At 40.7% G+C, this 72089-nt stretch overlaps 1 protein-coding gene across 2 annotated transcripts; it reads right to left on the bottom strand.

The window, feature by feature from the left end:
• Positions 1–28792: 28792 nt before the first annotated feature.
• On the bottom strand, positions 28793–66338 carry LOC143873747 (glucan endo-1,3-beta-glucosidase 2-like). Of its 2 annotated transcripts, XM_077376845.1 has the most exons (5): positions 66162–66321; positions 34096–39968; positions 32739–33995; positions 31744–31771; positions 28793–29277 (listed from the first exon to the last, which is right to left on the bottom strand). In XM_077376845.1, the coding sequence occupies exons 3-5, from the start codon at positions 33949–33951 to the stop codon at positions 29130–29132; spliced, it is 1389 nt and encodes a 462-aa protein (XP_077232960.1). In that variant the 5' UTR covers positions 33952–33995; positions 34096–39968; positions 66162–66321; the 3' UTR covers positions 28793–29129. The 2 variants fall into 2 exon arrangements, with proteins under 2 accessions (XP_077232960.1, XP_077232952.1); XM_077376837.1 differs by lacking the exon at positions 34096–39968 and having other exon boundaries at positions 66162–66338.
• Between the last annotated feature and the right edge of the window lie 5751 nt (positions 66339–72089).

Genomic DNA, 72089 nt, shown 5'->3' with positions numbered 1-72089 from the left:
AATCATAGTCCCTCCTCTTTGTGAGGATCTCACTCCTGATCTCGTCCGATCCATTGTGGCTGCTTGGGGAAACAAAAATATGGAAAGGATGTTCGGTTTATCTCGCAAATTTCGACGTGGAGAAATATCGGAAGAGCCCGCAAGCAGAAGAGCTCGAATTGAGGAGCCTTGAAGATCCATATCATGTTTTGTTATTTTGATTTCTGTATTTCCCATTATTTTCAGTCTGTCTATCCAGTTGTGATTAGAGATTAATATTTTTCATCTGTTGTAATCACAATTTGAATTTTATTAATGAAGGTGTGTTTTCTGTTTCTCTTGTCACTGTTTGATCAGAATAGTTTATCTTGATTATCAAATTTTTAATCTAGTGTTTATATTTCCATATCAGGATTCTTGATTGAGCAGCCATTGCTCCTAAGAAAATCCTCGTTTTAAAATCAACCTGGTCCCATCAGTCCGCTGATTCCAGGCTGAGTCGATTTTCTTCCTCACCAATTTCTTTTACCTCCCCTGCATTACCTTTTTCCAATCTCCAGGAAATCCCTTTGCCAGTCCAATTTACTCCTGAACAGATGGCTGAATCTGGAGTTGCTTTGGCAGAGATGAGTGAGATGATGAAGGCTATGCTCCAGGAAATGAACAATATGAATGAGGAGATAGCCCGTTTGAAAAATGATAGAGAATCTACCTCCAAAGAGCATGTGGCTCAGCACCCTTCAGTTTTACCTCCTCCCCCTCCTACAATGGCCAGACCTGCTGTTTTGAATGTCGAAGACGATCTCGATGATGAGCAGTATGCAGAAGAGAATTGCCATCCTAATCTGGATAGAGCCAATGAGGGCAAAGCGATAGTGGACAGAATGGATAGGCTGGCCCAAGAGATGGAAAATATAAAATTCCAAGGCCCAAAAAAGTTGAATATGGCAGATTTTATGATATATCCAGGAGTCACATTACCTCATAGATTTCAGGTTCCAGACATGGATAAATATGACGGGACAGGTTGTCCAAGAAGCCATTTAATGTCTGTCCTTCTGCTTCTGCAGCGGCATGGCTTGTCTCCAGAGCAGGTTGCTCTTCTATTTCCCCGATCACTTGTTGGAACCGCCAAGAAGTGGTTTTTGAGTTTAAAGACCGAGGAGATCAGAACCTTAGAGAATATTGCAAATAGGTTCGTCGAGCAGTTCTCCATGGAGGAGGGAATCGACGTGACCAAGAGAGATCTCAAGGCTTTGAAGCAGGGCCACAATGAAACCTTTACTTCCTTCATCCACAGATGGAGAAGGAAAGCCGCGCAAATGACTCATCGTCTGTCAGATGAGGATCAAATCAAGATTGTGGTGAAAAATCTGTCACCTCAATATTACCACCATATGGCTATCCAGTATTTCCTCGATTTCAACCATCTAATTAAGACTGGGACCCAGATAGAAGATGCATTGGCTAAAGGCCTGAGATCAAGAGTGTCATCTGATGTCAGAGAAGGGAAGCGACCTGTGATGGCGCCAAAGGAAGTACATAATGTCAATTATGTCAGGCCACCACCCAGGGTGATCACTGAAGTAAGAAGGCCGCCGATGGAGCAGAAGCCTCCCCGCCACTTTGATCCCCTTCCCTATTCCTTGTCTGTGGCTTTGAAGAAGTTGTTAAAAGACAGGAAGATCAAGCTTCCTGACATTAAGCCTCTTCCCAACCCGTTGCCGAGATCCTGGAGAGAGGATCAGTTCTGTGATTATCATCGTAACACGGGCCATATTACTGATAGGTGTTTAGCTTTGAAACACCAAATACAGAACATGATCGATAGGACGGAGCTGTCAATCGAGTTACCAAATGTAACTAGAAACCCCCTTCCTATGCATGCAATGCCGCCTCCACCCTCGGTCAATGTCATTTGCGCTGAGGAGTCTATCATTGATCCGGCTTCCTTCATATGTGCTGTGGAATCTGAAGAACCCTATGTCTGGAAATTTGAAGGAGAAAATCAGTGGGCGGAATCAGAAAAGCCATATGTATTATCCTGGAACGACCCTGATGTGGCTGGGCCATCAAATCAGTCATACATTTTCCAGTGTGAGGATGAGGAGAAAGACTCCGAATCTCTGTACGTCTTAAGGGTGAGTGATGATGAGGAAGAAGAGATAAAAACCCCATACATCCTTAAGATAGAAGATGAAGATCTTTTGCTCCTGAATGATCAGTGCGATGAGCTCCGCCACGTCACACGGGGTGGACGAATCTTCAAGCCGGCTGAACTTAGAGTTGATAATCCCACTGAGGTTGCAAGGGGGGTTGACAGTCAGAAACAGAAGCAAAGACTTGATGAAGAAGAAGATAACTTGCTGAATCAGATTAAGAAAACCCAAGCTAATGTTTCAATTTGGGGTTTACTGATGGCGTCGCCGAAACACAGACAGGTTGTGCTTCGTGAGCTGAATTCGTCTCAAGTATCAGTTGAGATTACTCCTGATGAGTTGGTCGGTTTGGTGGCCATGACTAAGGCTTCAAAAGCCTTATTTTTCTCAGATGAGGACTTGCCTTCAGAAGGAAAAGATCATACTCGTCCTTTAAAAATTACCCTTCTGTGCAACAGGAAGAAAGTTTCCGAGGTACTAGTGGACAATGGGTCGGCTTTGAATGTGTGTCCTTTGAGTACTACCACTACTTTAGGGTTTGGGCCTGAAGACTTCATTCCGTCTGAGCAAGGCATACTAGCATATGATGGTACTCGAAGGGACGTTATCGGAACATTAGCTACTGAGATTGTCATCGGGGGAGAAACCTTTGACATTGAATTCCAAGTGTTGGATATCAAGACTTCCTTTTGTCTCTTGCTTGGTCGACCTTGGTTGCACAAGGTTGGAGTTATCCCTTCCACACTTCATCAAAAACTGAAGTTCATTCAAAACAATCGGGTGATCACAGTCAAGGGAGATCCCGAGCCAGAAGTTGGACAAATATCTCAAGAGCTTGTTACTGAAAACACAAGAGATATCAGCTTGACAGGATTTTCAGTAGAAGTTTCAGCTATCACCATGAAAGAGGCTATGAGTAAAGAAATTATGTTTCTCTCTAGCACCAATACCCGGATAGTCAAGATGATGCGCCAATTTGGATATCTCCCAGGGGCGGGTTTGGGAAAGAATATGCAAGGTCCGACTGAACGGCCAGAGTTAAAAGCATCTGACGGATTGTTTGGGTTGGGATACAAGCCAACTCGTAAGGAAATGCAGGAAATGAGAGCTTACATGCTGAAGTGGGCCGAATGTCGCCGCAGAGGCTTAGAGTTTCCGATGGGACCGTTCAGTATGATCATGAATGGCAGATTCCGGAAAGAGGGAGCTGATTGCCCTTCTTACGGTTTTTCAGAGCCATGGTATGACGAGACTGGGGTAAAGCTGCCGAGTCTTGAGATCTTCTTCGCAGATGAGTTGCCAGCAGATTTTTACAATAAGCAGATTACAGAGGCAGTAGTGACAGAGGAACCAGACTCAGACTGGGTTGAGAACTTTGAGCCAGAATTCCTAGATTCCCTGTTTCAAGTCGAGGCACCAGTCATTGCTATGATTGGAAGAGACACATCCTTTGTGAACCCCCAGGACTATATCACCCCAGCCGAGGGACCTCTGGATAACTGGAGCTCACAGGTTATACCCCAAGTAGTCCTTCAGTATATTCCAGTCCCTTCAAAAGAGTCAGTCGTTTCAAAATTAGTGTCAGTTTCGGAGTTTGTCCCAGAGTCTGTCATTTCTAACTTTTCTTTTGATGCAGGTACTGTAGAGGTCGGGTCTACTTCTGGAGTGGGTGACAAGTCTATTCTTGGTGGCGTCGAGTCCGAGTCTGAGGACATCTTCATTGATTCTTCGTCTGTACATATTTCCCATTGTGTCGATACTGATGTTGACTTATTTTTTCATTCTGTTTCAGAGTCTGTAACGCCTGATGTGGGCGAGTCATCTGATGTAATCATTGATTCCGATGAAATAAAAGACTCTTTTGCTCATATTCCTGTACTTGTCTCTTCTACTGATTCTGCTTCTAAACCTGATCAAGTAAATAATAATAACAATCAAGACTCCCCCTCTAATGAGGTAGCCGACGAAACTCCCCTTAAAATCAAACATATGATTCAGCAAGAGGAGAATCGCCGAGCAAAACCACTCGAAGAGGAAATTGAAATCGTAAATATAGGTGATGAATCCTTAATTCGGGAAATACGAATTGGCAAAATTTTATCTCCTGAGGAGCGCGAAGAATTAATCGCCTTACTAAAAGAGTTTAAGGAGGTTTTTGCTTGGTCTTACGACGACATGCCAGGATTGAGTGAGGACATTGTCCAACACAAATTACCTCTAATCCCTGGCATCAAGCCGAAGAAGCAAAAACTCCGAAAACTTAAGACATAATGGGAGTTGAAAGTTCATGATGAGGTTAAGAAACTACTCGAAGTAAAATTCATTGAAGTAGTTGAATACCCCGAATGGCTTGCAAATATTGTACCGGTGCCCAAGAAGGACGGGAAGGTCAGGATGTGTGTCGATTTCAAAGATCTGAACAAGGCAAGTCCGAAAGATGATTTTTCGCTTCCAAACATTGATCTCCTAGTTGACAATACCGCTGGACATGCACTCTTATCCTTTATGGATGGATTCTCAGGGTATAACCAAATCAAAATGGCGCCTGAGGACATGATGAAGACGGCATTTATTACTCAGTGGGGGACATATTGCTACAGAGTGATGCCGTTTGGTCTCAAGAATGCTGGTGCCACCTATCAGAGGGCTGCGACTACTCTTCTTCATGACATGATTCATAAGGAGGTCAAAGTCTATGTAGATGACATGATAGTCAAAGGCAGGACTCGGCCAGAGTATACAATCGCTTTGAGAAAATTCTTCGAGCGAATCCGAAAGTTTCAACTTCGCTTGAACCCAAATAAATGTGTATTTGGGGTCACATCAGGAAAGTTGCTCGGATTCATGGTCAGCGAGAGAGGAATTGAAGTGGATCTTCAGAAGATCAAGGCTATCCAAGAAATGCAACCACCAAAGACAGAAAAGCAGATTCGTGGATTCCTTGGCAAAGTGCAATACTTGAGGAGATTCATATCTCATTTAACTATGACATGTGAACCCATCTTCAAGTTATTGAAAAAGAATTCCTCCAAGAAATGGAATGAAGAATGTCAGGAAGCGTTTGAAAAGGTCAAGCAGTGTTTGTCTTTGCCTCCTGTCTTATCCTCAGTCATTCCTGGTCAACCGTTGTTGATGTATTTGTCCATCACGGATACAGCAATGGGTTGTATGCTTGCTCAGCAGGATGTGGGGTCTAAGAAAGAAAAACCCATATACTACATCAGCAAGAAAATGTTGGAGTATGAAATCAAGTACACTGTTTTGGAAAAGACGTGTTTAGCATTGGTTTGGGCGACTCAAAGGCTTAGACATTACCTGTTGTCGAATAAAATATTTCTGCTCTCACGGATGGATCCGCTGAAATATTTGTTCGAGAAACCCGCTCTTACAGGAAGAACAGCTAGATGGTTGCTATTGCTGTCTGAGTTTGACATCACTTATGTCACTCAGAAATCAATTAAGGGACGGGTCATTGCTGAGCAGTTGGCTGATACTCCTGTTGAGGAGAATGCTTTTCTGAAGGCTGATTTTCCTGATGAAGAGATTATGGACATTGAAGAAGAGATTCCGAGTTCCAAATGGCTTATGTACTTTGACGGAGCTGTCAATAATCATGGTCAAGGAATAGGGGCAGTTTTGATATCTCCAAAGAAGGAGTATGTCCCGATATCCATCAAGTTGCAATTTGAATGCACCAATAATATGGCTGAATATGAAGCATGCATCGCAGGACTTGAGGCGGCTTTGGCTTTGCAAATTCAAGACATCGATGTGTTCGGAGATTCAATCCTAATCATTTGTCAAATAAATGGGGATTGGAAAACAAAAGAGGCGAGGTTGATCTCATATCACACTTATCTTGCGTCTCTGGTCGAGAAGTTCAGGAATGTCACCTTTACTCATCTATCGAGAACAAGAAATCATTTTGCTGACGCTCTAGCCACTCTGGCTTCAATGTTGGACATTTCTGCTACAATGGAGGTTCAACCTTTAGCTGTGAGGTTGCAATGGGCTCCCGCGCATGTGAATGCGATAGAGATATCAGCAAGATGTCCAGATGGAAAACCATGGTATACAGATATCAGAAATATCATTTCAGGCAAGGGGCATCCGCTTGAGGCTTCAAGCAAAGAGAGGAAGACTCTTCAGAAGTTCGCTGCCAACTTCATCATCTGTGGTGAAGAGTTGTACAGAAGGTCGTTTGACGGAATACAGCTTCTGTGTGTTGATGAAGATCAGGCTACAGAACTTATAGAACAAACACATGAAGGTGTTTGTGGCCCTCACATGAACGGTAAAATGTTGTCAAAGAAGATCCTTAGACTTGGTTTCTATTGGCCCTCAATGGAAACAGATTGTTTCGCATTTGTGAAGAAATGTCATAAATGCCAAGTCTATGCGAACCTTATTCATGTGCCTCCATCAAAGTTGCATTCTATGACCTCGCCATGGCCATTCTCAGTATGGGGAATTGATATCATTGGCAAAGTCTATCCTAAATCGTCAAGTGGACACGAGTACATCTTGGTGACCATTGACTATTTCACGAAATGGATAGAAGCTGCTTCGTATGCTTCCATAACTTTCAATACAGTTGCGAAGTTCATCCGTGCGAATATCATTTGCAGATATGGAGTACCTCATGAATTGATTTCTGATAATGGATCTCATTTCAAGAAAGAAGTAGTGCACCTGTTCGAAGAGTTCAAAATCAAGCATCATAAGTCATCTCCTTACAGACCTCAGACCAACGGGGCTGTAGAGGCAGCAAACAAGAATATCAAGGTCATAATCAGTAAGATGACCGAGACTTATAAGGACTGGTCGAACAAGCTTCCTTTTGCTTTGTGGGCTTACAGGACATCGATTAGGTCTTCTACAGGTGTAACTCCGTACTCTCTAGTGTATGGAATGGAAGCAGTCCTGCCTGTTGAGCTGAGAATTCCATCTTTAAGAGTCATGATGGAAGCAAATCTGCCAGAGTCTGAGTGGGCAAGAGCCAGACATCAAGAATTGCAGATGATAGATGAAAAGAGGCTGAGAGCCTTATAGCACATCCAAGGGTATCAGAGAAGAATCGAAAGGGCATTCAATAAGAAAGTAAAGGTCCGAGAGTTGAAGCCAGGAGATCTTGTCCTGAAATCCTACCGGGCACCAGTGTTTGATCCCAGAGGGAAGTTCAGACCAAATTGGTCTGGTCCTTACATTGTTGATGAAGTCCTGCCTGGAAAAGCCGTAAGACTCCTCAATGAAAATGGAGAAAATTTAATAGAACCTACAAACCTGGACCAACTAAAAAAGTATTATGCTTAAATACACCAGGAGGCCGTCCTTGATCGATCAGAGCTTAAAAGCCAACAACCTCAAAGTCAAAAACCATTTGCAAATCCTTTGAGCCTAAAAAGAGAGAAAACCTTATTTCTTTGATAAATTCAAACCAGGGGCATCTTTTATGACTTACGTCACAAAAGATATTTAACCTGAACTACGTCATGACCTAATCCCGCTTTACAGGGTACGTAGGTAGCCTGATCAATTCAGGTTCGGTCAAATCCTTCAAATCTTCAAACAAGAAAGAAACAAAACAAACCATCCTTGAAACCCAAATGGGCGAACTACGCAGACCTGATTCCCATTTCTTTGGAAATACCTAGGCAGTCTGGAAGGCCAGATTCGGTCAAATACATGAAAACTTACCAAATGTGTAACCTGTTTGAACCCAAGCCTACCTAAAGTCCTTCTGGTGTACTTAAGCCCAGGTTTGTAAAGAAGAAAAAATGATAGAGTCTTAGACCTGCTAGACTGAAAACCTGCAAGGGCGGTCTAGGCAAAAGTTAGGGTCATTCGCCCGCTAAGCTGAAAACCCGAAAGGGCGGCTTAGGCAAAAATTAGGGTGTTGAACCTGCTGGATGGAAAATCTGCAAGGGCAGACAGTCCCGGCAAAAATTAAGGCATGCGGTCCGCTAAATCGAAAACCTGAAAAGGCGATTTGGTCATGGCAGTGACTTCATAAAGGACAAACCCTCTGAAAGCCAGCAAGACTTTCATTTCTTCGGCAGCACTACTCCAAAGTCTGAGTAAGCGCCGGCAGAGATTCTTCTGACGCTCTCTAAGCTAGGAGGTTAAGGCTAAGCAATCCAAAGAGATAATAACCATGACTAAAATACCGGAAAGAGGAATGAAACGCCTTTAAATACGGTTTTCAAAAGATTCTAAGAGTGGTAGACTATACCATTTAAAAAAAAATACTTATCAGACTAAGAAGCAGATTTAGTCTCTCTTAGAGTTTAAGTCATTGTGCCCGTTGAAGTCCTCGTTTGCTGGTTGACCAAGTCTTTTCTATGACGAGTTAAGGTCAAACTCCAGAGTCCTGTGTGGTTGGTATCCCTCCCAAGGCTGGGGTGTTGAGAAAAAAAGATAAAGTTGTGTCTCCTCAAAGGTAATACACAGCAGAGCGAAGTTCAAAAGATGATAAATCCTCAAGTTCATATGGCAGGCTTTCAAGCCCATATGAAATAGCAGAGATCATCAGGAATCGAAAGGCGGTTGTCGGGCAGATACAGCTTGTTGTAAACCTGAAAGCTTTGTAACCTCAAGTATTCAATGAAATGAAAATTTTTGACCATTTCCCTGTATTTTGCTCTCTTATGAATCTGTCATGGAAGTAAAATCATACTAGGGGCATCTTTTATGACGTGACTTGCGTCATAAAAGATACCGATTAAACAAGGGCAATTGAGATGGCTATTCTCAAACAAATAAAGACAATAGGAGCTAGAGCATTCTCTAGTCAAATTCTTTTTAGCAAAATTAATGCTTTTGAAAATTAGTTTTCTTGGAAATAGTTTTCAAAATAATCTTTGATTTGCAGTTCTATTTTTGAAAATGGAAGAGGGCTTACCCAAACTCCTTCCAAGTCTTTGAAGTTTTGTTCTCAACAGAGAACGCAAACTCTTTATTTCTCTCGGCAAGAGATGAGCAATCAATCCATCATTCAAGTCATTCAAGTCCATTTTCTCATGGCATTCTAAGTCCGTTTTCATACGGCATTCCAAGTCCATTTTCACATGGCATCCTAAGTCCGTTTTCACATGGCATTCAAGTCATTCAAGTCCGTTTTCATATGGCATTCTAAGTCCGTTTTCATACGGCATTCCAAGTCCATTTTCACATGGCATTCAAGTCTATTTTCACATGGCATCCTAAGTCCGTTTTTACACGGCATTCAAGTAATTTCAAGTCCATTTTCACATGGCATTCAAGTCCATTTTCACATGGCATCCTAAGTCCATTTTTACACGGCATTCAAGTAATTTCAAGTCCATTTTCACATGGCATTCAAAGTCCGTTTTCACACGGCATTCAAAGTCCATTTCCACGCGGCATTCAAGACCATTTTCACATGGCATCCAGATTCATTTTATCTTCAAATTTCAAGATCATTCACAATCAAATCAATCCTTTAAAGTTTTGCAAGAGAGGTTATCTCATCCATATATCCATTGTTGAGTTACGAGTTGGAGAGAGGCTATCTCACTAGCATTTGCAGAGTCAGAGTCCGATGAAAGGCTATTTCACCGTGTTATCTTTGTAAATATCATTTTCAAAACCAAAAATCAAAATTTGATTTGCTTCTTTTTCGGGTCAGCCAAAATGGTTTGTCTGTTCAGCTTTGACATTCGCGCGACAAGCACGCTCTGCCAAAGAGGGGCATCTGTAGACACCCCATTTTGACCGTACCCTAATCTCTCCATGTTTGAGCAAAACCCCATCAAATGAATAAGATAGGACCCCAAATTTCTTCCTAAGCTAGGTTAAGGTCTCAGCTTACTCCCTGTAAAATTTCGTCAAAATCCGAGCACATTTACCTAGCCAAGGTCCAAAAAAAAAAAAAAGTGTCCGCAGTGTTACTGGAAAAGGGGGGTGGATTATCCTGAATAGGACCGAACCTGAGCTGAATAGGACAAAAGTTGCGGGCGCGCCATATCAAAAACCGCGCGCCCATCAAGTTTTTGATCCAATATCAATTTCCCATTTTTCTTATAAATACGGTTTAAGCTCATTTTTTTGAAAAAAAAAAAAAATCAGATCTGCAGAGAGAGCGAGAGATTTTCTATTCTTCCTAACTTTCCCAAAACCCCATTTCTCCGATCTTCTTCTCCGATTATCTCCGGCCAAAACTACGGCAATATTTCCGCCGGCCATTTTGTTTCTCTTTTCCTCTTCTATTTCTACCTTGCTACTTCATCAGATCTTCACTTCTACTCTTTTTTTTTCCTTTTCTTTTTTTTTCTTTCCTTATCATCTTGTGATTATCTTCTTAAAAGTTTTTCTCAAAAGTCAGAGAGAAAGATCTCAGATCTGAAAGAGAAATCTCAGATCTGAAAGAGAAATTTCAGATCTAAGAGATGAAGACCAAAAGAGCCAAAAATTGAGAGAACCAGAGAGATTTTCTTTTTCCTAACCCTAACTTTCAACGCTTAGATCAGGTTCTCCGGTCTAGCTCCGGTCAAGTTCCGATCAAGAGATTTCTTCTTATTTTTCTTTGAATTTGCCGATTCTACTGTGCTTTTACTCTAGAAATCCTAGTCTAACTCTTCAATCGCAAATCTGAACCAGAAATTTTAGATCCAAGCTATAAAAGCTTAGATCTACTTATTTCAAGCTTGGATCCTTTTCTTCAGCCTTGAATTTGAGCATTTCGGTTTGAGATCATCACTAGCGAAGGTTTTGTCCGAGGAAAGAACAAAAAAGCTTGAAGATTCTTAGAAAAATTCAACGAAAATTGACAGAGGTAATCTGTTCAACATTTCAATAATCTGAAATTTTGTGAAGTTTTGAAAGGAAAGGAGAAAGGTACAACTCTCCTTTGAGTTAATTTTAATTTTTATTGATTTTCTAATTCTCTAGTTTTAGATTCCTTTTAAAGATTATTTGTTTTTTTTTAATACAAAGTTAGATGTAAAGTATGTGTTGAAAATATAATTCTAGAGCTCTTATGGATGAGGATGCATGTAAAATTTGTAGTCATTACTCAAGGATATCTGAATCAAAGGTTTGATGCTCTGTTTTCCTTACATTTGTAACTTGTTTACCCATGCTAAAAGAAATCATATCAAGAACTTGTTAGAATCACTTGATTTTTGAGTCGTATGTTTAGGAAGTGAGGTTCATTAGCTGAAGCAGTTTCTGATTTTTAATTCATATGGGAAAACCTTATCCTTTCATGTTAAAAAATTTTATAATTTGTTTTGGATGATCAGGAAGAATGAGGTTCAATTTTTATTTGATCCAGACCTTATTTAGAAAAATAGAGAAAAGATTATTTTGTTGTTTAATTGAATGCCTTATGTAAGTTTACTTGGATTTTCACATCATATTCTAAACCCGGAACTTTCAAAGTGTTAGTAAGAATAGTTGGAAGTTTTCTATAAGTAAGAAGAATCTGTAAGGAAATATTTTGCAATGCCTGTTATGATCTGTGTTTTGGAATCATAGTGGTAATCATGCCCTTCTTTGTCTAACTAAAATGAGGTAATTCGACACACTTATGTACAGGGAATGTGATTTATGCTTATGATAAAGGAAGGAAGGGTAGTATTATTGTCATATCTAATGAAATTTGTAAACAAATGTGCTACTGTGTAGAATTTGACAGGCTTGGTATGATGTTTGGTGTTTATTTTTGATGAAAATTGGTTGTTTAAAAAGAAACCCCGAATCTATTTTCTTAATAATCAATGAGGAATGAAAATTTTTAATTTTAGATACAGGCATGTTAAATTCCTAGTACTGAGCGTGTAAAGGTAAGAATCATGATAATGTGTTAGGGCGTTTGGTTGTATTGCTGACAATGTCCTCACATAATACTTATTGGTTGTAATTTTCTTATGATTAACACTCTTCTTATGAGGTGTTTAAGTCTGGAATATTGTAATTTATATCATAAATTTGAAGTTAAAGGAAGAGTTGCGTCTGCTGCTCATTTTAATTATTCACTTTTATGTCAGGGTCTGTTAACATGTTGGTCGTGGAGTTATATCTGTCATAAACCTGTTACAATCTAGAATTGGTTTGCATGATCTTTTGAGAATGGAAATGATGTCCTTGAAGCCCACACACCCTTGATTGTGGCCACCCTTATTACTCTAATAATGGCAGACCTTTTCACTTTGATTGTAGCGGCCCTCGTGCCACTCTGCCTTTTCCATTTCATTTAGTTTTTCTTAGAACATTTCCTTAAGGAAGTTGCAGCCATGTTTTAATAGAGAAAATGATGTTAGTACTGCCATGTGATTGATAATTGAACAAATTCATCTTGCTTTCAATTGTCTCAACAATTGTCATCTGTTGGTTAGCAGTTTAAAATTGTGTATAACTGTTCATGTTATGAAATTGGTTTAGTTTCATTTGTGATTCAATACAGATTATGTCCATGTTGTAAATTTAGCCTAGCTAAATTTGTATTTCAGCTCAGGTTCGAAATAATTTATAAATTTTGTCAAGCCTATTTGTAATGGTCAGATGTTATAAATTTGATACTGTTGTTATACCTTGCATAATTCTGGAATTCAGCAGTTTGTAGAGCCTCAAGTTATAAATATTTGATAACTTTGCCCATTCCCTTTTATTTTGCGTCACATGGTTATGGTGTTCATTAGAGATTTAAGTTTTTTGTTTATGCTATCCACAATTATGGCCAGCTGCTATTCATTTTAATCAGATTCTTTAGAGTTGTAGTTTTCAGCTCAAATGTATCATGTTGCTGTTGTCATTTTGAGTTCTCCTATACCATGTTTTTTTTTCAGAAATTTGTGTTTAAATGCTCATCGACAAGACCTGTTCACTAGCAGCTCGTATATGTTTGCAATTTATGTATAGTTTAAGTAGCTTAATCCCATGCACATTTAAACCACCCTCCGCCTCTATGTGCAAAACAATCTTTTCTCTTGTCTTTTGAGGTCCCATTCATCTATGTATACTTGCACGGCTGAGAGATCATTTATTTCAAGGCATATGTGAGGTCAAATCATTTAGGAATGTTTGGAATATCATCAAGACCTTCTCTTCTAAGTGCTTGGAGGTGTAACTCAGATATCTCCTTTTCCGTGGCATGTGTAAGCTCAAATTACTATGAGGGTTAGTAGATCCATTTCTCATAGGTGTTATGATGCGTGACCTAGAGTTATCTTTCAGGGTATGTATGAAATCATGTTACTGACGATAGGGGCAAACCCATTACAATTGTTTTTATATAGTATTTGTAATTCTTTCAGTATTTCAGGGACGATGAAGGCGCTAGCCCAAGCCCATCATTAGGGGACTTGCTCAGTCCAAGTAGCACTCCCATCTTTTATTTGAAAGACTTGCCCAGTCTTTTAGATGTGTATTCCCTTGAGCATTAGAAACACATTCATTGCAAGGGCAATGAAAGAGTTATCTAGAGCCCTCTTTTAGGAGACAAGCTATGTCTCGTGCAGAAAAGTCAAACCTTTTTTAGACAGGCTTTGTCTCATTGGTCATAATATTCTCAGAGTTTAGGAGACTTGCCTAGTCTCGATGACACCCTTATTTGTCCTCTCTTCTATAGGAGACATGTCATGTCTCATAAGCGTCAGCTGTCATTGTTCTTTTAAGAGACTAGCCTAGTCTCACTGGCATCATTCTCTCTTTTTATCTCTTCTTTTAGGAGATTAGCCTAGCCTCATTTGCACTCCCCTATTGGGGTTGTGCACTAGGAGTCAGTTCTCAGTATAGGAGTCTATCCTTAGCTAGAGAGTCAGTCCTTGTTTCAGGAGTCAGTACTATCATCATAGGGGTTAGGATTCTGTCCAACCTCTCATCAAATCGTGTGATTTTTTATCCGCTCTAGCAAGGTATAGGATGCTGTCCAACCCTTGCAAAGTTGTTATTCTGTTCATTCCCCCCGCAAAGCATAGGATGTTGTCCAACCTTTGCGGGATATCAGGAGTCTGTCTTACTCTTATGATGATAGGATTTTATCCTCTTGTGTTAAAACAACAAAAACATTTCAAAAACACTTGAAAATTCAAAAAAAAAACATTTCAAAAAACCAAAAATCTTAAAAATTCTTGAGTCATTTAGGAGTAGTTAGGAAAATCATATCCGAACTACGTTGGCTTGATCCATTTCAACAGGGTACGTAGTGCAGCTTGAGATTCACATCCCAAGTCCAGCCAAATTTTTAAAAATAAACATTTCAAACCCTCCAAAAAAATGCAAAAACTCTTCAAAACCTTTTCAAAAAGATCTTCCCCTAGAGTTAGGAGTCTGTCCTAGATATTTAGGGTGTTTTAGAGTTAGGAGTCTGTCCTGATTTGTTGATATGGTGTGTCCTGTCGTGTGAGTATCCCTAGAGTTAGGAGCTCTCACATTAGAAATTGTTATTTCTCTCTTAACCCTAACTTTTTTCTATGAAAAAATCAAAGCAAACAATCTAGAAAAGGAAAAAATCCAAATTCGTCCATTTTCTCTCTCCTCCCAAAAAAAAAAAATTTCTTTTCTCCCTGGAAGTGTGATCTCTCTCTCAAGTGTTCTTCAAAAAAGGAATTCTTGAATTCCTTCTTCTTCTCTAAGGCATCATACAATCAAGAACGATTGGAGTGTTCTTTGGGTCTTCTTCATCATAAAAAAGGGTGCGACAAAGCGTATACATCGGATCTACGCACCCTAAAGACAAGGAGCGCGATCAACGTGGTGGAAGTAAAAAAAAAATTCAAAGAAAGAAAGGGAAGAAAGGACGCAGGATCGAGCGTCGGCGAGATTTTTCAGAATTTTCGGCTTTTGGATTCGGCGAGGATCTCCATCACAAGTAGGTGCACTATTCTCAGATTTTTTCAGGATTATTTGGTATTCTTTATATATTTTTTCATGGTTTTTACCATTTAATTGAATTTAATTCGATATTATATGTGTGTGCTCAAAATCATGATCTACATGAGTGTTTCAATTCTGATTCGTCCCGAAATTTAATACACTGATCTATTTAAATAGACTAAAATAACCATCGGATCGGATCGGACATTGAATCAAAGGATTTTGAAAATTTGAGTGAAGAGTGGAATTTCATTTAAAATAATGGCTGAGAAATTACCAAAGTTGAAAAATAGCTATCTCATGATGATTTGTTTTGTGGAATTTCAAATTTTTCTTGTGTTCATCACATCAGAACAAGGTTAAAGGACATTTTCTGGAGTCGTAATTTTCTCGAAAATCATGTTTTAAAAATAGAAAACTCTTCAAAAATATCTTTTTGACGAAGAAAAATAAAATATATACTAAATAAATTCCAAAATTAATGGAATTTCGTGAAAAAATAATATGGTACTGATACATTCTACCATGACATTTTAAGAATTTTTGGATTTGGTTTGGTATATTATTTGATGCTTTCTTTGAAAATTTTCAGATTTTGTGAGATTTTTTACAGACATTAGATCAAAAATAAAATTCTCAACATTTCTACAGTAGTCTTATATTTCATATTTCTTGTTGCTGTAAAATTTTCAATTGATTTAGATCTTGTTTCATATGGGATGTAGTGTTAATTTATAATCTGGTCTAAAAATTGAAAAATCCGAAATTGATAGTAAATAGTTTCTAAAATTCATGAATATCTCACAGCATGCTATATTTACTCATATCTTATTTCTGTAGAAATTTCAATGAATTTAGATTTCTATTTCTAGTAGTTTCTGTGTTATTTTTGCAATCTGGTTTTATTATTGTTAAATCAAAATTAAATATGTGCTTAATGTAAAAATCTGCAAAACTCTTCCATTAAGCTACATTCTATCACATCTTATTACTGCAGAAATTTCAAATCATTTCGAATTCGTTTGCAACAATTTCACTTGTAAAATCACTCATATGGTTTAAAATTGATAAAATCCACTGAAAAACGGAAATTAATTAAAAATCATCATAAAGCTTCTAAAGAACCTTAAAATTCTGTCACACGTTCACTCCTTAATCCATTAAAACAGAAATCTTAGGATTCTTAGATTCCCCTGAAAAATGACTAATGCATCCATAATCGTATCCCAATTGCAACCGATCTTTGACAATTTGAATGTTTAAGCTATAGCATGTTGTTGGCTCCGAGGTTACTGTCCACGGAAATCCTGAGATATGCCAGGCAATAAGATGCTATAACCTAAGTTTTAAATTACACAAGGAAAGAGCGCACGATTCCCTTCCTTGGATGCTATTCTGGGCCGAAATTGGTGAAACCTAGAACCATTGGTATTCCTTAAATGTCTATAAACTGAAAATCCCTGAAATCTGAAATTCATTAACTTCAAGAACTGAAATCGATTCATCTCGTGTCTCTCGGAACCGTTGGGTTACGGTTTCCGTCATAAGAACCATTAGAGCCTAATTTAGGAACACTGGTGTCGTGTCTTGTCCTAAGTTTTAGGGAGTCTTAGGTTTTAGGGAGTCCTAGAGTTAGGAGTCCAGCCTCATCACGGACGTTTGCTATGGATAGCAACCATGCCATAGGTCTAGTTACACTAGTCACCTAAATTTTCCCTAGGACAAGCCTAGTTACCTAGAATGTAGGTTAACCTGCATTAGTCTAAGGGACAACTTGCACTTAGATAGGATCATATAGCATCTTAGATGAAATCCTAGGATAATAAAATCTTCAACTTGAATTAAATAACTTCTCTTAAAAATGTTGAAACAGTCAATCCAGTCTAGATCGGTGTCTTAGTTGAGTTAGGCATAAGTAGCTTAGCTTAGGTGCACCGAACTACGTCGACTCTGATCCCAGTGAGGCTTGGGTACGTAGGCAGCTTGGATGTCTGATGGCATACCAACCGCGAGTCGGCTCCACAACAAATTGTGGGGTTTTGTATATTAATTTTCTTGTAAATTCTTAATTAAATCACTTAGGATTTTCCATGAAATTAGAATTTTAGGAAAACTTTCACTTAGATTGAATCCAGACAAATTAAGAAATCAAGATACACATTTAGGATTCATATTGAAATTAGATTTTAGGATGCATGTCACTTAGTTCGCACATTAACAGAGAGTTGAATGAGCCATTTAAAATAAATTTAAAAGAGTTAGCTTTTAGAATCGAAGACCGATTATCGGGCAGGAATGGTGCATGTGGTGGATAACTCCCCATATCTTCCATTCTCGTAACCAGGTAGCGAGTCTAGATTTCTGGTTAATTTCGGGTCCTAGATCCCACATCTAGGTGGCGACTCTGTCAGTCTCTTTTGTGTGGAATTCGGATTGCCTTAGTGATCCCAAGTTCACATAAAAGATGAATTAAAATCAATAATAAAAATGTACACGCCAATCGCGTGGGTACGAGAGACCATGAGAGAGTGTGGCGGCTCACGCCCCACCCCTCTCGAGGGATCGGGTCCCACAGCTGGGTCAGATGTAACCAGCTATCCTCCCCCTTCACCAACGGGCTAAGGGCAACGCAGGCCCGGAGCAACGGGAGGGTAGGCTGAACCTTGTAAAGACCCGCCTTAGCCACAAAGGCCAAGAAAGTGCGCCAACTATTAGGCGCCAGCTGGGAGGAGGCCACCTGGTAAAACTCAAGAGCCTCTACTATAATGCCCAAAAGCGGAAACCTAACCCCCGCCCGAAAAGCCTCCACATAAAAAGCTACCTCCTCCTCCGTGGTACCCTCACACACCCCCTCTGCAAAAGATGGAACCCTAATCCTATAACCATCGGGAATGTGAAACTCCCTCCTGACCTTCTCCGCCGCCCCTTCCCCTAAGGTGTTCCTGAAACACGTCACCCGACCAGGACAAATAACGGCATCAGACCGGATGTCCCTAATCACCACCTCACGAGCAGAAGAAACTCGAGCGGGAGACTCCAGAGGAGCGGCCTCCACCGATGACCCAGAAGTCCCGGAGCTATCTCTTAACTCCGTAGGCTGTTGTACATCTCGAGAGTCGCCGCCCCCTCCCTCCACAAACAACCGCCTCCTTTTTCTTGGCAGAACCCTCTCTACTACTTTCACCGACTCAGAAGAGGGACTCTGAGGTACAGTCGCGACAGACATCGTAAAACTATCAAATGTCTAATGAAATAAAAGACGCAGGACTCACCGGAAGAAGGTTGGTGAAGAGCAATACGCACGATAATCACCGCAGAAGAAAACCCGTTTCACCCGAGGAAGACAAAGAAATAAGATATAGAAAGAAATCCCCAAAAGACTCTAAAAAGGGCTAGGGTTTCGACATGCATCGATTGATCTCCCTTCCTTTCTAATCCGATGGGACACGCATACGTGGCGCCGATTGGGAAACCCAAGGGAACCGCCAAAAAGTCGAAGCGCCATACTGAAAAGAGACTTCCCCAACAAGCCATCCCTAAAAGGCCACGTACGATGGTAAAAGGCTCGGAACCCTTCACAAGGGCCCGGCATACGAATCCACAAGATGGAAAAGACCACGTGCGATGGTAAAAGCCTCGGAACCCTTCAACAAGGGCCCGGCATACAAATCCACAAGATGGAAAATACAGCATACGACAATACCACCAAACAAAAAATATGTCAAGCACAGCCAAAGGAAAGCGAACACAAGATACAAATCATGAACCAAAAAAAAAGAGCCATTCATAAACTACTTCCTCCTGGCCCGCAGGCCTACAAAAAGGGGGAGTGAAAAAAAAAACAAAAAGGCACACAGGACCGGGCCCCCAAGGCCCCAACAAAAAGAGGCCTCCTCCAAAACCCTGCTCTTCCCGCCACCTCCAGCTCAGAGCGACTGGCCGCTAAAAGAGTTTTCCGCATCGGAAAGCTCCTTATCACTCTGCTCCTCCGAAGAACTCCCCCAACGGCGATTCTCAGCAAATCGGGCTTGGTCATTTAACCAACGCACCCGATTCCTCAGCAAGTCATTCTCCGCCCGCAAAGCCGCAATCTCCCGATCCATGTTGATCATCCGGCTGCAAACCGCCATTTCCCTACAATGGACATGGGAGAAGAACGACCGGTGGCGATGAACAAAAGCTTCATGGGACTCCCTCTCGTAAAGGGGAGGAAGGGGAGACCGCGGGGAAAACCCTGGAGGCGGGTCCCTCTCAGGAATCGTTTGCCGGGGCCCCAACCCGTCGGGGTTAGTCTCGGGACTGCTAGGAGGACTCCCCTCGGTAGCAACTCTCCCCCCACCACTAATAGAGAGACCTTGGAAGGACGACGACATCTACAACGAGCCCGAAAATAGACCGAAAGAAAGCGAAAGAAGAAAAAAGAAACGAAAGGGTAATCTGCATACAAAGCAGAAGGACTCGCTCCTTATAAACCCTATAAAAGACCCATGGACAGGAATTCGAAGCAACTCGCCTACACGTGTGGATGGGCAACCGACACCACATAACGTCACCGCAGTTCCTCGGGAAGAAGCCGCCGGACGAAACGGCACGCCTTCTCGCACCCCAAGATTCCCATAAATGCTTTCGTCACGATATTCCTTAACCAGGTAAACAAGCCTGCCCCCCTTTGGACCAATCAAGGGACCAAAGGTAGTATTATGACGAGACATAAAAAAACGGCGCCGCTCTTAGTTTTCGCCGCATGTCCCCCATACACTCATGCAGCCAAACCTCACCACCTCAAAGCACCCCCGACTCTTCCCCATCAAAGGAGAGGGAGGGGCCCGGGGGCAGGAAGGCAAGGAGAAGGGGCCCGACCCTAATCCCCCCAAAGAAAAAAGCGCACCCAGGACCGAGGCCCCGGCACGAGGCCACGACCCACGAACGCGGCTGGCAAAGGGAATTAAAAGCACCAGGAACAGGTTCGAAATCCCCCGCAGGCCCGGACTGACCGTCACAGGTCCTCACAACCAAGATAATTCATATCTAACAGATGGGAAAAACAACACAGAGAGGCGCAGCGCGAATTCATAAAGATTACCCATTCACATCATCCTGGCCCACAGGCCTACAAAAAAGAAAGGAAAATAAGAAACAAAGCGCAGGGCACGCAGGCCCCAAAATCCCCAACAGAAAAAAGGAAAGGCGCGCAGAAAGACAAGAGAATTCAGAGACTAATCAGAGGAAGACTCCTCTCCCGAAGGGTTCCCCTCCTCTTCCCATGAGCTCTCCAGTAGGGGGTCCACCTCGTATTCAAACAGCTGCTCATTGAGAAGGTCAACCTTTTTCTGTAGAGCCTCGTTCTCCCGCTTCAAGTCCTCGATCTCCTTGCCCATCTTCAAAATACGGCCACGTAATTCCGTTCCCTGGTGATAGGCTCGGGAGAAAAAAGACCACTCCCTGGCGACACGAGAACGAGACGACTTGTCTTCCCTGGGCAAGGAGGAAAGGCGAAGGGGGGGGAAGCCGGAGGAAGAACCCGGGTTCCTCCTAGCCTTCTTCCGACGAGCCGTAAGATCCTCCCCCGGATCGGAAGACAAGTCGGGGTCACTCGACGATTCCTGGAAGAGGCGGGCCTTCCCCTCACTCGCGAAGGAAAACCAGACATGTTGTTGAAGAAGGCACGAAAGGACGCCTACTGCAAAGCGCCAGGGTAATCCCCCTTTTAAACTCAAGAAGGGAATCCTGGTGCCTCAAAACAAGGCAACCCATCTAACGACGCTACCGTTTGCCGGGGATGGCCGCCGGATAAAACGGCACGCCTCCTCGTACCCCGAAGTCCTCGTAAATGCCCTCATCATGGCGTCACTCGAACAAAACGTTACTCCCTTGGCCCATTCAATGGACCAAAGGAGTAAGGGGGAGTTATGATAGGACACAAATACGGCGTCGTTCTCAGAAATCGCCACGTGTCGCCCATGCACAAGGAGAACCTAGCCATCATGAAGAAAGATGTTGGAAAATGATAAAGACCATGCAAACATGACACGCGTCGCTGTCCAAGCCTCATCATCACAAACTATGGAAGGAGATGGCCAGCGAAGCCACCCGTGCCGACAAGGCAGGGGACGGCCCAATCCTGCAAAAGAAGGCTTTCTCTCCATAATGATGAAAGGGGCCGCGCGCCTCCCTTAAAAAGGGAGGAAAAGGAAGAAGAGAAGGATCCCACTTTTTTCTAAAAAAAAAGGACTTCCCCCATTCTCAGCTCCGCCAGGACAACCGGAAAAAGAGGCGAGGCAACAACAAAGGAGGCTAGGAACTCAATCCTATTCTCCCTGCTAGTCCCCTCCGACCCATTCATTCACACACCCAGAAAAGAACCCGCGCGCTGGCCCTGGTAACCCTGATCGAAACCCCTTCCCCCTCTCGCTGTTCTTTATATTGATTGGTAGAAGGATCTGACTTGGGTGTCGAAGTGGTCGTCCGGGACCCACCCCGGACCCCCTGACCCCCGTTGTTTGTGATTGCAGACCCCGCGGAGGCCCTCTACCGACCGCGCGATCGCAGACCCGGATTCAGACGCCATCACAAGGGCATCAACAGAGAGTGGGACCCACTATCCTGACGGGGCTCAAATGTATGACAATATGGTCACGCCCTAGTCAGCCATTCGGCTCAGTTTTAATTAGATTACTGATAATGGGTGTTTTGATAATTGCACGAACTCACCTTGTCTTTTATTAATTAACAAGCAAAAAAGGGGGCTCAGCATCCACTAAAAGACAAAGGAAGGGTGCTCAAAGCGAAAAAGTATGGAACGGGCATTTATTATAATATAGTATGGAACGAGGGCGCCTTTCATCTCATCGATGAAACATGCACGATTCTTAAAAAACGGGTGGAAAAAAGACCCAAATGCCCTTCGTGACATAATCAGAGCCTAGATAGCCACTTCGTTTTTGGCGGAAGGCGGTACTTACAATGATTCTATTTGCAAGCACCTTTTCACTAAAATCCATGTCATCCTTTAATTCATTTGAACATGTGTTTGAATCCAAAAAACCTTACGTTCGTTTTAATCTTGGCCGTCAGCAATAAGCAGAGACGGGTGGATCCTTGAGATATGGACATATTTTGATGGAGCGATGCCGTCTTTCTTTACTGCTGGTTTCGGTTTGAACATATGTTTGAACCCAGAAAACCTCGGGTTCATTTAAATCTTGGTTGTCACCCATAAGAAGAGATTGTTGGATCATTGACAAGTGGACATATTTTAATGTACTAGAGATATTCTGGTGGCGTACTCGAGATTCCAGCGGCGTACTCGATTTGTTTGAACATGTGTTTGAACCCAGAAATTCCGACAGTGTACTCAATATTCCGGCGTCGTACTCGAGTTTCCGGTGACATACTCTATTCCGACTGCGTACTTGATACGTTTGAACCCAAAAATTCTGGCAGCATACTTGATATTCCGGCGGCGTACTCTATATTCCGGCAGCATACTTGATATGTTTGAACCCATAAATTATGACAGCGTATTCGAGATTTCGGCGGCTTAACCGATGGGTTAACTCGAAGGAGTTAATATACAAGGGTTTTGTTAACGAGTGCCCTTAGGGTAGCAGTTAAGGTGCATTGGGAATGATATTTTCCAATCATTTTACACTGTTTGATAAAAATACTCATTCTGTGAATTTAATAATAGCACCAACTTACCTTGTCTTTTGCATTTTAATTGGCTTAAGAGATTTTTGCTAAGAGATTTTTTGGAAAGAGTGCTGCCATGGAGCAAAAAAACCCAAAATATTTGCCATTTAAAGCCCAAAAAAGCATGCTATTTGTTCAGTTCACTTTGCCCAACTCGGTTACCATGTCATTTTTTATGCCCATTGATTTGACCTTTTCATGGTGCATTTATTGCCTTTAGGACATATTTGAGTACGAGAAAAGTACGGAACGCAGACATTTATTGCAACTTAGTACCGAAAGGCAGGCACCTTTCATCTTATCGATGAAATACGCACGATTCTTCAAAAACCAGTGGAAAAAGGACCCAATGCCCTTCATGACATAATCAGAGCCCCTCCTCGTATTTGGTGCAAGTCAGTACTCCTCAAACATTCTATTTGCAGCCCCATTTTCATTATTTTAGTTTTTCTTAATGAGAAAATGGAGCTGCATTTAATGCATTTCTCATTGCCCGTTAATGCATGGGACGCCGACGGAATTGCACAAGTAATCCTAGCTTCCTCTCCATGCTTATCTCTATACACATCAAATAAAGGGGATAACGCTGGCGTTTTCAAATAGACGCTGCCATTATCACATATATACGTTGTTTCCCTGTGTAAAGCACGTTGAACGTTGCTGGATATTCCGTTTGTATATTGGGTTTTGCTAACTAGTGCCCAAGGTGCATAGGGAATGATATTTTACACTTCCTTTACAGGAAATGAGTATTTTTACTAAACAGTGTCTAAAATGATTGTAAAATATCATTCCCAATGCACCTTAACGGGCTCGTTAGCAAAACCATATGAAAAATGGTAGTGCCATAATCAGCAACGATTAAGCAACAATGGCATTTTCGTAGTTTAGGCTAAAACCGGGAACATTCTGTTGCGCACTTTGTGCTGCCTCGAGACAGTGTGAAACCCTAATTTTGGGCTATAAATAACCCTCCCACCATTTGCCTCAAGAATAGAAGCTGAAACCGCCTTTATCTTAGGTTTGACATCTCTCTCTCTCTCTCTCTCTCTCACCTGTTTTTTCACCAACATTTTTCTCTTTCTCTTGCCTCTTTTTTGTGTGATTTGTTTGGTATCTAGATCTGAGGCTTTTCACTAGTAAAAAGAAAAGTGATCTGTTTAGATCTGAACTATCTTTCAATTGATATACGTATATTATCATCCAAGAAAAGATCTCCTTTCATTCTTGTATATTCTTACCTTTTTAATGTGAATTGTTTGGATCTGAACTATCTTTCAATTGATAGACCGTAAAAAGGTGGGGTTGGCACCAATTGAGGAGAAGATGAGAGAGCACCATATGTCCTTGGATAGGATAGAATGGAAGAAAATGATGCATGTAGACGAACCCAACTAATGTCAGGATTAGATTTAGTCTGAGCCGCGTAGATCCTTTCACCTTCTTCATGTAAGGATTCATTAGCTGACACCGACAAAGGCTTAGTTGAGTTGAGTTGAGTTGAGAGTTTTGATTCCTGGATTTCTCTTCCCGGTTGTCCAAGATCTCTTTGATTCCTGACTTTCTCTTCTTTCCTCTAAGAGCTGTAAATTTGTTTACCCAGCATAACATTTTTATAAACCATAAATTTAAAAAAGGAACTTCTCTTTGTTTCCCTTTTCAGCTTGAGGCAATCTTGTGTCGATCACAATTAACGCATTAGGGTTTGATTGTAGATCTCTTGATGCATGCCGTTGTTTAGTCTAATGATCTAGCATTTTAATCTGCTTAAGCAACAAGTTATTAGCCTTTAATTTGTTTCTGGGGGTTTAATTGGAAATTTATTAATTTCTTCATACTACAAGATAACAGATCTCACAACAGCTATCTTCATGCTAGAAGCCGAAAATCACTATCTTCTTATTGCAGGGAAAAAAGGCATCAAGGGGAGAATGAAGAGGTCCAAGCAGAAGTATCTGAGGTGTACGGAAAGGGTGAAGAGCTCTTTGAAGTTGGTGGAGATGGGTGGCTAGGAAAAATTCTCTTTTGAATATATTTATAGAGAAACAATTAATTAAGTATAAAATAATATTGCACCTACGGATCAGACTCTTTTTGAAATCAAATTAATCTAAGACATGTTTTACAAAGAAAAAGATTATTCTACCCTTCTATTTGTAGACTTACATAAGACATTCCCTCATATATCTCGCATTTTGTTATGTAACATCTCTCTCTCACACACACACACACACTTTCCTTCTTTCTTCTCTGTTATATGCTCTATTTTCTTTTTCAAAAAATAACTTAATTTATAAACGACAAAAATATTCTCATGTAATTCAATTTCACATCATAGTGGGGTATTTTGCCCCAACTATTTTGGGACAAAGGCTTAGTTGAGTTGAGTGGGGTATTTTGCTCAAATTATAATCAATTTATTGTATTATAATTATAATCATTTAAAAAAAAAAAAAAGAGGTTGAGAGAGAGAGAGAGAGTGTGTGTGTGTCTTTTCCATTGCATTCATAATTGTAGAATTTTCAAAACGAGTCTCATCAGTAGTTTTAGAATTATTTTATATTTAATTGGTAGATATTTTCCTATGTCACCTGGTCCATTGATTTCACGGGGTTCCTCCCTTTCCCATATTCCTTTAGCAGGGAAGAAGACAGGGAGTTAAGCCGAGTTTCTCTTCCGAAACATTAATATGGTTAGTTGGGTTTCCTCTATTTTAAGCTTGCTTGTTCTATTAATATTCTTTTATTTTCATTTTTATATCAGTTGCCTATTTTGACGAGGAAATGGAAAGTTGAGGACAAAACTCTAGCCATGTATCAACCTAATAGAGGTGATTCTGTATATGGATGAAACAATTGCTATTCTTTCTTTCTACGCCATAACATCCATTTCATTCATAGAAAGGCCAAGTTTTGTATGAACTCTGCATTGGGTGTTACATGGTTTGATTATTTATTCATTTCTACCTTTCAAAAAAAATTATTTCTTCCTTCCTGTCGATGTCAATGAATACTTCTCTTGTTTCTTATTGCTTTGAGCCAACTTAGACGTATGTTTAAATTGGATATTGCAGAAATTGTTTATACATGTGTTTTGTGTTGCTGCATTTTGTAGCATTCTACTTTATTGAAGAGTTGCATTTCAAAACTTTGAAAATAGAATTTAGGCAGAAAAATAGAAAATGTCTGAAAATCTTTTTTTGTGGATATGAACTAAATGTGTGAGATTGTACGTGCACTATTGTTTCCCTCGAAATCAGCTCTTCCTGAATTCAAATACCTCCCAAATTTTTTTATTTTTTTGGCCTGCTGATATTGGCACTACCATGTTTCAATATTTGCACAAACACAACTAGGGGTGTCAACAGATCCGCTTCAGATCGGACCCACCTATGTCTTTGTCACGATCCATTTAAATCCCTTATTGGTCGGATTGGATTTCGAGTGTTCTTCGGATCCTACTACTTGTGTCCCGGTCACAATCCATTTCAAATCGGACCGTCCATTTCAAATCCACCTATGTCGTAGTCATGATCCACCTTCTGCTTTCTTTTTTAATTGGCTTATGAGAGCTTTTTGGGAAATGTATTAACCTCAGTGTTTAAAAATGCGGATGTGGCGCGGAACGCGGAGAAGAAAAATCCTTATCAACTCGGCACGGACACCGCCAAGAACACAGTTGACACGGTCCATGCGGTCATAACTCGGGAGAGTCAAAGGAGTTTTTACTCTTCAGGGCAAAACGCGGAACGAGGAAGTGTGCGACGTTGTAAGCGGCCAAGAAAAATCCTTGTCGACTCGGGCGAGTTCCTTGTCATGTCAAGGAGTTTTTAAACACTGATTAACCTTAGATAGTTGTTTTAACAATAAAAGACCATATGTGTTGGTGCAGTAATCAAACATGGTAATGCTAGTATTAATAGCCTGTTTTCTTTCCTTTTTTGGAATTTATTTCTATGTAGCCGTGTGAGCAATCAATGTGTATTTTTGGACACATCAAAAAATGCAGAAATACTAGACCTTATGGTTTTATTGAAGCCAAAGATAGAGCACAAAAGGAGATCAGCAAATGAGATCAGCCTTGGCTAAGGAAGGGTCCTGCAGGAATCTACACTAATAGTATCATTGTCTAATCCCTCAACTTAAAAGTACGTTGTTAATTGGTCTTCGGATTGTTTTTAAGAAATGTAAGCTGTGGGACATCTTGTCCATGGCTAAATCTACTGAAATTAATGAAATGTCAATTTTCAAAAATAAAAAATAAAAAAAAAAAAAAAATATATATATATATATATATATATATATAATCTCACTGAACATGGATTGTCAAACACTAAAGGGCACATTTGGCTGCGAGCGAGGAATTTGTTTTCATGACAAATCGGTGACTGTAAGGGAAGATGACGGTGAAGTTGCTAAAAATTTTCATGACAAATCGGTAGACTGTAAAGAGGAGATGAGGGTGAAGTTACTAAAAACAAGGAAAGGAAATCCAGGAATGGGTGTCGTGACAAGATGGGGCTAAAAATCCGGAAATGAAAGTCTACTGGGCAACCTTTTCCCCAGTTTTAGCTGCATCTCGTCCACATTTTTTTATTTCCTTTCCTGATTTTTAGCAACTTCACCCTCATCTCTACTCGTACACTACCAATTCCATAGGATTGCTTCTTAGTAATCGTCAATTACAAACAATGCCTATATTTAATGGAAACTTTGGAACAGTAAAATTTACGACCTACGAGCAACAAGTCACAATTAACAACAAAATTGCATAGGATTGCATCTTAGTAATAGTCAATTAAAAACAATGCCTGTATTTATTGGAAACTTTGGTGCAGTAAAATTTAAGACCTACTAATTCCTATAAAATGTACTTGGCTTTACTCTCATGAGATTATATTTCTCTCTATAAATATAAACGTTCCAGCCTTTGAACCCTTAGGTACTGCATTCTTAGTTGCAGTGAAGAGGGAACCCCGAAAATGAAGTTTGTTTAAAAGGTCCCCACTATGCCTATTTCTCCTAATTCCAAATTTATTGCCACTGAAGAATGTGGTATGATGGAATTTTCGGAAGTGCTCATTATCCAGTTTTCATCAAAGAATTCGGAAAAGGGTTTTCTAGACTTGCCCTTGATCTTCCAGAAAATCTCCTCTAATCTAAAAGTTTGTTAGGATGGTTTGCTAGTAATATTCATTGCAAGGCCACTGATATGGGCACAAACCTGTTTTGATAATTGCTGAAAAAATCACCTTACAATTTTTTTAACTAGAGGGTGAGTTTCTCCTGATTATCAAACATGTGTGCACTGATGTTAGTCCAAAACCAATTATTGGATTCAAAATTACATTTAAATTTGAGTCCGATGATGGGTTTAGAGATGACAATTGGTTGTCCTAATATGAAACAAACAGGCCATTTGGCTTGGGAGAGTATAAACACTGATCTCAAACATAATCACTTAGTAAAAACTGATTATGCCTTAATGGTACTTCAACAGCGATTATATATTCAATTAGGCCCCAGTTGAAATTAGTAAAATTTGGCCCATCTAAGCCCACCTTAAATGTGCCCTGCTGCTTCACTCAACTGATTATGCCTTAATCGTGCTTTTACAGCCAACTTAACTGATTATGCCTTTATGCCTTAATGGTGCTTTAACAGCCAAATGTTACATGCCATTTTACTTGTACCGTAAATCCATAGAGGAACCCACCATTAAGGAAGCTAACTGTTTTGACTGACAAATTAGAATTTAGACTACTCATTTTGGCACTACTTTGTTTTAATAATTGCACAAACCTAACTTGTCTTTTCTGTTTTAATCGGTTTCTGAGAGCTTTTAGGGAACTGTAATAGCCTTTGACACCTGTTTAAATAATAAAAGATGATGAGTTAGTGCAATTACAGAAACAAGGTATTGACAATTATTAGTAGCATAAATTCTAATTTCATCTAGGCGCACTGTAAATTAGTACACATTTTAATGAATCCGAACAAGTGAGGATATTGGTTTATTGAAGGTGGTGATAGGGACTAGTCCTGTTCAACATCAATGGGTTAAATCCAGCAACTTTTGAATCTCAGATATTTTTTATGCTCATCTATATAATAAGTGCCAGAGACTTGGAAGTAAAGTTTGGATCATAAACAGATAATATCATAAATCTAATTCAAAGAATACAAGATCGTGGGAAGCATAATTCAGTCCACGGTGAAAAAAAAAAAACAATCACTGGGATTTTGTTTGTACAAAATTATATCAACCTGTCCATTTTCAGGTCTCAATCCCTCCAAGATGAGAGAAAGGAAAACCTCCAAAACATCATTAAATCTTAAATAACCTTAACCTTCCCATCTCTTGGACAAATCAAAATTGGGTGCAAAAAGCTTTTTCCTCCGAAGGAAACATACACCTCACCCCCCTAAGAAGAATTCTAATTCAACTTACGTAGTAGCAGTGTTACAAGAAAATAGCGCTCAAGAGTAGGAATCCTACGATTAGAGGACCTGTAACAATATCATAGGAATGATGAGGAGAACCAGAGGTTGTGACGTTGCTCGAAGGAGCCAGCGATGTACCATTCACAATGGTGCCGTTCTTGCCATTGCTGTGCACACAAAAACAGGGACATATTCAAGATGTTAATATACTTTCTATCACAAATATATATATATATATATATATATGAGAAAACTGTTGGCGAGCTTAAGCGCACCAAACCTATGGTGCGCTTAAGCTCCCCAATCACATGGGGGCCCACTTTGTTAGGTGATCCAAAGCATTCATTTTAAAGGCCTTATGATAGATAGGGGGTGTTCCAAAAATCAGCTCCATAGGATCATCCTAACCCCTTCATTTGTGGAGGACAAAAATGGGCAGATTTGTGTCTGTCCATTTTTGTCCTCCACAAATGGAGGGGTTAGGATGATCCCTATGGAGCTGATTTTTGGTACACCCCCTATCCATGTAAGGGGCTTTAAAATGAATGCTTTGGATCACCTAACAAAGTGGGCCCCCATGTGATTGGGGCGCTTAAGCTCACCAAAAGTTTGGTGAGCTTAAGCGCACCAACAGTTTGGTGAGCTTAAGCGCACCAACAGTTTCCTCTATATATATATATATATATATATATATATATGAGGAATAAGAGTGTGCGCTCGACCGCACTAAGCTTAGGTGCAGTCGAGGGGCAAAAACTCATGTGGGCCCACATTGTTAGGATGGCCCAAAGCATTCATTTGCAAGACCCTATCATAGATAGGGCGTGTACAAAAAATCAGCTCCATAGGATCATCCTAACCCATCCAAAAGTGGAGGGCAAAATGGACAGACACCGTTTGCCACAAATCTGCCCATTTTTGCCCTCCACTTTTGGAGGGGTTAGGATGATCCAATGGAGCTGATTTTTTGTACACACCCTATCTATGATGGGGCCTTGCAAATGAATGGTTTTGATCACTACAAAAAGTGTGGGACCCATGTGTTTAGGCCCTTGACCGCACACTCTTATTCCTCTATATATATATATATATATATATATATATATATATATATATATATATATATATATTTCGATCATTGCACCTCGAAAAGACATCTAGTGATTATGCTGAAAACTGTAATAAACTTTTCCTCATAATTGTGAACAGGAAATTCAGTGAAAATGACTAAAGTTGAGAGAAAATCAAACTTTAGCGGTCACCTCATATAAGCTTATATGAGGGGCCGCTCACAATCACTTTCCCCATGTACATATATATATATATATATATATATATATATATATATATTATGAGGAATTTCCTGTTCACAATTATGAAGAAAAGTTTATTACAGTTTTCAGCATAATCACTAGATGTCTTTTCGAGGTGCAATGATCGATATATATATATATATATATATATATATATATATATATATATATATATAGAGAGAGAGAGAGAGAGAGAGAGAGAAAAAAAACGGTTCCTACACATATGTGTAGATAAGTTATCTACACACTAGCTTAAAATACAGTGGGGGCCACATTATTTGGGTGATCCAAACCATTCATTTTTAAGGCCCTCACATAGATAGGGTGTCCATAAAAAATCAGATCCATAGGAATATGAGAAAACGGTTCCTACACATGTGTAGAGAGTTCTCTACACACTAGCTTAAAATACAATGGGGGCCCACATTGTTTGGGTGATCCAAGCCATCCATTTTAAAGGCCCTCACATAGATAGGGTGTCTACAAAAAATCAGATCCATAGGATCATCCCAACCCTACGATTTGTGGAGGTAAAATGGATGTCTTTAAACCTTCACAAATTAGTCCATTTTTTGCCTCCACATTTCGAATGGTTAGGATGATCCTATGGATCTTATTTTTTGTGGACACCCTATCTGTGTGAGGGCCTTAAAAATGAATGGTTTGGATCACCCAAATAATGTGGTCCCCACTGTATTTCAAGCTAGTGTGTAGATAACTTATCTACACATATGTGTAGGAACCGTTCTCTCATATATATATATATATGAGAAAAGGGTTGCTGCGCTCGAGTGCGGCTAGGCTTAGCTGCGCTCGAGTGCGGCTAGGCTTAGCTGCGCTCGAGTGCGGCTAGGCTTAGCTGCGCTCGAGTGCGGCTAGGCTTAGCTGCGCTCGAGTGCGGCTAGGCTTAGCTGCGCTCGAGCACAGAAACAGGGGAGTGGGGGGCCATTGGGGGGGTGATCCTAAGCATTCATTTGGAAGGCCCCATCATGGATGGGGGGACAGATACTGTTTGTCCACAAATCTGTCCATTTTTTGCCCCACAAATGGACACCCCCTAAGGTGATCCAATGGAGCTGATTTTTGGTGGACACCCTACCCATGAAGGGGGCCATCAAATGAATGCTTTGGATCCCACCCAAAATGTGGCGCCACCCTGTTTCTGTGCTCGAGCGCAGCTAAGCTTAGCTGCGCTCGAGCGCAGCAAATGCATGCTCTATATATATATATATATATATATATATATATTGGTGATTGAAAGAATTGGCTATTTGGCTTGGCTCAAATCAGCAATGTACTCAAGAGTTAAAAAGTCCATACCTTCCTGGAAATATACAGGTCCCATGACCTGCGCAAATAAAAAATAACAACAAAATCAGTACTATGCCATAAGAAAACCATCAAAACATAAAGGTATTTTTCTTTTTGGGACAAGCAACAAAACTAATTTATTCAGAAATATAACCAAATCCCTAGCTTCTAAAATCATCCAATTAGTGTAAACAGATACCTGCCCCGAATACAAAAAAATAAAAGAAACAATCAACAGGTAGTATGTGTGCATTTTGTGAAATTTCTGTAGAAAGAATGCAAGATATGGGCCATAGCATATGTTTTTTGTGATATTTTTGTTAGTGCCATTTTTGACATCGCAAAACCATTATACGACTCTCGCTTCTGAAAATTTCCAATTGTATCTAAACTTATTGGGTTCTTTCAAATCCTCTATGAATTTGAAAACATTGACAAAAGACTTTACAGGTGATTGCACACATCCGTAGGGAATAGTGCCGCCCTAAAAATTGGGGTGGGGATACCCTATGTCATAAAAAAAATGACAAATGACTTGACAGAGAAGATCCATTATTTTCAGTTCAGTATTTTATAAACAGGTTTTCAAGCTGCATGTCCTCCGTCACAGATTTTACAATTTATAAATATTCAAATCAAGCTTAATAACATGCTTATCAGAAGATCCTAGTTACAGATTTTGTCTTATTCATTTAATTCATCTCAGGTGGTCGTTCTCTTTCATGCAAAAGCCAGCAGCGAAAATGGCTTTCCGCAAAAATGCCTAGTAAATCCCATAAACATGCATGTAAACTATGAGAATTGTCTGTGGATCACTTTGTTCAAACTGAAGATTAGGAAAATAAAATTTCAACAAGATTTTGTCGCCAAGTATTTTTAACAATATAAATATCCAATCATTTTTATGTGAAACAATTAAAACCAAAAAAAATTGTGCAAAAAAAAAAAGAATTTGAAAACCATGAAGATTGAAATTCGTTTAGAAAAGAGAGCTGATTCCTTACTTGGGTCTGTTGTAGTTATTGCAGCCACCCCATTGAAATAACATGTCCCAGGACCCATTCCCATCTGATGATAATAAGTATCAAATGCATATGTGGCATGCGCGGGCACAGTATCTGGTCCGTAGCACGGCTGCCCTTGTAACAGAGGCGAACAATCCACCTTCCCAGGACCACACGCCCAATCTATCGCTGCCTGTAGCATCTTGGAATCCGCCCCATCCTTTGCCACACAATATGTCTGGTTCGTCGTGTCATTCGCCAAAACCACCCCTGAACCCGTCAGATGTAAAATATAAATCGGCACTCCGTTCTCATCAAACAGCCCCCAGTTCTTCTCTGCAATCGAACCGGCTCTGTTATCCTCATTGTAAAGCTCGTATATATACGTGCTCACCGGCACGCCAGGGTACTTGGGTGTCCCTGTGTTATTTAACACATGGCGTATCAAATTACTATTGTAGGTGTCGGCATTGTCCAAGGTGGCATCTGGTTCAGATGAGTCACCCTTTGATGGCCAACCCGACTCGGTTACAATAACTGGAATGTTGGTGAAGTTCAAGTAGGCCATGGAAAAGCGAGCAGCGTCAACAACGGCATCAAAGACATTAGTGTAATGTAGTAAAGTGTTGGCATCAACGGCTTCTTTGTTAGGGGGAAGGGGGCGAAAGAGCGCGTAATCCAAAGGAATTACACCGTTGGATTGCATGTAATCGTAATATGGGTAGACGTTAAGCATGAGATAAGAGCCTGTTGATTGCAAGAATTTTAGCATGGGTACTAAGACACTATTCCAAGAGTGGTTGAAGAAGGCTTGGGAGGGTGGGAAGGAGTCGAGAATTATGGCGGAGGAGTGCGGAGTGGAGACTTTGATCTGGTTATCGAGGTTGGCGGCCACAAGGGCAGATTGGATGAATTTAAGGGCGGTGATAAGGACGGGTGCTGCATTGGGGAGGGCTGTGAGGACCTCAGAGCCAACGGCAATGGCGGTGATATTGGTAGCGGGGACGTGGGCAACAACATTGCGAGCAACCCAATTGGCTGCAGTGGCATTGGACTGGCCGACGGCAAGAAGCTCGTCGTTGGGGACGGAGATGACAACGCTGATACCGGTGTTGGCGAGTGCGATGAGCATGCCACTATCTGCATCATAGAGACGGACATGGCGGATCTGCTGGGCCTTGAGGAGGGCTACCACCTGAGTTGGGTTCGGCATGTCGGAAAGTGCAGTACCAATATTCACACCGATAAACGCTGCATCTTCACATCGGGAAACAAATGGAAGTGACGGGTTAGAGTTAGTGGTGAAGAATTATATATTGTAATAGAATTTACTAATGTGAGTGCATATAAACATTACATGATTACATCTATCCATCTTAAATGAGCATAAAGCCCTTTATTGAATAAAGGCCACATTGACTCATAAGCACAGGGAGCATCCACCACCATCCGGGTTAAATGACCATCAAACCAGGTTTCAGCATGTAGCAGTGCTCGCTCATGACATTCGGTGGAAATCCTGTAAAATCATGGAAACAAACCGCATGTTTGGCAATCATGAAAACATATTCCATCTAATATTACTGGGGCCAATTTTGAGAGACGGGCTGAGAGGAAGAGACTTGAGATGCTGGGAATAAGGGGAGCATGAAAAGCCCCCAAAAAAGGGGCAAAACCAATCTGTAGTGGTGTATTTTCACTATTATTAGGTATTTATCATGATCTCTCTATTATGCTCACTCTCCCGTACCCTCTCAAGTATCTTACCCTCCCTCCCCCCTTCTCAACTCCTATTTCACAATTGAGTCCACATAAATTTTATGGAATAATTTTTCATGATCGCCAAACATGCTGGTACAGAAACATCTACAAATGATGGGCATTTAATATGAAACTTCATGAATTTGAAGAATAATTATATGGAAAAAGACCCCAAAATGTGATTGTTTTGAAATATCATACGAATAGCGGCATATTTTAATTTCATGTTAGAATTGCGTCTTACGAGAAAGAAAATAAAAGAAAATGCCCTTGAGCCGATTTTACGTCCTTCTTCCTCATTGATCTTCCTTTGGACGAACTACCACTATGTTTCTCCGGTCGTCGGTCGTCGCCTTCCTACCGTGCATTTGCTCCTCTCCGGTCATCATCACCTTCCAGAAGATCTAACCTCTGTGCATTGCATGCTGTCGGGCCACCGTCAAGATAACCAACCCGGCAACCTTCGGCGATCTTACAAGCAAGTTACTCCATTGTTTTACATCAATCTATCCAGAAATGGCATGAATCGATGACGGTGAAAAAGTGTTTTAATGCAAAAATCCAGTTGAACTAATCAATTCGGTTTAAAAATTGAGAAAGTTGGGGTCAACTTGGAGAGCGCAAGTTGGGGTCATGTCGGTGAAAAGTCGTTTGTGTCTATGAAATGTGAGGTCATGTCAAATAATGTATATCAAGCCGTGTCGGGAAAATGTCGACCTGACCTGACATTTTGCTGACACGACCCCATTTTTTATCGACACAACCCAAAATTTGTTCTTACTTCTTTTTAGCAATGTTCTGTTTATTCAAATAGAACCTAGGACTGATTCCTATTTCTCATATATAAATAACCTGTTCGGACCCGGGTAGAACTCACCCATAAAAGCAAGTTGTAGAGGGGAGAGGGGGGCGCCCAAGTTTCCACATCCATTCACTTTTCTGATGTGCTTTTGCTTGGAACCGCCAACATAACCTACTTTTCCAATGTAGGATCTTTGCTTTTGTGTGGAATCCCCAACATAACCTTCCGACTATAGGTAATTTTGCATGGGCCTATGCGGTCTATGACTACCTCTTATTCAGTTTAAATAATTGTTTTACAGAAAAAAGATATTTAACGTGACGGTCAAATGTTTTAATGTAAATTTCTCATCTCCGTTTATAATTCATTTACTTTGTAAGTTATTTGAAGCTGAAATAGTTCTGTCTTGATTTCAAGTATGGCTATCCGAGCATACAACATTATGGGCTTGCGACTCTGATGCTCATCCCCGTTTATTTAAGTGGAAGAGTCATTTAGATATGATGACTCTAAAGCAACAAAATAGGATTAGATTGAAAGGATGGGTATATAAGTTACTCATAAGTGAGGCATTTAAATTTTGATTGTGCATCATCTGAATTGAAGTATTTTCTTAACCCAATTTCAAAATAAATATCGGGTGGTGATGAGGCTAAAACTTATGGGAAGGGAAGATCCGCAATCCACCATAGTCCATCTGTTGTAATTTAAATTATATTATTTGTGATTGTTAATCACTTCGTAATAACTACAAACTGAATCTTGTATCTCTTTTTTATGTTCAAAATCTGGTAAAACAATTGTCATAGCAGGGCAACAAACTATAGGCCGGTTGAGGAGGGGAAGATCTGTTATCCACCAAAGTCCCATGTGTTGTAATTTAAATTATATTATTTGTGATTGTTAATCACTTCGTAATAACAACGAACTGAATCTTGTATCTCTTTTGTATGTTCAAAATCTGGTAAAAAAAATTGTCATAGCAGGGTAACAAACTATAGGCCGGTTGAGGACAGCCCCCTATGCCATCCATTGATGAATCGGGTCATCTTTTTTCAATCTGTCAACTTTCCTCATCTTCGTAAAGGAGCAGCCCCTATGCCATCCGTTGAGGACAGCCCCCATTCCATCCGTTGAGGACAGCCCCCCATGTGACATCCGTCCATGGAGGACAACCCCTATTTGCTATTTATTTTTCAATAAAAATTATCGATCATTCTCAACATGATAGACATTTGTGGCTACTTCTTGAATCGGGGGATCTTTTTTCAATCTGTCAACTTTCGTTGAGGACAGCCCCCCATGTCCCCCATGTGACATCCGTCCATGGAGGACAACCCCTATTTGCTATTTATTTTTCAATAAAAATTATCGATCATTCTCAACATGATAGACATTTGTGGCTACTTCTTGAATCGGGGCATCTTTTTTCAATCTGTCAACTTTCCTCATCTTCGTATAGGTCGGTGTAGGGTGTCTTCAAGTACGTACTACCTTTCTGTTGAGGACCAACCCCTATTTGCTATTTATTTTTCAATAAAAAGCATCGATCATTCTCAACATGATAGACATTTGTGGTTACTTCTTGAATCGGGGCATCTTTTTTCAATCAGTCAACTTTCTTCATCTTCGTATAGGTCGTGTAGGGTGTTTTCAAGTACGTACTACCTTTCCTTGTCCTACCGATCTTAATGTTTCTTTCAATGCTCTCCATTGCCGCCCCTTTTTGAGGCTCTTATATATCTTCTGAATGTTTGAAATCTGGTAAAAAAGTTTTCATAACGGGGCAGCAAACTATAGGCACGCACAGTTGAGGACCCAGCCCCTTGTGCCATCCGTCGTTGAGGACCAGCCCCATATGACATCTGTTGAGGACCAACCCCCTCTTTCAGTGTTTTCAATGGTAATATTTGCTATTTATTTTTCAATAAAAATTATCGATCATTCTCAACATGATAGACAATTGTGGCTGCTTCTTGAATTGGGGCATCTTTTCAATCTGTCAAGTTTCCTCATCTCCGTATAGGACCAGCCCCCTATGCCATCCGTTGAGGACAGCCCCCATGCCATCCATTGATGACACTGTGTCATCCGTTGAGGAACAGCCCCATGCCCCCCATGTGACATCCGTTGAGGACCAACCCCTATTTGCTATTTATTTTTCAATAAAAATTATCGATCATTCTCAACATGATAGACAATTGTGGCTGCTTCTTGAATTGGGGCATCTTTTCAATCTGTCAAGTTTCCTCATCTCCATATAGGACCAGCCCCCTATGCCATCCATTGATGACACTGTGTCATCCCCCCATGCCATCCATTGATGACACTGTGTCATCCGTCGAGGAACAGCCCCATACCCCCCATGTGACATCTGTTGAGGACCAACCCCTATTTGCTATTTAATTTTCAATAAAAATTATCGATCATTCTCAACATGATAGACATCTGTGGCTACTTCTTGAATTGGGGCATCGTATAGGTCGTGTAGGGTGTCTTCAGGTACGTACTACCTTTCCTTGTCCTACCAATCTTAATGTTTCTTTCAATGCTCTCTATTGCCACCCTTTTTGAGGTTCTTATATATCTTCAGAATGTTCAAAATCTGGTTAAAAAGTTGTCATAGTGGGGCAGCAAACTATAGGCACGCACCGTTGAGGACCCAGCCCACCCCCCAGGCCATCCGTCGTTGAGGACCAGCCCCCTCATGTGACATCTGTTGAGGACCAACCCCCTCCTCCTTCAGTGTCTTCAATGGTAATATTTGCTATTTATTTTTCACTAAATATTGTCGATCATTCTTCACATGATTGAGAAGTGTGGCTGCTTCTTGAATTGGGGCATGTTTTTCAATTGGTCAACTTTCCTTATCTTCATACGGGTCGTGTAGGGTGTCTTCAAGTACGTAGTGCGTTTCCTTGTCCTACCAACCTTAATGTTTCTGTCAACACTCCCTATTACCACTTCTTTTTGGGATTCTTCATCTGCTTTTAGAACCTCACCTCATCCCCTCCCTCTTCACCCTCAAAATGAATTTGCTAATGTTTCTTTTTGGCAGATACATTATGAAATTGAGTAAAGAAAACGATTGAATTCAGATAATACTACGTTTGAATCGTGCAGGGTGTGTGTCTTCAATTACATACTACATTTCCTTGTCTAATCAACCTTAACGTTTCTGTCAATGCTCCCCATTACCACCCCGTTTTGAGTTTCTTCATCTGCTTTTAGAACCTCACCATCATCCCCACTCTCCTTTTCAATTTGTCAACTTTCCTCCTCTTCGTATGGGCCGTGTAGGGTGTCTTCAAGTACGTACTACTTTTCTTCGTATGGGTCGTGTAGGGTGAATTCAGATAATACTATGTTTGAATCGTGTAGGGTGAATTCAGATAATACTACTTTTCTTCGTATGGGTCGTGTAGGGTGAATTCAGATAATACCACGTTTGAATCGTGTAGGGTGGTCTTCAATTACATACTACATTTCCTTGTCTAATCAACCTTAACGTTTCTGTCAATGCTCCCCATTACCACCCCATTTTGAGTTTCTTCATCTGCTTTTAGAACCTCACCATCATCCCCACTCTCCTTTTCAATTTGTCAACTTTCCTCCTCTTCGTATGGGCCGTGTAGGGTGTCTTCAAGTACGTACTACTTTTCTTCGTATGGGTCGTGTAGGGTGAATTCAGATAATACTACGTTTGAATCGTGTAGGGTGAATTCAGATAATACTACTTTTCTTCGTATGGGTCGTGTAGGGTGAATTCAGATAATACCACGTTTGAATCGTGTAGGGTGTCTTCAATTACGTACTACATTTCCTTGTGTTATAAACCTTAATGTTTCTGTCAATGCTCCCTTTTACCACCCCATTTTGAGGTTCTTCATCTGCTTTTAGAACCACACCCTCATCCCCACTCTCCTTTTCAACTTGTCAACTTTCCTCATCTTCGTATGGGTCGTGTAGGGTGTCTTCAAGTACCTACTATGTTTCCTTGTCCTACCAACCTTAATGTTTCTTCATCACACGGGTGGTTTGCCACTTGAAAATAAGCAGCTCACTATTGGTTGATTTTAATAGAAAATTCGTATATTCAAGGGTAGCATGGGAAGTTTATCGGATTTACATTCCGCTATTTGTTAGAGGAATTAGGTCAAGCAAGGTTGCTTGAAGCATTACACCCAAGGTATCTAGTTTGGAATACCAAGTTTCTTGCCTCCAACCCCTATATATAGAGATACACTGGGGTTTTAATAGGTTAATGGGCTCTAGCCCAAATAGGCCCACTACACCGGTCCATTATCATATTGGGCTTATATTAGAACAAAATAAGGTTATATTATATACCCAACAATCTCCTCCTATGTTCTACATATAGCACAATCCAATAGTTAATGTGATGTCAAAAAAAAATTATTGAATCATCCATATCACTATATCAATAAAGATCTGTAATCCAACTGAAAACAAGAATACTTTATTGAATAACCAAGAGTTTTAGAAATAATCTAAACTCGTACATAAGCAGTTTCACATGTAGGTGAACTATTTAATCAACTGAAAAGAAAATAATAGTTCCCACTGCTCTATAAGGATTCACTCATCTAGTAAGTCATCCTCATCAAGATCCAAATTGAGGCAATCTCCTCCATTTTCGCCAATTCCTGTAAATTACCAAATATGAATTTCATTAAAAATGAATCCAATCATTTGTGTAAATTACTAAAAGTATCTAGTTCTACCAGAAAAACTTAGTACAATTTCATAATGGCTGAAAATATAACTCTCCATAAGCATCATTGTCAAGTTTCAATAAAGATCAAGACCTAAATAGCTTCTTTTGCAAAGACCTATTCCTAATTGTCAAGTTTCAATAAAGTAAGAACAACACCAAATAGTTTCTTTTGCAAAGAACCATTTCATGTTTCTTTTTGGAATGTTACAGTCATCTTATCCATATTTGAGTTAAGCTGTATCATCAAGTTTTGAATGTACAACCTTTCCCAAAAAAGACATGTCATCAAATGTGGAATGACACAACAACTGTAAACATCATCGAAACATATCAAGTGCCTATTTTGACCAAAAAGGAGATTCGAAGATTCAAAATAACATGGATGTAGGTTAAGTCCTGTCTATACAGACTTTAACCCCATCTCCCCCACAATTTTGAATATTGGATCTTTGTTTAGTCCCTTCGTAAGAGCATCGGCCATATTATCCTTCGATCTCACATAAACCAAAGTGATAATACCTTGTTCTATAAGATAATTCAGCGTGGCATGTTTCAGCCTGACATGTCTCCTCTTACCATTAAAGAGTGAGTTTTTCACAACCGTAATTGTAGCTTGATTATCACATAACAAACTTAAAGAGTTAATCTTTAAACGGGTCAATGGAATGTCCAGGATCATATCTCTTATCCACTCTGTTTCATCTCCTGCAGAAGCTAAAGCATAAAGGTCTGATTCCATATATGACAGAGCAATACAAGTCTGTCTCTTTGACTTCCATGCAACAGCGGCTCCACCCAGTGTAAATACATAACCAGTGGTAGATTTACTGTCTCCTAATTCTGAGCCCCAAGATGCATCAGAATATCCTTCCAGGATAAGAGGATGGCCATTATAACATAGAGCATATCCTTGAGTACCCTTAAGGTATCTCATCAGCCTCATACGGGCATCCCAGTGATCATGGCCAGGATTACTAGTGAAACGACTCAACATGCCAACTGTAAAGGCTATGTCTGGCCTAGTGCAACTCATAGCATACATGAGACTACCAATTAATTTAGAATAATCTAACTGATTCACACTGTCTCCTTCATTAGAGATCAGCTTCTTGGTATAATCAAATGGTGTCTCAATCGGTTTACACTCACTGCATCCTTATGTAGAAAGTAGTTTTTCAATATAATGGGCTTTAGCTAAGAGTAATCCCTTGCCTTTCAAAACTGACTTTCATACAAAGAATGGTGTCAACCACACCAAGATCTTTCATGTCGAATTCTTTAGCCAAAGTGGATTTCACGTCACTCACTACAGAGAGATCGGAACCAAAAATCAACCTATCGTCTGCATAAAAGCAAATAATCGCAATCTTATTCGACACAGAACGAAAGTAAAGGCATTTGTCTGAGTAACTGGTCTGAAAACCAAAGCTCTTTACTACCTTGTCAAATTTTTGATGCCACAATTCAGGTGCTTATTTAAGACCATACAAAGATTTGTGTAAGTTACAAACTTTGTTCTCGAAACCTTCCATGACAAACTCTTCAGGTTGGTTCATGTAGATTTCTTCTGTGAGGTCTACATTAAGGAAAGCCGTTTTTACATCCATTTGATGCACAACAAACTTCTCAATAGAAGCCAAAACAAGAAGAATTCTTATCGTTGTCAAATGACAGACCGGTGAATAAACATCAAAGTAGTCTATCCCATTTACTTTTGAGTATAGCCCTTAGCTACTAAACGTGCTTTATTCCGAGTTATAGATCTGTCAGGATTAAATTTCTTCTTCAAAATCCACTTACAGCCCACAGTCTTAGACCCTTTTGGCAAATCGACTAGCTGCCAAGTTTGATTTTATAACAGAGAGCTCATTTCATCATCAATGGTTTCTGCACACAACAAAGAGTCCCAAATCGCATCGCTTCCTTATAGGATGATGGATCATTCTCTAAATGGTAGGTCACAAAATCCTCACTAAAATTCTTGGGTACTCATCTCTTGTAGAAACTCTTAAAGGTTCTGAATTAGAAATCAGTGTAGGACAGGTGTCATAAATATTTTGTTCAATCTCTACATGCGATTTTTTAACCATCTCAGTATCGCCGGTAGGTTCAAACCATGATCTTTGAGAAATTTATTCTCAAAGAATTCTGCATCTCTAGATTCTACAACCATATTGGTAGATAGATCCAAAAAAGGATCAGCAGCACTATCTTCTGCACCACCTAGATAAACACAAGTGTCGGTTCTAGGTCCTACCTTAGGTCTCCTAGGGTCTTGTATCCTCACATAAGCAATACAGCCCCAAGTTTTAAGAGTGTCATATCTACAAGGATGTTTATGCCATAATTCATAAGGAGTAGAGGTCAACTTAGAGTGTAGTACTCTATTCAGGATGTGATTTGCAGTTAAAGCTGCTTCTCCCCAATAGCTAGTAGGCATGCCAGCTGTCAATAACATAGAGTTTAACATTTCAGTTAACGTCATGTTCTTACGTTCAGCTATGCCATTAGATTGAGGCGAGTAAGGAGCAGTAGTTTCAAGTATTATGCCCTGAGAGGCACAGAATTCCTTGAACTCTGTCAAAGTGTATTCTCCTCCTGTCACTCATAAATCTCTTAATTTTCAAGTTTAATTGATTTTCAAACGATTCTTGAAAATTTTAAATTTATCAAAAGCTTCATCTTTCGATTTTATGAGATAAATATGACAATATCTAGAAAAATCGTCTATAAAAGTGATTAAATACTTCCGACCACCTCTAGTAGTGAAACTTTTAAAGTCACAGAGGTCAGAATGCATCAACTCAAGAAGTTGTGTGCTCCTAGAAACCGAACGAAAAGGTTTTCTAGTGATCTTGGTTTGTGCACACACTTCACATCTGTCAAATCTAATCGATGTATCTAAAGGTATATTATAAGTTTTAACAAGTGTGACAATTTTCCTATAGTTCACATGTCCCAATCTAGTGTGTAACAACTTAGGATCAATCAAAGTGGAACTAACCTGACTAACGGTTTCCTTTGCTAAACTCAATCTATCCATACCATCGATTAAGAAAGCACAGCCAAAACAATAAGAGTTAACAGTTAAAGTTATCCTACCACCCAAAAAAGATGAACACATGCCAGCATTGTCTAAAAGACTAATAGAAATTAAATTCTTTTGAATAGCAGGAACTACTTTAACATTTTTTAAAGTTAGTATTTTACCTGAAAAAATGACCAAGTTCGCAGTACTAGTGTGAGTTACCTCTGTCTCGGATCCCCTAGCCACTGTAACTGTCTCTTTCACTCCAACAGCATCCATAAGTAGTTTCTTCAAGTTGCAAACATGGTAGGTGGCTCCTGTATCTAACCACCAGTCTGAAGAAGAACTGGCCATACCATTGCCTAACATGGCAACAAAACTCTTAGGCTCAGCACTGCCCACCATCATATGAGCTTCCTTTTGTGGTGTGTCAGATTTAGCCTCCTTAGGTTGTTTACACTCTGCAGCAAAGTGACCCTATTTTCCACAGTTGTGGCACTTGCCCTTTTTTCTGAAAGATAGTCTTTTTGGCCTCCAACTTAGGATGTTCATTTTTCGGTGACTTGGATTTCCGAGGAAATTTCTTGGGATTTGTTACCGCGTTAGCAGCAGACTCTTACTGTCTAACCATCTCCAAGTTATTCCTAGCTCGATTCTCATCTTCGATTCGAATGAATCATTTGAGATCATCCAGTCCCACTGGCAGTTTTTTCCTATCCATTTCTGTTTTAAAAGAATGCCATTGAGATTCATCAACTTCTTCAGTCGAGTCAGCAAAGGTACTCAAAACGGTGTAAAAACAATGCAGATATTTTAGACTGTCTTTTGCTTCCATGAATTAAACTCAGATCCACCAAAGGATTGAAGTTTGACCATCTCAATTGGTATAGTGTTCTTGTCCATTGTATATTTTAGAGTAAAATAAAAATTGGAAAGAGTGTACCTGATTGGCGAATCGCGAGAACCCAATCCAAGTCGAATCCAAGAACCGACTTCAAGAACCAAAACCAAAGTAGTTCGCCAACTTGAGTTCCAAGAACCAAAGCCACACCACGCTCCAAGAACCGAATCCAAGAGGGTTTTGGCAACAAGATAGGTTGTAACCCAACCACAAGCTCTCGGGCAAAAAATCGATTGCACTGATTTGAAACCCACGCCCAAAACGATTGCACTTATGTGTAAATTCACACTAAAAAAAAGGATTGCACTGGTGTGTCCCGACCAATCTAATACTCAAACATATGAGCATACACGGAAGAATCGCTTCAAAGAATGGCTGAGGCTGTATTCCCAAAAAAGTAGATTCGGCAATGGGAAGTTTCTTCACGAAGAAATCATATATATGGGTTTTCTACCCAAACAATGATTATAGAGGCCAACAACGTCTGTAATTGGGATGTGCCCAATTCACCGACCGAATTGAATGGAACCCCAAAAGCTAGATTAGTACCAAAAGTGATTCGCCCACCAAAACAAGCTATGTGCTCGAGTCAAAGAGATGGGATCCAAGCAAAACACGTCTGTTTTGATGGTGTATAAACCAAACATGTAATCCAATTGAATCCACGCCCAAATCTGATGGTGTATAGCCCACGCCCAAATCTGTTATGCTATTTTAATCCAACGGCCCTTGAAGAAAAGAGAGAAAGAGCAATCCCTTTCAACCAAGGTAGAAGAGAGAGAGAGAGAGAGAGTCACCACCGTTTCAAGTGAGAGTTTAACCACCAATTGAATATTGCAGACGGTCAACCCCTCTTCCCAACCGACATACACATTGCAAATGGTATATCCCTCTTGGTCTAAACTTGCAACCCCTCTGCTTTACTCCCATCAACGGCCCTGTCCTCCACCAAAATTCAATTCTAGGCCACCACAATTTCGCCCAAAAAATCCAAGCACGGCAAAACGAGTACAAAGGTGGTTTTAGATGGACATAAAACCCCAATTAAGTCAACAAATATTTCAATTTTGTCCAATTATACAAGTGCTCAGCTCTTGGATTAATTCATGTGAACCACTAGTTGGAACGAACGTCCTTCTCTGAGTCTCTCTTTTTGAGGAATAACTCCAACCGGCAGCAAGAGTTAGTGGGAACCACCACAATAAGCCAGGAACCGGTGGTAGAAAAACAGGGGAACCGGCGGCGATCTTGAACCAGCCGCGAGAGTGAGACCAGTGAGATCGTTCCTTTGTGTTGAAAGAGATGACAATCGTACCTTCTTGAAGAAAAAACAATCGTCCCCTTTTTTTCTTTGATTCCACCGAGTGAGAGGCAGATGTCCAAAATTTAGGGTTTTTCATAATGCTTCAAGATTGTTAGAGGAATTAGGTCAAGCAAGGTTGCTTGAAGCATTACACCAAAGGTATCTAGTTTGGAATACCAAATTTGTTGCCTCCAGCCCCTATATATAGAGATACACTAGGGTTTTAATAAGTTAATGGGCTCTAGCCCAAATAGGCCCACTACACCGGTCCATTATCTTATTGGGCTTATATTAGAACATAATAGGGTTATATTATATATCCAACACTATTTGCGTGAAGTGGAGGAAACGTCAAACCAAAACAACAGCAGATTAATACACTGAAAACTGCTTTCCAGAGTTGCAAACCCGAACAAGTTAGGAGGAAACCACAGGAATGAGGAGACGCGTATTCCCCAAACCGCTTCAAGGTCTTATCCATCTTCTTCAACCGACGCCCCCCATCTCCACACCCTCTCCATCTTCTCCATCTTAAACAAACTCCTCAGCCCCAGCACTTCAACAGATCCATCTCCCCTTAGATGTTGGTTTCCAAAGTTGTGAAGCATATGCAAGATTAACCATGTATAGCAGGATGAATCATTTGATACAGAAAATGTCGCAAACCCAATAAATTCATAATTCACTAACCTCGTCGAACTGGAATTGGCATTTCGACTTTCCTCAAACCATTGAAACCCTAATGAACTTCTCTATTCCAACATGCAGATGGCCTGATTAATTGCTATCAGACCAAAATATGAAGCATTCTATAACACAGCAAGATTAGGAAAAGATTTGTTCTGTACGAGGATTCATGAGGGATGGAGGCTATTAATTGCTATAAGATCCATCTCCCCTTAGATGTTGGTTTCCAAAGTTGTAAAGCATATGCAAGATTAACCGTGTATAGCAGGATGAATCATTTGAACCTGAAAATGTTGCAAACCCAATAAATTCATAATTCACTAACGTCTTCGAACTGGAATTGGCATTTCGGCATTCCTCAAACCATTGAAACCCTGATGAACTTCTTTATTCCAACATGCAGACGGCCTGATTAATTGCTATCAGACCAAAATATGAAGCATTCTATAACACGGCAAGATTAGGAAAAGATTCGTTCTGTACGAGGATTCATAAGGGATGGAGGCAAATTCACCGTAACCCATTCAATTACACGAAGTTATGGGCTAGTGACTCCGTGTAAGGAATGTTCTCGGACTCCCAGTTCAAAGTGTTGGGTATTCCCTCCCCCTATCCCTCTCATATGGTATTCTTAATGTTCCATTGTATGCCAGTATATTCCTTGCCCAACCATTTACGTAACCCATTCAATTACACGAAGTTATGGGCTAGTGACTCCGTGTAAGGAATGTTCTCGGACTCCCAGTTCAAAGTGTTGGGTATTCCCTCCCCCTATCCCTCTCATATGGTATTCTTAATGTTCCATTGTATGCCAGTATATTCCTTGCCCAACCATTTACTGCTCACCAAAAGAATACAAAACGATTAGTTTACTGCCAGTATTGGTTTTTTATATCACCAAGTTTTCTGTATCACCTACAGCACAATTATATGCCAGGATGTTCATTGCCCATCCTAAGAGACCCATCTTGAAATTCATTAAACAAAATCAGATTATATATCATTAAAGGACAGAAGCCACAAGACATTTCTCTCTGTGATTGTTTCCTAAGTATGTCTTGACAAATATGGAGCACAAAGGGAGACATAAAGTTGAAGCGGAGACACAGGATAGAGAGCAATAAACATTTTACCCTTCACCCACATGTATCTCCCTACTTATTGTTGCCTCTTGAAAACATTTGGGTCCAATGAAAACGTTTTTCCTTTTGTTTGTAGTTTATTTTCCTCTTTGGGTATATTATGAGTTATTGTCTTAGGTCTTTCTCCTCTCAGGTTGCAACATTATACATGATCCTGTTCTGAGCAAGCTGTGCAGAGAGAAAATTTCTCTCCAAGGGTAGATGGATCGGTTGAAGCGGCTGGGGATGGGGCGTCTGTTAAAGATGAAGAAGTAAAGCGGTCTGGGCATAATGGAGAGGAAGCAGTGTTGGAAATAGGCGTTGTAAGACTTTATTTAATTCTAAATTAATGCGGAACTTGCCTCCGGCCATGGCGACGAGAATCAAAGATCACGATCTCCGCTGTGAACGAACAAAGAGGAGAGATCTTCTAATCTTGAGAAGATCTTAGGGCTCGATCGATGGAATCACAGGCACAAATTTTCCTCTCAGATTAGGGACCCTCTTTATGATGGAACTTTAGCTATACGTATGAGTGTTGTTCCCATCAAACGCAACCCATATTTATAGATTTTGGATCACAAGAGTTTGTGTCCTTCCACACCTCTAACACTCACGTGATTTAGAGTTTCAAAACACTTGGGACTTATCTCTTAAGATTCACTTTTTTAATACAACACAATGTGAAAGGAAAACCAACGTTTCTTTCTTTATAGTGGGTCCCACCAATGTGGGTCACACAATGAAACGCCAACATTCTCCCCCTTGGTCCACATTGGTATATCCTCAAAGAACTTAGAGTCTTAAGATAATTATTTTAAAACTTTATGGCCATCGAATTAGAAAAACATCAATCCCAAATATCTTTAACTCTATCTTTATTGTGCACCCTTACACCTCCAACCGAAAATGTTACCTTCTATGTATCACATACACCGATTCATACTAATGTACACTTTATGTGTGGTTTAAAACTTTATTTAATAAGCCCACTAATGCTTATTCGGGTCCAACTTTATCTGCCCTCATGGACAGTCCTGTCTTATCAAACCTTGATGTGTATACTCTTTATATAAGACAGAATATATGTAAAAACATATAAACAGAATCATCAACTTTATGTTGCAACCAAAAGTGACATAAATATAATTAAGCACCAAATACTATAAAACCCATATGATCCACATGTCCCGCATACAACTTAGACGGAAATCCTTTAGTCATGAGATCCACTGTCAAATATAAAGTAGAATGGGCATTATAGCCACTCGATGATTAAGAAAATTCTTTCCAACTTTAAGGAACTCCATGTTAGATAAGAATACCGTAACAGAATTATCACTAACGACTTGGAGATAGAAACTAGAATCCTAAGCCCTGTGATTAAATTCCTCAACCATAACGCCTGCATAGTTACCTTATAGCACGCAACAAACTTTGTCTCTATAGTGGAAGAAGCTATCTATTTTTGCTTTATGCTTTTCCACGAAATAGTGCCTCCTTCAAGTAGGAAGATATACCCCAATATCAACTCCCTAGTATTAAGACACCTGGCAAAGTCAGAAACTGAATATTCGACCGTCTATATGTAAGCATGTAGTCCTTTGTACCTGAAGGTACAATAAAACCTTATTTGCAACTATCTAATGAGAATTATTATGGTATCTTCCTAGCATCCTCACAGCGTAACCAATGTCAGGTCTAATATAGACCTGTGCTCACATCGTCTATCAATCGCTAAAGCATAGGAAATATTCTTCATCTGTTCTCTTTCCAAATCATTTTAAGGGATTGTTTCTCACTGAGTTTATAACCTTTGAGGATATGTGCTACACTTGGCGAATAGTTCTGCATCCTAAAACTTTCCAAAACTTTGTTAATGTATGCCTTCTGAGATAATCCCAATATACATTGAAATCTATTTTTTTGTGAATCTCAATGCCAATGACATATGAGGCTTCACTCATATCCTTCATATCAAAGTTTTGAGTTATGAACTGTTACACTTTTCATAGCATTCCAAATAATTAGTAGCCAGCAAAATCATCTATAGATAGGACCAACAGTTAAAATTTACTCCCACTGACTTTAAGATTGTTCAATCATGTAAGAAAACTTAAGGTACCAATACGAGAGGCCTGCTTTAGTCCATATATAGATTTCTTTAATTTGCAAACTTTATGACAACTACTTCCAACAAAATCCTTCAGGTTGACTCATGTAAACCTCTTCCTCTAAACTACCGTTGAAAATGGTTGTTTTCACATCCATTTGATGTAATTGTAAATCAAAATGAACTACAAGGGCCATTATAATCTTTAATGAGTTCTTTTTCGAAACTGGCGAAAAAGTCTCATGATAATCTACGCCCTCTTTGAGTGAATCCTTTAGCTACAAGTCTCACTTTATATCTTTCGATATTGCCGGCAAAGTCTCTTTTTATCTTATAGACCCACTTAAAGCCAATGGCTTTAGCCCCTTTAGGCAATTTGACAAGATCCCAGACTTGGTTCCTAGGGATAAACTTCATCTTTCATGGCCTCATGCCATAAATTAGAGTCCTCACCACTCATAGCTTGTGAAAACGTCAAAGGGGCATCTTTCACACACTCTTGGCCAACTTCGTGAAGATACACAATGTAATCCGAAGAGATAGCCAGTCTCATTATTCTTGAAAATTTTCTTAGTGCCACTACATCCTCCACTTCATGTGGATTCTGGTTGGCATTTTTCAATGACAACATCCACTTGGGGTGGCAAACCATCTATTGGTTCGTCCTCCATAATCACATCCTGTGGGGGGTCATGAATTCCGACAAACTGATCCTGAGGTGCAGAATTAGTAACTAGAATTCGCACTTCCTCGAAAACTAAGTCTCGAGGTGGTTCACTCCCACTGTTGTCACCATCCTCAAGAAAGACATGTTCCTTCCTTCAATAAACTTGGTAGTATGATTAGGACAATAAAACCTATAACCTTTAGACCCTTCAACGCAGCCAATAAAATAGCCACTAACGGTCTTTAGGTCCAATTTCCTCTCATGTGGATTGAATACTTTAACCTCAGCTAGACAACCCCATATCCTTAAGTGTTTTAAACTAGGTTTCCATCCTTTCCACAACTCGAATGGAGTTTTAGGAACTGCTTTACTGGAAACCCTATTTAAACATACATGGTTGTCTTTAAGGCTTCGCTCCACAAATAACAGCCACACCATTTTGTTGTGGTGTTCTCAGCGTGGAATATTGGGCAGTAATGCCCTCTTCCTTTAGGAATTCCGCAAATGGACCTGGCCTTTGTCCAATTTCAGTGTACCTACAGTAATATTCGCCTCCTCTATCTGATCTAACGATTTTTATTTTCTATCCAGATTGTCTCTCTACTTCTGCTTTGTAAACCTTAAAGGCACTTAATGTCTCAATCTTTTCAAAGGGAAGATAGAGATACATATATCTCGTATGATCATCGATAAAAGAGATGAAATATTTTTTACCATTCACCTAAGGAGTCGAAAACAGCCCACAAATATCTGTATGTATGATCTCTAACTTTTCTGATCCCCTCTTGGCACCCTTCTTAGGCTTGTTTGTCTGCTTTTCCTTTACGCAGTCCACACAAGTTCCAAAGTTAGCAAAATCAAGAGTCTCTAGGACCTCATCTTTTACTAACCTTTTAATGAACTTTATGGAGATATGATCATATATCATGTGCCACAATGTAGAGGATTCCCTATTCTCATGACTACTTTTAATGCCAACACAATCTTGCAAAGTTAGGGTATTTTGAGGAAAAATATTTAGGCTCAACTGATATAGGCCATCAATCAAGGTACCATTATCAATAACAGAATCCTTAATTCTATCAAGGGAAGAAGAATGTAAATTAAGGTTCTTATCATGGTCCAAAAATCTAAAACAGAGAAAGGTATGTAAAAGGTCTTGTAAAACAAATCCTGTAGATGGCTCAAGTTGGTAGGTCCCTATATCTTCCACCCGTGAGCATTTCTAGTTTCTTGAGAAGATAAACGGCTCACTTTCCGTCGATGTGGAATGATTAATTAATCCTTATAAGGTGTTGGCAATATGGATTGAAAAACCGGAGTCAATCCACCACGTGTCATTTTGAACATATACTATATTAGATTCATACAAACGAAATGAGATTATCTCTCTTTCGAGTCACTTTACATACTTGAGGCAGTCTTTCTTTACGTGTCCCTTCTTTCTGCAGAAGAAGCACTTTACTTGAGTATCCTTAACGTCAATTTGGTTAACTGACGAGTTATTTGCTTTCTTCTTCATAGGAACACTTCTGCCTTTCTTTCCTTTGTTCTTTCCTCGAATGACATGATTGGCTATTTCCAGCTTCTCTTGTCTCAACCCCCCTTCCTCCTATACGCTCATGGTCAGAAGTTTATTGAGAGACCATTTGCACTTATGAATGTTGTAGCCAATCTTAAATTAGCGGTATTCAATAGAGAGGGAGTTAAGGATAAAGAATACTAGGAATGACTCGGAGATCTCAACTTTAAGGGCCTGCAATTGCACATTTCCATAATGTGCTCTCTCACTCCTTTATCTGCAGTGTGCTTCAGAGCTACGAGTTTGCTCATAAAGGTAGCAGCCAATGCCTTATCTGAACTAACAAACTGTTCTTGAACAGCTTACATAAACTCCTTGGCATTGGTGGTCCTAGCGAGAGATGTACTGATGCTTTGAGCAATGTGGCTCTGAATGAGCAACAAGCTTAAGCGGTTCGATCTCTCCCACTCTCTATGGATCTCATTCTCATCTTGTGTACTCTCATTTGTAGAAGTGGGTGGTTCACGCACTCTGAGAGCAAGATTAATGTCCATCTAGTCTAAAATGAGCATAACCCTATCCTTCCACTCAGAAAATTATCCCCGATATGGAAAGGGATCCTAATAGATTCAGAATACAAAATATTGATTCACTAACTTCACTAGCTACAAAATATAAAAGACAAACACATGCTTACTGCGTGCTAAATTCCAATTAAGCCATAATACCAGAATGTCAATCCATATTGACATATCTGGTTGTAAATGCATCACATCACTGTAACCCTCCTCTGGGCCGAGCTACAACACGCATTAGATTTACCCTTAGTAATCACTTCTCCATACCTGTGGACCTAGGATAAGAGCCTTCATCTAACCTCATTGATCTCATGATTCAAATCAATTTACAATACACAATCGTTTTCGTGTGGGCCAAGCGACCACGCATTATAAATCCATTGCAATCTTAGATACTATTAGAGCAAAGCAACTGAAAAGTTGCACTTAATGTGTCAATGGGCACTATAAATGCACCAGTTGTCACAGGTATCTTAGATACTATTAGAGCAAAGCAACTGAAAAGTTGCACTTAATGTGTCAATGGGCACTATAAATGCACCAGTTGTCACAGGTATCCTCATAGCCATAGGATGTTGTGGCCCTCCTAGACTAATCGAATACCTCTTTATAATGGCATCTATGTGTATATGACTGATCTTTATGTCATATTACAACAATTTTACTTTATAGGGTATGATTAACTTAATTGCAAACATCCTATACAACTGAAGGAATTGCAAACAACAACCACAACTGAATTTAAAGAAAATTGAAACTGAAGCATAAAAAACTTTAAATTCAGATTGTATAATTTTAGGCAATTATTAACATTATTGTAGAAGTTTTGGATTGATCAGATTACCTTAAAGGAAAAACCCAAATCAGTTTTCAAGAGCCTTTAGGCTATAGCCAAAATTGACCATAAACAGCTTAAACCTCTTCAAAACTGAAATCCATTAATCCAATCGGTCCGAAACTGATACACATAGTACCGTAGGGTGCTAGTAACATTCTATCAAAATTTGGGAGTGTTTCCCAAACCTTAGGGACAAAACCCAAAGCCCTTTTATAGTGAGAATAAAGAGAACAACAACCTACTGATCTCGGATTGTTCTGAAAACTATACCATTGCGTCCGAAATGCCGAAAAACTTTATGGTACAGTTCAAAAACTTTTCTGTTTATGATCCTAAACCCAAGAAAAGTTGGAATATCCAGTGCCCAAGAAAAACGGAGATTCGCGTAAAAGCAACCTAGAGGTCTCGGATTGTTACGAAACCAGTACCGTTGCGTCCGGAACGCCGAGAAAAGGTAGGGTACAGTTCAACACTTTTCCCAAATCTCATATTTAAGGGCCAAAATTAATGCCCAAACCAAATTTAATATAAAATACATAAATATATATATTATTTTGTTATTAATTATTGCTTGCTTCATTGACGCGGCGTTACCAAGTGCGTCATGTAAGTCTTATCCTTCCTTTGAAACCCACATTTAAATATCTTTCTGGAAAAACTTTGGGTCGCCATTAAAGTTGATCTGATCGTCAAATTAACATGACGTTTGTGCCGTTAAACTCAGCGTCGGAGCAGCTACGCATATATGCCGTCTGATCAGGGTTGGATCCTTTATTGCCGAATTACTAAAATCACAGAAACTTGAAACTTTATGTCTCTTCACAGATTTTAATGGCGTTTGCACCATAATCATGCTAGAAGGGATTGTATTATCCGAGAATCTCTTTTAAGAATTCAAAACAATTCTACGACACCTGATCTTCTAAACTTTAAAAAATTGTTTCCAATTTTAACAAGGGCAGATATATAAAATTGCTTTAAATCAATTGACCCCAAGAAATTGATCTTTCTCGATCAATCGCCACACCCAAAGGGCGGCTCTGATACCAACTGTAAGACTTTATTTAATTCTAAATTAATGCGGAACTTACCTCCGGCCATGGCGACTAGAATCAAAGATCACAGAAACTTGAAACTTTATGTCTCTTCACAGATTTTAATGGCGTTTGCACCATAATCATGCTAGAAGGGATTGTATTATCCGAGAATCTCTTTTAAGAATTCAAAACAATTCTACGACACCTGATCTTCTAAACTTTAAAAAATTGTTTCCAATTTTAACAAGGGCAGATATATAAAATTGCTTTAAATCAATTGACCCCAAGAAATTGATCTTTCTCGATCAATCGCCACACCCAAAGGGCAGCTCTGATACCAACTGTAATACTTTATTTAATTCTAAATTAATGCGGAACTTACCTCCGGCCATGGCGACTAGAATCAAAGATCACGAATCCCTTGAGCTTTGGCGAACCACCATCACGATCTCCGTTGTGCACGAACAAAGAGGGGAGATCTTCTAATCTTAAGAAGATCTTAGGGCTCGATCGATGGAATCGCAAGCACAAATTTTCCTCTCAGATTAGGGACCCTCTTTATGATGAAACTTTAGCTATACGTATGAGTGTTGTTCCCATCAAACACAACCCAATATTTATAGATTTCGGATCACAAGAGTTTGTGTCCTTCCACATCTCTAACACTAACGTGTTTTAGAGTTTCAAAACACTTGGGACTTATCTCTTAAGATTCCCCTTTTGAATACAACACAATGTGAAAGGAAAACCAACGTTTCTTTCTTTATAGTGGGTCCCACCCAATGTGAGCCACACAATGAAACGCCAACAGGCGTCTCCTTCTGCCCATTGGGTTCCTTCTAAAAGACTTGTCCCGATTTCCAACTCTAGAAAGCTAGTTTTCAGTCTCTGAAAACCTGTTGTGTTTGTCATTTGTCTGACTTTTCTTCACACGAATTGTTTCAACAGTAGAAGTGTAAATCCAACATGCCATGATGGCCCCTTAAATATACGAATATTCTATTAAAACCAAACAATAGTGACCCGCGCTTATTTTCAAGCGACAAATTGCCCACGTGATGCTAGCAATCCTCTTAATTTAATCACCATAATAAATGTATCTAACTCTTCATCTTTTCAATAGACACAACTAAATTTCACTAAAACACCTACATTGGAGAAAAAACAACCTATTGGTGTAAAAACACCCTCTTTCTGGAAAAAAAAACTCTACTCTAAAAACACCCTGTCAAAAATTATAAATTCCTGTCAAAACACCCCTTTCTGCCCAAAACAAACAAACAAACAAACAAACCCTGTGAACAAAACAGCTTATCTCTGTCAAAGATGTAAATTACTGAAAAATGTCTGGTCCCATCAGTGGAAATTCAAGTCGTATCGGAAAAATTTTGGGGCATGTCGGTGAACTGTCGAGAAGTGTCGAAAAAATGTCAGGTCGTGTCGGAAAAAGTGGGGTCGTGACGGGAAAATGTTGGCACGACCCAACATTTTTGCCAATACAATGTATTGGCACTGACATGGCCCCCCACATTTTTCTGACACGGGTTGATTTCTCACTGACATGGCGCCAACTTTTCCAACACCAAAAAAGTCGAGCCGTGTAGGTAAAAAGTGGGGTCCTGTCAAGAAAATGTTGACACGACCCGACATTTTTTCCAATACAACCCTTACATTTTCCTGACACCAGCCCACATTTTCCCAACATGACCTGACATTTTTCAACATGACCCCACATTTCACCGAAGCAGCCCCACATTTTACCGACGAAACCTGATTTTTCACCGATACGGCCCCAACTTTCACCGAGTTGGCCCCATATTTCACCATTTTTTCACTTAATCGACTAATTCGACCAGAAGTTTTGCATTAACACTCTTTTCGATTGTCGATTCAGTTCATTTCTGAAAAGATTGAAGTAAAACCTGCAAGTACGGAATTTGCTTGCAAGAACGGTCGGGCAACACCCAACGTATGGAGGGTAGATCGTCGGGAAGGTGAGGGAGGAGCAAACGCAGCGGTCTCACGTCAAGAAAACGCAGTGGTAGTTCAGTCCGTCTAAAATATGAGAAATGAGGAAAAACGTGGTAAAACTGCCTCTAGAAGGGAATTTTTTTCTTTTTCTCGTATGACGCAATTCTAATGTGAAATCAAAATATGCCCCCATTCGGCTGACATTTCAAAAATAAAACACATTTTGGGTCTTTTTTTCCTAACTATATTCATATAAATATAATAATTATATTCGTATAACACATACTAATATTATATTCATATAAACATAATAATTATATTCGTATAACACATACTAATATTATATTCATATAAATATGGTAATTATACTCGTATAAATATAGTAATTCTATTCATATAAAAATAATATTTATATTTCATATAACACATATTGGTACAGGATACTACTAATATACTTGTGATTATAATTTCGGTATGAGATTCGGTTGACGTGGAAACTGAAACATATTCTAAGCCTTCCAAGAGATAATTTTCATCAACTCAAGGCCGATCAGTGTCAAACCGCTACTATTCACAAGTATCAGAAATTTCCCATCACTTAAATTAGCATGAAAGATAAAAACAAAAAAAGAGACCGATATCCGCACTAACATATTTTGAAAATGGAATTACTTTGTTTTTACACCTTTTAATTAGCTTTTCACGGCTGTTAATACTCATAATGCTATCAATATCCAATCAGAAAATTGCCACATAGGCTCACTTTCACATAACACATACACTCATAATGGAACTACTTTTTTCATATTTCATATAACACATACTGGTATAGGATACTACTAATAGACTTATGATTTTAATTTCGGTATGAGTTTCGGTTGCCGTGGAAACTGAAACATACTCTAAACCTACCAAGAGATAATTTTCATCAACTCAAGTCCGATCACTGTTAAACCGCTACCATTCACAAATATCAGAAATTTCCCACAACTTAAATTAGCATGAAAGATAAAACTAAAAAGAGGCCGACATCTGCACTAACATATATTTTGATAATGGAACTACTTTGTTTTACACTTTTTAATTAGCTTTTCACGGTTGTTACAATACTCATAATGCTATCAATATCCAATCAGAAAATTGCCACATAGGAGCAGCTCACTTTCCAGGAGGTTTTGTCTTATTAATTTATTTCATTTTAGGTGATTGTTCTCTCACGCAATAGTCAGCCGCAAAATGCCTTTCTGCAAAATTCCCTTACAAATCTCATCAGAAATATATGAGAAATTCACTAGCAAATCCCATCATAAATATATGCAATAACCGATACATCGTTATGTATGACCAATATTTTAAAACTTTTGCTACAAAACAACAAAAATATTAAAAAATATAAACCAACAAACATGCCACACTAAGAAATACAGATATCATTTCCCTTTCCTTATGAAAGTTGTTGAGAAAATCCGCCTGGCAAATCAATCCGATCGTGCGCGAATTAAACGGAAAGAAAAAATAAACCAAGCCACAAGATGAACACCAAGATTTACGTGGTTCGGCCAAGCCTACTCCACGGGCAAGAAACACGATCTTCCACTATGAGAAAAACAAAATACAAGGATTACAATGGATTAATCACAAACCCACAAACCTGCAAGCCTTTCCTTGCTTGTCTCAAACCCAAGATCACCGAGAGTAACAGAGAAGAAACCCGAAAAAGACCCCAAGAGAAAACGCCGAGAAGAAAACCCAAGAAGACCAACTTCTTCTTTCCTCTTCTCTCTCTTCCTCTCTTTCTCTTTCCTTCTCACCTCCTTTTCTCTCTCTCCTGTTGCCAAGCCTTTCTTGGGCAGCCGACACACCCAAAGTAAACTGGTCATTTACCCCACTGGTTTCACATGAACAAAAGAGTTCTATACTTAGGTTTTCTATAAGAAACCCAAAGCCGACTCTTTCTATTCCCGTTTCCCATAAGACTTGGGAAACAAGGCAACTTTCCCAACAATCTCCACCTTGGCTTGTTTCGCAGCCACCTGAAGATTTTCCTAATGATGTTGCCACCAGTTCCTTGTCGTCGCAAACCACCATTGGCCTTCTGAAGTACCAGCTACACACCCTTGAATATTCCTGGTTCTAACTCCTCCCGATTCGATTAACACAGCCAATGCACATGTGTAGCTGCCAACCCGTTGACTCACCTAGTCAACCCTGGGGAGGGATCTCGATCCATCCTCCCCAACGCAGGTACTGTCACCTTCTCACCATCGTCTGCAACCCGGAAACTAGTCTCTGCCCCAAATATGAAAGAGACCCTACACGTGCACGCGCTTCCACTCTGTTTCCAACTACCCATTGAGATCTTAGGAAGACTAGTCACAGTGCCCCCAACCAGACGATATAATCTGCCACACTTCTCGCCTTTCATCAGAACCATACAGTCGTGTGTGATTTTCATGGCCCCACCTGCAGCTAAAAACCTACAACATCAAACACTCACCATCGTCTGCAACCCGGAAACTAGTCTCTGCCCCAAATATGAAAGAGACCCTAACCGTGAACGCGCTTCTACTCCGTTTCCAACTACCCATTGAGATCTTAGGAACACTAGTCATTGTGTCCCCAACCAGACGATATAATCCGCCACACTTCTCGCCTTGCATCAGAACCATACAACCACGTGTGATTTTCATGGCTCCACCTGCAGCTAAAATTTTACCTACAACCCCTGGAGTCCAACCGGCCAAGAGACACTAGATTCTTCCGTAGCTTTGGGACATAAGCCACACCACCCAAAGAACGAACCACTCCATCAAACATTTTGATCTTTACTGTCCCAACTCCCATGACGTCACAAGTAGACCCGTCACCCAAGGACACTACACCCGCCCTTGTCTCCTGGAACATATCAAAATATTCCCTCCTAGTGCATACATATCAAAATATTCCCTGGAGTCCAACCGGCCAAGAGACACTAGATTCTTCCGTAGCTTTGGGACATTAGCCACACCACGCAAAGTACGAACCACTCCATCAAACATTTTGATCTTTACCGTCCCAACTCCGGTGACGTCACAAGTAGACCCGTCACCCAAGGACACTACACCCGCCCTTATCTCCTGGAACATATCAAAATATTCCCTCCTAGAGCATACATGAACAGAGCACCCTGAATCTAAAATCCACTCGTAATGAGAAGTGTGATCACCTGTGGAGACTGTAAGAACGTCTCCAAACTCCTCACCCTGTTCATTCGTTACTGCCACCGCCGTATTCCTGGTTCTGACTCCTCCCGATTCGATTAACACAGCCAATGCACATGTAGCTGCCAACCCGTTGACTCACCTAGTCAACCCTGGAGAGGGATCTCAATCCATCCTCCCAACGCAGGTACTGTTACCTTCCCACCATCGTCTGCAACCCGGAAACTAGTCTCTACCCCAAATACGAAAAAGACCTTACGCGTGCACGCGCTTCCACTCTGTTTCCAACTACCCATCGAGATTTTAGGAACACTAGTCACTGTGTCCCGACCAGACGATATAATCCGCCACACTTTTCGCCTTTCATCAGAACCATACAGCCGAGTGTGATTTTCATGGCTCCACCTGCAACCCCTGGAGTCCAACCGGCCAAGAGACACTAGATTCTTCTGTAGCTTTGGGGCATAAGCCACACCACCCAAAGTACGAACCACTCCATCAAACATTTTGATCTTTACCGTCCCAACTCCCGTGACATCACAAGTAGACCCGTCACCCAAGGACACTACACCCGCCCTTGTCTCCTGGAACGTATTAAAATATTCCCTCCTGGAGCATATATGAACAGAGCACCATGAATCTAAAATCCACTCGTAATGAGGAGAAGTGTGATCACCTGTGGAGACTGTGAGAACGTCTCCAATCTCTTCACCATGTACATTCGGTACTGCCACCGTCGTATTCATAGCACCATTGTCCGTACGGTCTGCTCGCTTCGGACAATCCCGCTTGATGTAGCCATATTACCTGTAATGCTAACATTGCACACCCTTTCCGCCGACTCTGGATCTTGACCTGCCTTTTCCTGATCCCCTGTCAGACGACCATCCTCTTTGATTCCCACCATGAACAACCAACCCATGCTCTTCACTTCCACCAAGAACAGGTTTCTTTCGCATCTCATTCGATAAGAGCGACGCCGTGACTTCCTCCAACTTTATTGTATCCTTACCATGAACAATCAACCCATGCTCTTCACTTCCACCAAGAACAAGTTTCTTTCGCATCTCATTCGATAAGAGCGACGCCGTGACTTCCTCCAACTTTATCGTATCCTTACCATACAATAAAGTCGTCACCAGGTTGTCATAAGAATCATGAAGTGAAGTAAGAAGTAATAGGTGATCGCTGCGGAAGCTCTGATTTCAAAAAAATTCGCCTGTTGAGTCGTTGAACCGGACACGTAATCACGCCAAAACCGCAATCGAAACCACAATCTGACAGGATGGAAGATGATTGGAAAATCCTGAGGGGGTTTGTATGTACAACACGAGGGAGTTTGTAACTGTACACTCGTAAGATCTCAGTCCGAAGAAGATGGATGGGAAAGATCAAGGGTGGATAGAAAAGGTGCTAGAGGGAGAAGAAGAGGGAAGAGAGAATCTTACGTGTGTAGAGAATGAACCATAAGCTCACTTATATAGAAAAAGGAAATTCGGTAATTCCCAAATTACCCCCAAAATCTCTACACTCTCAAGGGCAGACAAACAACCTTCCCTCTTCGACTTTGTTACAGCCATGCCACTATTTATCTTAAATGCCAAAATTAAGCTCACTTATATAGAAAAAGGAAATTCGGTAATTCCCAAATTAACCCCAAAATCTCTACACTCTCAAGGGCAAACAAACAGCCCTCCCTCTTCGACTTTGTTACAGCCGTGCCACTATTTATCTTAAATGCCAAAATACCCTCAAGGCATAACGATAATTTCCAACCCGCCTAACCCAAAAAGCAGTCAAATCAACGGCACAAAACTAACCTTTTAGCAATCCTAACCATCCACACCTAATCTCAAATACTAAGACCTAATAAGTGAGACCTCAGGGAACAATCATCTCCTCAACGAGAGCACTATACCAAATCTCCATTTGACCAGAACGACAACATCACAATCCCATCTAGCCTGTCTTAGACCCACACGATATACACCGAGATGAACTGCTCTAATCCCAAAGAGCCCCCCCCCATCCACCTCAGCATGCACCTGTTCATTTGTTAAACAAACTGATGTTTCGCAAAATCATTTTCCAAAATAAACATATTTAACTATATAAATAGATTTAGAAAACAATTCGCAAAACGATCGATAAAAACCTGATAAAAATGCCGCGGCCGATAAAGATAAACAAGTGCACGCCATAGTCCAGCCATAGTGTTAATATCATAGGATCTTCCCCAACCACATATGCTATTCTGTATTAGTCCAACAGCTTTCCCAGCAATGCACCAGTAAGTCGAATCGATCACAACCGCATGCTAGCATGCCAAAGTAGCAGGCAATAAACTTCATCTTCCTAGCAAAGTGAACGGTACCTAAGGGCACAAGGGTTACCTACGAAACCGGCTCCTCACACACAGTGCTAGGTAAAAGGGATTAATCTTACACCTGTAGGTAGTGGTCCACGTGTCGCACCCAGTGCACACACCATGGTGTAAATCTAGAAAGCACATAGCAATCCAGAACCAGATATATCGTCATGCGATTACACCATGAAGGATCAGTCCTCAACGACTATAAGGCCCATCCAACTCATCTCGGGAATGCCTCATCCTGGCTCTAAAATAGGTCAATCATCCTGATCTCTTATGAAATCAGGGCGGCCAATCATCTCCTCGGACATCCCAGATGTTAATACGATCAGTCTCATCCCGCCCATCCCAAATGTCGGGGCCGGTCTATGCTGTGTGAGTAGCAGACCGTACCTATTAATCTCATCGATTAACTAAATCCATCTAGTTAATTAACATGAATCCTCATGAGCATGAGCATAAATGCAAAAACAAGACTATCTCAAATAGCGAATAATAATCATCACATGTGCTAAATATGAGCATCCACATAAAATAAATGAATATGAAATAAAATGTTGAAAGGCCACAAAAACTCCTACAATAGGGCCTTGTCTTCTTCTTTCAACTTTTCATCAACCTTGTAGAGTTGATCCACAAGCTCGTTGAACACCGTAATGTGTTCCAGAAGATCTCTGCCTTCCTGGATCTTCAGCTCGTACAATTGTCACTTCAGATACAACCGGTTGGCTGACCACCTTACATAGTTTTAGCATAATTTTAGCATATCTTCCTTTGACATGTAAAGCTTTTTCAACTTCTCCCATAATTTTAGCATATCTTCCTCTTATATAACGTTAAACATAACGCTATCTGCAGACATAGTCGAATTGTGCTGACCACCTTCGACTCAATATCTTCCCACTCGGCATTCGTCATCTTCTCCGTCTTTCCATCATTTCCCTTCAACGCCTTAGCGAAGCCCTGTTGAACTAGGATATCCTTCACCCTCATCTTCCACAGGGTGAAACTGCCCTTTCCATCAAATATGTCGGTGTTGAACTGAGTAGAACTTGATTTTACTGTCATCTCAAATTACATTGTACTCCACAGTGTAGCGCTCTACCTCGAACATGAATCTTTCTTGGACAATCTTTCCACTCTGAAAGATTGCTCTAACCGCGATTCAACCACAACACCCGCGATCACTCCACCCGGCCTCGACGATCGCTCCAACCACGGCTCTAATACCACTTGTTGAGAAAATCCTCCTAGCAAATCAATCCGATCGTGCACAAATTAAATCGAAAGAAAAAATAAACCAAGCCACAAAATGAACACCAAGATTTACGTGGTTCGGACAGGCCTACTCCACGGGCGAGAAACACGATCTCCCACTATGAGAAAAACAAAATATAAGGATTACAAAGGATTAATCAAAAACCCACAAACCTGCAACCCTTTCCTTGCTTCTCTCAAACCCAAGATCATACACCACGACAAATCGAGAAAAAACCCGAAAAAGAACCCAAGAGAAAACCCCGAGAAGATAACCCAAGAAGACCAACTTCTTCTTTCCTCTTCTCTCTCTTCCTCCCTTTCTCTTTCCTTCTCTCCTCTTCTCTCTCTTACTTTGTCAGGCCTTTCTTGGGCAGCCGACACACCCAAAGAAAACTTGTCGTTTTCCCCACCGGTTTCGCGTGAACAAAAGAGTTCTATACTTAAGGTTTTCATAAGACTTTGGAAACAAGGCAACTTTCCCAACAAAAGCAAAATATAAGAGATAGTCCCCCAAACATGCCACACTAAGAAGTACAGATTATCATTTCCCTTTCCTTATCAAGGCAAAATATAAGAGATAGTAAACCCCCAAACATTTCCCTTTCCTCTCTCCTCATATTATTTCATTCTCACTAAATTTGGCAAGCTTGGCATTCATCTGTTAATATCTTTCTTACTTTTATTCATTTCCAATCATTTTCTTACTAGCCAAGTCAATGTAACGGTTGTATATTTTCCTTTCATTTGTTTTGTTAATTGCTATGGGAAACTTCCTAAATGGAGGCCAATGTAAGATGGATATTGGATGTATATCTTGCATATAATGAACAGTTTGCTCTCTATTCTTATATTGAGAAAGAGAGCGAAATCAAACGTTCTTTGTTTTCAAGATAGTAAACCCCCAAACATGCCCCAACTAAGAAGTGCAGATATAATTTCCCTTTCCTTATCAAAGCAAAATATAAGAGATAGTGACCTCCGATTCTACAGATTAACAATATATATAATTTATGCCGGCTGGGTGAGGGCTCTTCTATATTTTTTTCACATGGTATTTTAGACAAAAAACTTATGGAAAGGGACACATTTTCATTATATATTACCCCCCCCCCCCCCCCCCCCCCACCCCACCCGCCCGCCCCGCGGGGAATTGCTATTGCCACCCAGGATTTTTATTTTATTTTTTTAGTTCCACCCAGTATTTTACATAGTATCAGTCCTTTTAATGAAAAAAAAAAAAAGGTACTGGTATTTGTTTTTTATCCATTTTTTATTCGCTGCCGATTCAAACTCAAAGACCTGAGGCCCAGATGCCAGCCTGACAGTCACTCAGATAGTCAGATTGGTCAGACCAGACCCACCACCATACCAAGAAAAAGTTGGGTTTCATGCCAAATGGTAAGTTATTGATATATTCCCCCCCTTTTTCTTCCCCAGGCCACCCTAAGTGCTACACTACAAGTCTACAACAACAAACAGGAGGGGCCCCAAGTAAGAAAAAGGGGTGACTATATCATTTCCCATGCCAAAAATCATATTCACGACTTTTTAAAAATAGGAATCAAACAGAAATAAAATCCAGTGAATTGTTACGAGCATCACCCTTTTTCAGACTATTTATAATAAAAGAAGTTTAGTCCCCAGAGAAAGCAGAGAAAGGATGGAAGCTAAAGTGGTGGGACCCATTCTTTTTTAAGTCACTGGCCACAAAAACAAAATAAATACACTCCTAAAGTTGTGGGAGGGACCCATTCGTTTTTAAAGTCGCTGGCCACAAAAACAAAATACACTTCCGGTTCAAAACTTCACATCATTGCATAGGTGGGCCCCCCATCACTACGATTAACCAGACCCCATTAATTGTGCAAAATCGACACAGAGAAGTTTTGTATGGAAATAAAATTTTCCATGGAAAAAAAATCGAAGATATAATAGGTTTTGCGGTTTTCCTTGAAAACAAGGAAATTTTTTATTTTGGTAAAAAACCATGGAATATGATTTTACCAGATAAATCTTTCCACCAAATTTTTACCTCCAGCCAAACCATCCGGCTTTTGTGTCAACGGACCCAGAGGGTCCAATGGATCGAAGGAATCCGAATGTTAATGGACGGTATTTGGGTCCTCTAGCTGGACAAGTCCATGTACATTGGATCCATAATTTAAGACCTGAGAAGCAGTCCATGAAGGATCCGACTATGGGCAGATCCGATAAGAATTGGATCGTTAGGTTCTAAGAAACTTCTACACCAAGTTCCGTGGCCCCACCAAATGCCGAAATTAGCAAATATTTATACTTGAGAAAAAAAAAAATAAGTTCACGTGTCTGAAATCTGCCAAATGTTTGACTTGACACAAATGGTTTCTTTTTAAGGCTAAATAACATTAATGTCAGAGGAAATTACCATAAAACCACCCGGCAAAATAGACAAAAACATAAAACCCGAAACTGAAAATCTTTGGTTTTCCAAGCCTATCAAAAAACATTAATTTTCTAAATAATAAAGAAAGGGAAATGTTATCAGCACTACTTTCTTTTGCTGGGGGCACTCCTCACTTTATTAAACGTACGGTATGGTCTGAACTATAGGTTGATCCAAACCGTCCATTAGATGGGCCACCTAAATGGGTTGTGCCTCAAAAATTATTTCCATAGGTTGATCCTAACCCTCGATCTATAGAGGGCTAGGATCAAAACTCTAATATTCAGATCGGAAGGCTAGGATCAGCCTATGGAAATTAATTTTGGGGCACAACCTATTTGGGCTGTGGCCCATCTAATGGACGGTTTGGACCATCCTATGGTGTGGTCCATACCGTACTTTTAATAAAGTGAGGAGTGCCTTCATCAAAATACAGTAGTGCTGATAACATTTCCCTAAATACAGTATTGCAGCCCCAACTGAGCAAAAGAAAATCCCAATTTCGATATAAAAAAAAAACAAGGTCTTATTTTTCATTTTCGTTTTTACTGGTTTACTAAGAACATCCAAGACCATTCCTAATATAAAAAATACAGGGTCCTATTTTGCCCTTTTTCTTAGGGTTTTGCTAATGTTAGGGCACTCGTTAAGGTGCTTTGGAAAAGAAAATTTACACATGTTTTGATAGAAAAAAATCTCAAAACGTGAGTAAAATTCTCAATTGTTTAAAATGATTATGACATTTCTTTTGCAATGCACCTTAGCGAGTACTCGTTAGCAAAACCCCCTTTTTTAATTTTAATCAGCTCAAACATTAAATAAATAAATAAACAAATGCTACTTTGATACTTATATTTCAGGAGCCATTCACATAAAGCTTCGAGCTTTTCGTGAAAAATGGCTACAAAAACCCTAAATCTGAGAACAGAGAGTACTAAAAGTATTTCTAGGCAGTGATAGAATGTTCCCAATACAAGATCAACAAATGAAAGAATGAAAATGCAAGAATAAGGAGTGAAAACCCCCAAAGTTTCTCAATCTGGGATAGATTATAAAATCCAAAAGGGAATAAACACTATAATCAAAAGAAGAAAGATAAGTACCTTCAGCTATGGCAGAGACAGAGATAGCTAAAATCAAGAGGAGAAGCAGAGCCATGGCGGATTTTTTTTTCCCACGAAAAATAAAATCCTCGATCTTCCAAAAGCATACAAAGCTGATTAGAAAAACCGATTAAAGAGAGAGGCGTGGGTGGTGAGAGTAAAAAAAGGGGCTTTCTTTTAAAGCTAAGGAGGAATTAGAATAAAATAAAGATTGGTATATAAAAGGGGTGATGATGTTTTCACCCCCCCTGATGTACTTGCACACACCCTGATTACTTGATTTGACATAAAGTTGCCTACTTTGCACGTCAAATCAGGTTATAAGGGGGGGTGTGCACGTAATGCAGAGGGGATGAAAATATCATCACAATATAAAAGGTAGGTTTTTTAATTAGTGAAGTGGGGTTTTGTCGTTCTGAGGGTGTATATACCAATCGCATGGAAAGTTTCAGAAATCGGACGGTTATGATTAATCTGAGCATTGAACAGTAGGCTTTTTTAATGTCTCGTTGCAACAGTAGCCGTTTCACCTGTGAAATCCATCGCGAGCTACGAGGTCCTTTCGTGCTGACGTGGCACATAGCTGGAATCAACGGTCATATTCCGGACAGTGTTTTTTAATTCGATTTCTTTGGTTGATGATATTGGCACTACCATTTTTAAATAATCACACGAACTCAGCTTGTCTTTTCTTTTTTGAATGGTTTCTTAGAGCTTTTTAGAAACTATGACAAGATGAGTTAGTATGACTATCAAAACATGGTTGTGCCATTATCAGTACCGAATATAGCCTTTTTTTTCTTTCCTTTTTTTGCACTGTTGGGAATCTAACAAAAATGCTTTTTGTGCCAGAATTCCTTTAGGCCTTAGATTCTGAGGGCTCCCACGCATGGTCACAAACACGATTAACAAGGCATGTGTGTGCGCGTGTTTTCAAAACAAATATACTGGGGTCCACTTTGATGATCCAATCCATTCATTTATTGGGCGGCCCCAACGTCGATGGGCTGTCCTGTATGCGTTGATCTAACTCTCTGATTGGTATCTATAGATCCAATGGTTAGGATCATCGTATTGAGATGATTTTGGGGGCACGGCCTATTTCACTTGAGGCCCAGCAAAACAAATGAATGGTTTGGATCTTCGAACAAGGTGGGTCCTACTGTATCTCATAAAAAAATACATGCGCCTAGGTAGGTATGAAAACTTCTTTATTAGTGTATTGTGGGGACCACAGGCCAACTATACACTGCACACGTGTTATGGGGATTGATGCTATTGATATTCTAACCCACTAGTCCTTTTTGCTTTAGTTGCCAATACTAAAACTTAGGATCTCTTTGGATGCCATCAAAATTTGCTAGTATTTGCAAAGAAGGTTATTTTGAGCGGAAAATAGCAGGTTTACCTCTTTTCTCAATCTCTCTTTTTTCTCTCATCATCACACATGTGCGGTTTTTCCCTAGTCTAAGGTATTCGATACCTAATATAGATAATTTCTCTCTTCCTATGTATCATAGTCATACTAGGAAGTCTAAATTAAAGAGAGGGAGTCACACTTACTTAAGTACGAAACATGACACCAAAATCTAACAATCGCCAAGTTTCCCACCCACTTGAAGTTTTTCCCTGGGTGTCACCATCAGTCCTTTGTTGCCGTAAACCACCATTTGCCTTTTATCAATTACACATCATCAGTTCATCATGGTTATATTATGACTCCACTTGATTAGGCTAGCGTGGCTAATAGACTGTGTAGTTAACCCAAGTTAACTCGCTTAGTCAACACTTAAGAAGGACCTCAATTTGTCCTCTCCACCAGTAGTAATTGTTACCTTATCACCATCATGTGTAGCTTGAAAACTCAACTTTCTGTAAATTGTGAAGTAGATCATGTGCGCCCGCACTTCACACTATTTTTGATCAACCATCTGGATCGTATGAATACATTTAGAAACTGTATTCCCCACTAGACGATATAATATATCACACTCCTTTCCGTCGTGAGAACCATACAGCCGCATGTGATTTTCATGACTCCACATGCACCTGAATACCTACGAGTCTCGGAGTTCAACTAGCCTAATAACATTAGCTTCTTCTGTCTTTGGGACATATGTCACACTACCTAATGTGCGCATCACTCCATCGGACATTATGATATTTACAGTCCCAAATCACGTGACGTTGCAAGTTGACTCGCGACTATATAACTTAATACTTGCCCTTTTTCATGGAACAAATCAAAATATTCCTTCCTGGATCATACATGTACAGAGCACTACGACTCTATAATCCACTCATCGTAAAAACATGATTACCTATGGTGACTGTCATAACAGCGTCACCTATTTTTCTCTACTCATACGTTACTTCCGCCACTGTTATCTGACCAGTCAATTCACTTCAAGAAAATCCCACTTAATATGATTGTAACATTTGCACTAATAACATAGCATGCCCTTTTTTTAATTGATCGTAGATCTCATCTTGGTGTTTTTTGGATCTCCTATCAAACTACCTCCCTTTTCGATTGGTCTGCCATTCTCTTATGTTAGGTCTAAAATTGGTAACAGGTTATGGTAGGGCTGGGTCGTCCGAGCTAACAAGCCACGACTGAGGGGCTGGTTGAGTCCTGCGCTGCACAAGAGTACAGACAAGAAAGAAAAGGGTCAGAGGACCAACCCGGAGTGATACTCCGGACAGGCGCTTCGACACTCAAGTCAGTATGAGCAGGAGTGCAGAGCAATGTCAGAGCAAAAGCTTAGAGTTTTGGTTCTCAGATTTTCCGGACCCTCACCTTAGTACAAGTGAAGGCTATTTATAGTGATTCTGAGCCACCTGTCTAGGACAGGTGGTATTTCTGAGCCACCTGTCCAAGACAGGTGGTGGCCTCTGTATGGACCAGGTCTCATACCTAAGGAGGGCAGGTGGAGGTCCCTGATTGGTCCAGGTGCCACACCTAGTGGAGACAGGTGTTGGCCTTCCAACGGTCCTTGTGAGGGCCACGTGCCAGCAGCTAATTGGATGCTGAGTTCGGACCCCTCAGTGCTGAGTCCGGATTCCCTCAGTGCTGAGTCCGGATTCCCTCAGTGCTAAGTCCGGACCCCATCAGTTGCCCCCTGGTTCTTCAAGCCATGAAAGTGGCTAGAAGAAGCAAAGAGAAGGTAAAGACAGCGTCGGGCCGGCCTTAAGGCCTCCAGGCAGCTTAGGCCGGGCTCAGACTCAGCTAGGAGAAATAGTGGTCGGAAAGGAGACTCCGGGCGCCCTGGCCTGGCCTTGGAGTTTGGCCTGAAGGAATAAGGCCGGGCAGAAGGCATTCAGCTATCCAGTACGGCTAAATTTTTGACCAGAGGTCTGGGCGGCCAGGCTTCCTGGACGTCCTTGGTTCAGGAGGTTATGTGGTCCTGTTCGGCTAAGGCTGCGAACGCGCCATATCCTGTCCGGGCAGCCGGACAGGTCTTTTGTCTTCTAGCGCTTTTGTCGTCTAGCGAATGCGCCATATCCTGTCCGGACAGCCGGACAGGTCTTTTGTCTTCTAGCGCTTTTGTCGTCTAGCGAACGCCCCATATCCTGTCCGGACAGCCGGACAGGTCTTTTGTCTTCTAGCGCTTTTGTCGTCTAGCGAACGCGCCATATCCTGTCCGGACAGCCGGACAGGTCTTTTGTCTTCTAGCGCTTTTGTCGTCTAGCGAACGCGCCATATCCTGTCCGGACAGCCGGACAGGTCTTTTGTCTTCTGAATGCGCCATATCCTGTCCGGACAGCCGGACAGGTCTTTTGTCTTCTGAATGCGCCATATCCTGTCCGGACAGCCGGACAGGTCTTTTGTCTTCTAGCGCTTTTGTCGTCTAGCGAACGCGCCATATCCTGTCCGGACAGCCGGACAGGTCTTTTGTCTTCTAGCGCTTTTGTCGTCTAGCGAACGCGCCATATCCTGTCCGGACAGCCGGACAGGTCTTTTGTCTTCTAGCGCTTTTGTCGTCTAGCGAACGCGCCATATCCTGTCCGGACAGCCGGACAGGTCTTTTGTCTTCTAGCGCTTTTGTCGTCTAGCGAACGCGCCATATCCTGTCCGGACAGCCGGACAGGTCTTTTGTCTTCTAGCGCTTTTGTCGTCTAGCGAACGCGCCATATCCTGTCCGGACAGCCGGACAGGTCTTTTGTCTTCTGAATGCGCCATATCCTGTCCGGACAGCCGGACAGGTCTTTTGTCTTCTGAATGCGCCATATCCTGTCCGGACAGCCGGACAGGTCTTTTGTCTTCTAGCGCTTTGGGACCTGTGCCTTGTATTTAATGCAAACGGCGCATTTAATGCGGACGGCGTATTTAATGCGACAGGCGACGTGGCGCACTCCGGCTGGCGGAAAGGGGCGGGATTTTTCCCGCTCTTCTCAACCTCTCTATAAATACTGAAGTTTACTCTTCATTTCTTACTTTTCATCTTTTACTCTCCTCCTCTTCTGTTCGGCTACTCAAGTTTTCTGCCCGCTTCGGATCAGTGAGCCCGGAGGTCCTCGTCCAACACTTCAGTTCGGTAATCTTTTTTAGCTTTTCTTTTCTTCCCTTTTTTATGTCTAGCACTAGTTCGGAGACGGACTCCAGCTCAAAGGAGTCCGGTTCGACCAGTACCACCACGGGGTCCGGGGCGTCGGAGAGGGCGGTGCCGGCCTCACCTATAGTGGAGGCCGGTATTGAGGGCGAAGAGCTAGTAATCGTAATAGACGAGGAGAGCGGTGAGGAAATGAGTGTGGACTTAGACACAATCCCGGCCTGTGGGGACGGACCGGACCGGGTAGAAACCAGCGACGATGATGAGGACGTCGAAGCGGCAGTTCCTCAATCGTCGCGCATGCCAGTCGAGGTGATAGCGGAGGCACAGATGGAAGCCAACCCACAGTATAACATCGGGGCCCTATACGAGGTGAACCATCTGTGGCCGAACAGGCTTCAGATCGTCAGGGACAAATACTGTATTCCTAGCCGGTACATTCTGAGGGCGGCTGTCGAAGGGGATCGGGCCAGCAACGATAGTGCAGACCTCTGCGTATATGAAGAGGCCTTACGGGCCGGGCTTAGGCTCCCCTTCCACCCCTTTTTTGCGGACGTACTGAATTATTACGGGCTGGCAGTTACACAGGTCGTCCCAAACTCTTGGAGAACGCTGGTCGGCTTCTTGTACCTTCTTGAAGTCCGGCTCCGTAGGAACCCCACCGTGCCCGTCTTCAGGATGTGTGCGCACCTGAAGAGGCATAAGGACGGCGGCTGGATCTACATTAGCCAGAGGCCTGAAATGAGGATGATCACTGGGATACCTTCTTCCATTCACACATGGAAGAACAGGTTCTTCTATGTAAAGGACACCGCGCCGGGCTCGCACTGGCCGTTCTCATTACAATGGAGAACGCCGGACACTCGCCGCCTTAGTAAAAAACCAGTCCTCGAGGACTATGACCATATGACCTTCGCTCTGATCAAAGAAGAGCTCAAGCGAGGTCCAATACACTGCTCAGAGTTCGAAGAAGAGGCCGAGCTGGTCGCACTCGGGGTCAGTCGTGCGACGCCGGCACGTACGTAGCTTTTAGGATAACATTTTGTTTTTCTGAAGTGTTCTTCAATTTTCATATTTCTGACTGCGCTCCGTTCTCTTTTGCAGAAATGGTGAAGCAGATGTCCCTTTTGGACAGAATCAAGCAGACCTCTGGCGCGTCCCCCGCGCAGGAGCAGCCCCAAACAAAGGGCAAGAAGAGGAAGGTGCCGGAGTCGACTCCACCGATGGTCGCACTGGCTAAGCCTCTGAAAAGCAGCCGGGCGACGCATAAGCTTGCCCTATCGAGCCGGGCAGATACCACGGGTCAGAGCTCCAAGTCCGGAGCGGCGACAGGGCCAAAACACGGCGGGGCAGTACTGGGTATTCCGGCCGCCGC

This window comes from Tasmannia lanceolata, unplaced genomic scaffold (genome assembly GCF_043159265.1).
Source record: "Tasmannia lanceolata isolate RefF3 unplaced genomic scaffold, GAP_Taslan_0.1 ptg000002l, whole genome shotgun sequence".
In the NCBI taxonomy this organism is placed as follows: domain Eukaryota; kingdom Viridiplantae; phylum Streptophyta; class Magnoliopsida; order Canellales; family Winteraceae; genus Tasmannia; species Tasmannia lanceolata.
This window is presented reverse-complemented; position numbering and strand designations above follow the sequence as displayed.

Coding starts and splice junctions, on each gene's coding strand:
- LOC143873747 (XM_077376837.1), bottom strand. CDS start 66,216: ATGGCTCTGCTTCTCCTCTTGATTTTAGCTATCTCTGTCTCTGCCATA. Junction 31,772..32,738: donor AATAACTACAACAGACCCAA/GTAAGGAATCAG, acceptor TTATTTGCGCAG/GTCATGGGACCTGTATATTT. Junction 29,278..31,743: donor ACCTGTATATTTCCAGGAAG/GTATGGACTTTT, acceptor TTGTGTGCACAG/CAATGGCAAGAACGGCACCA.